This window comes from Euwallacea similis, chromosome 2 (assembly GCF_039881205.1).
Source record: "Euwallacea similis isolate ESF13 chromosome 2, ESF131.1, whole genome shotgun sequence".
Taxonomy (NCBI): Eukaryota; Metazoa; Arthropoda; class Insecta; order Coleoptera; family Curculionidae; genus Euwallacea; species Euwallacea similis.
The window spans coordinates 16619-77566 of record NC_089610.1 but is presented as its reverse complement, the minus strand read 5'-3'; the positions used below and the strand labels follow the sequence as shown (position 1 = coordinate 77566).

The following is a 60948-nucleotide window of genomic DNA, read 5'->3' as shown; positions in this document are numbered from 1 at the left end:
CTTTACATAGACATTATCTCTATTTTTTATTATTTTTTCAAGCTAGAGGCGCAAATGTAATTTTTTTCAGTTTTTAATTTTTTTCGCCAGTATTATTTAACCAATCTCAACAAAATTTTAGGAATATGTAGACAATCATAGAAAGCATTTAAATTGTGAAAAAAAAATAGGGTGTTCCATTAAAAAAAAAAAGTTCGGTATCGTCACACTTTTTGGGACACCCTGTATAATTAGAAATATTTTCCTGGAGTACATCCTAAGACACAGGTAAAGTATACAAAATATCGAAATCCTACTGTCAATGATAACCTATAGGAGCTATAGGAGACGGGAGGTGAAGTGCGCCACCCTGTATATATATATGTCGGAGATTTATTAGTCCTTAAGTTAGAATTGTACCATTAGAACCGATAATAGATGAGGGGCAGACTAACAAAGCCATCTTGAAGATAAAGCATTGTCAAACGAGGTCACTACTACCGACATAATTAAGTGCCCACATGTGGGATTTGTCCACGAGAAACAGGGACTAGCAGGTACTCCCTTTGGGTCTTAAGAACCACCCGATCGGGGAAAGTTAAGAAGAAGAAAGGAACAGTTAGTTAAGAGATAGAAGGGCAGAAGGGCGGTCGAGTAGTAGTGAATTCGTTAGTTTGCCTTTCTACTTTTGCTTTCTAAAATATTATAACGTTAAACATGGAAAACGTTCCTAATATTACCCCGACATGAGAAGTGGGATCGGATGCGCAATTAGTGATTTCACAAGAACAGTGGCGTAGCTTATTAGACATACAAAGAGAAAATATGTTGCAGTTAATTAACGCGATGAAAGCCGCGCAACCCGCGAAAAACAATATGAGTGTGACTCTACCCAAGTTTAACCCGGAAAAATCTGAAGCCGACCCATTATCCTGGTGTGCAGCAGCGGATATGTGTATGGGAGAAAATTCATTGGAAGGAAGCGAACTAATTATCGCACTTAGTAAGGCCTTGGAAGAAGTGCGTCACAATGGCTCCCTGAAATATGTTTTTCGGGTATCACTTGGTCACAATTCAAGGACCTATTCATCGAACGTTTTGAAGGCGTTGAAACACCGGCTGCAACGTTAACGGCTATCCTGAACAGTAAACCGAAAGAAGGAGAATGTTTATCGATATACGGTACACGTTTGATGAATTCGCTAATGGCTAAATGGAAATCTATGAGGGTCGAAGAGATTGCAATCGCCACAGTTTTGGCTCATATTGCAAAGTTCGATGATCGATTGCAACGTACGTTGTTTACCACAAAAATTACAACAAGAACGCAGTTGCAACAAGAATTGAAAGCCTTTTCGTATGGAAAGAGGAAGATACCAGAACTTACGGTAGAATTGGATTAAAAAAAAAGCAAGATTATGGAACGTCAAGTGCCATCGCTGTGGAAAACTTGGCCATAAAATTGCCGATTGTCATTTTAAAAGACAAGAAAGGAGTGGCTCAGCTACGCGAACATCGACAGACTTCAGACATAAAGATTCAGTAACCTGCTTCAAATGTGGCGAGGTTGGACACATTTCAACGAGATGTGCTAACCGTGAAGTGACTGCATCAACGTCTTCTGGAAAGAAGGAGGCCAATGTGAAGCGGATCAATGTTTGCCATGTCTCCGGACCAACTGGAATTTTGACTCATTCGGGTGAGAAGTACCATTTCTATTTTGATTCCGGGGCAGATTGTTCATTGATTGTAGAAAAAGTAGCTAGTAAATTCGCTGGTAAAAGATTCGATAAAGTAGTAACATTGAAAGGCATAGGTAATGCTACTGTGTTTAGTACCATTCAAATCCTATCCGAAGTTGCTATAAACGGAACCTTAATTGAGATTTTGTTTTATGTAATACCAGACGCTTATTTAAACTACAATATAATGATTGGTCGTGAAATTCTTAGCCAAGGTTTTAACGTTAATATAACAAAAGATAAAGTCGATATTTTTAAATCTTTAACTGTTAATGCATGTAGAGCGGAAGAAAATGATGACAAATTCGATTTGAACATGATAGAAACCGATGTGGTTGGCGAAGAAAGATCTCTTTTAACGAGCGTATTATCTGAATTTTCTGATTATTTTATTAGGCAAATTCTACGTACGCGAGTTTCGACTGACGAGTTGAAAATTCGGCTTATTGATGAGAACAAAACGGTTCAAAGAAGGGCGTATCGTCTTAGTCCAGATGAGAAACAAATAGTTAGGGATAAAATTAAGGAACTGTTAGACGCAGGTGTGATTCGGTCTAGTTGTTCCCCATTTTCAAGTCCAATGTTGCTCGACCGTTGGGGTTAGTAGTAGATAGTGTAGACGACGATAATTTAACTTGTAACATTGAGGAACTTAGGAATAGGGCAATAGGAGCTATGCAGGAAGTGGCCGATTATGATAAGTTAAGATTTGACCGAACAAGGGCTAAAGTAATTAAGTACAAGGTTGGGGATTACGTGTTACTCAAGAACGAGGAAAGACATCAGATAAAACTCGATCCAAAATTCAAAGGACCCTTTCTTATAGTTGAAGTATTGGAGGACGATCGGTATATTTTGAAGTCGCTAAATAATAATCGAACATACAAATACGCACATGAAAGTTTGAGAAGGATGCCTGAAAGTAATGTTCATATGGAGCTCGAAAACGTTGAAAGAGACGTTAATGAGTAAAACGTTGAAAGAGACGTTAGCGAATAAAACGTTGCAAGAGACGTTGTGGTTGGAAGACACTAAAGTGAACTTACATATGTCTAACTATAGCTGCAAGTAACAACAATTGAGTGTTGTTTACGGCGTAGTGTGTAGAAGGCAATGTGAAGGAGTTATGTGTCAGAATGAGTAGTCAAGTGGACATTACCAAAGGATCTGCTCTCTCTTTTATGTTGATGTAAAAAAAAAAAAAAAGGGGGGTGTGTTTTGGAAAGGGGTTTGTCTGACAAAAAAAAATCATAATTCGAATTAAACTGATTTTTCGTTATTCGAATTTTTAGAATCACCCGAGGACGAGTGAAATGTCAGGAAGGCCGTGTCGGAGATTTATTAGTCCTTAAGTTAGAATTGTACCATTAGAACCGATAATAAATGAGGGACAGACTGATAAAGCCATCTTGAAGATAAAGCATTGTCAAACGAGGTCACTACTACCGACATAATTAAGTGCCCACATGTGGGATTTGTCCACGAGAAACAGGGACTAGCAGGTACTCCCTTTGGGTCTTAAGAACCACCCGATCGGGGAAAGTTAAGAAGAAGAAAGGAACAGTTAGTTAAGAGATAGAAGGGCAGAAGGGCGGTCGAGTAGTAGTGAATTCGTTAGTTTGCCTTTCTACTTTTGCTTTCTAAAATATTATAACGTTAAACATGGAAAACGTTCCTAATATTACCCCGACATATATATATATATATATATCAATAAAAGCCTAGATATAATAATAAACACTAGAGTCCAATTTGAATGAGAAAAACTGTGATCATTTATTATTAAAGGCCTATAATAATAATACGTTTAATTTACACACATTACAGTACATTTTAAGGGTAACTTGAAGCAGGTACATTTAGAAAGTGAAATCGTATAGTAGCACGTAAAAAGGCTATAGGTCAATGAGTATTTAACAATCTCTCTCTTAACATATTTGGAAAACATATTTATATAAACATTGGGAAAAATAGAAAAATCTCGCATAAATATCTGATAATTTAAGAAAATCAGTTCCACAAATTTGAACAATTTTTAGACAAATTCGGATGTATTCGAAACGAATCCCAGATCGCAGTTTGTTGTAGCGAGTTTTCGTGTAAATTCGTGAGAATTACACGAAAACTCATGGTCATGGTTGGAGAATCATCTTCAACCATGACGTGCTTTAGGGATTGCGTAATTATGCATTCTGTCAACTGGTGTAGATTTTATTCCGTTCCTTTCATTAGTCCATTTTCGTTTTTAAGTACAATGATAATTTTTATTGTATCAAAATATCCGCTTTATCATATAATTTTAGCTCAAGGCTCGAGCTCCATTCTCTTGAAACATCCTTCAGGCATTTGCTGCAATTTGCTCAATATTATCTAAATCAGCTTGTAAATTTCTGGTCTCTCCTTTGTAGCTCTCAATCAATTGATTTTGGTTCTTATGCTGCTTCTGTAGCTCCTCTAACCACTTCTCAAGCCTAGATTCCTTCAGTCTTGCTTGAAGTAGCTTAAACTTATCTAAGAATAATGATATATATTTAACGTACCATCTTCAAGGTTTAAGGGGTGAAAACTACGCCCAAAAATTTCGCCAATTTTTCGTTTCTTGACGATAACTTTTGATCCCGATGAGTTAGAACAACAAAAAATAAAAGAAAAATGTTCCTTATTCAATTTGCCATTGACCTGTTAAAGTCCGGAAAAAATATAACTTTTAGTTTTTTTTGGCCCCGTTTTTACATGCGCCCAGCTGTCTCATTCAATTTTTTACCATTTTATAAAGAAAACCTTTCTCAATACAATGGTGCAAAGCAGAGCTCGATACCATCTTTCTAACAAAAGTTATAATTGTTTAAATAAGAGTGTGCACACAATGTTCGACCGTTTATAACTTTAGAACCGCAGGTCACAGAGAAAAACTTATTATAACAAAAAAGGCTTGATTTAATGAGTATTAAAGAATGGTACCATCAAAAATATATTTTCAATTAAAAACTATATCAATATTCTCCCTGTAGTAAACAAGTATTTAGCATTATGCATAAGCATAGACCATTTTTCCATATATGAATAATATACAAGACAATATTTCATCGATCTATGAAGTCATCTATGGATTATATGTTTTACAGTAATGATATTCGTCGAAAAAATGTTTAAAATATAAATTTTTCTTACACCAAGAATATTTAAATACGGCAACGAGATCACATAAAAAACATTCTGGAGAAATTGTATGAAAGCTGTATTCTACAGGATTTTCAAATTCAGCAGGTCTTTCTTCAATATATCCACTTTTAAACCATGAATATCTAAAAAGATTAGTGAATCTTGGCGAGGATAACTGATTATGAACAAGGGACCGTAATTTTATCAAATTATTTCTGTCGTGTAAATTTATATCGTCGTTATGTAATAATAGAGAATCTGAAAACTTCCTAACAAAATGTTTCCAAACTTGGGTCCCTTCCTTTGTAAGATGCTTTCTACATCACTCAAAAGATCAATAACTCGGGTTTGTCCAGCGTCTGTATCTTTTCCTGCACGACCCACCTGAAATAAATTTTTGAAAATGACAATATATATTTCGTCGGCATTTGTGTAGGTTATAAAATTTTCTTCACATTTCTAAGAAATTAACAAAATATATACATTATAATTAATCACCTACCTTTCCTCTGGCGTCATGTACTAAAGTGTTGTTACTCCGAGCTTTTTCCCATAAATTTTTCAATTCTGCCTGAGTATTTAAGACTCTATCGTACATGAATCCAGTCTCATCCCTCAAAAACGTGTTATTAGTATTTAAATCCTTAGCCTCAGATTTAATTTTTTTAGTTTTCGCCGAAGCATTCTTAGTCAGATCATTAGCATTTTTAGCTTTTTCAAAGACAAGGTTAGCATTTTCTTGAGCGTCCTCCAAAATCTCTTGCGCCTCGTTTGTTTTCAAATTCGTTTCTTACAGGATTATTTCAATATTTTATATAGTTTTCAACGATTCTTCTGCCCTTTGTTTGGACTCCTCAGTTTGAGAATCAAACGCAGTTAAAAGCTGAAAGTTTCCTTGAACTCTTTCATGGATTTCTTTCCATAATTGTATGGCTTTAGTGAATTCAACATTGGAAAAATCCACACCATTTTTCAAATCTTCTACCTCTTCCTGCTGTTCGAAAGCAGTATCCAGAAGTTCCTGACCTGTGGATTGTTTCTCTTCAATCGTATGTTTGAGAACCTCAGCATTACGGAATAACTATTTTGATTTGTTAGCCAATTTACTGGTTTCATCTTTCCAGTCTCCTGAATGTATCTTGAGTTCTAGGATTTTTACTTGGGGTATTATGAGATGGGTCACTTCATTTAGCAAAGTTAAAGCCTTTCCTTTTTACCTTTAAACCAAAAATGTTTATTAATTTTATTGTGGTAATAAGTGTATTAACAAGTTTCCTCTACAGCTTCCTCTTGAACATGTTCGGTTCACTCTCTGGTTCGATTTAATTTAAATTCTGCATTAGCTACCTCGGAATTCAAACTCCTGGCAGCATCGTTAATGTTTTGTTGCAGTACATGAGTGCCTTTTATCTGCTCATAAGCCTCAATTGATTTGTTTTTAGCGTCTTTAGCTTGACCCACCAACACCTCAGACCTCTCATTCAAAAGGTCAGCAAGTTCACAAGCTTTCTGAGCTATTTCAGTCATTTTATCTGATTGCTGGCCTACTGCCTTAGACCTAGAATATTAGCGTTGTTCATAAAGAATATTTATTCAGGGTAAGATATAACCTCTCCAACGCAGTCTCAAAGGCCTTTTTAGCCTGTAGCTCAAAATTGTTCTCTATTTCGATTAGTCTCTCTTCTATCTCAATCAAAAACTTCTCAGCATGGTCCAGGTCATGTTCAGCCTTTTTGGATTTCTCATTAGTAGTGAATACGTTCTCGTATATTTCCTCCAAAGTTCGGCCTACGTCTGTTTCCCTCTCAAGCATGCTCGGCACCTCCTAAACGCTTATTATAGGAAAACCAGCTTTGAAGGATTAACTTCATACTTACTTCAAAAACACTATTCTTTCCAGTAGAAGCCTTGACCTGATCGTGAAATTCATCAATCTCAATCTCCAGTTTCCCTAGTTCATCTGGCAATTCTTCATCATCGATTAGAGTGAGCTGATTTTCTACCTCATTGAGGATTTCGTTCAACCTATCAAGTTTGCTTGTATGGTCCTTGTAGGCATCTTATACAAGGTTATAGTAATCTGGGCAATCTAGATGCAAGAAAATATAAGCCTAGAAGGTTCTAGAAGTATTAGAATCTCACCTATGCATCCTTTTTGCCTGTTATACTTATTTTCCTTGCATTTGCCACATTTGCTACCTTCAATGTTATTTAGACAAGGACACTGTCCAGAAGCATTACATTGCAGGTCTCTAGATCCAATTCTGTCACACTCGCACTCTTTGCAACCATCAATTGAGAATCCATATTTCCTGGTTTTACAATGATCACATCGGAACCTTAAATCTCCCAATTATTTTTTCTCAAATTGTGAGAATGGAGATATACCCGGTCACTCCAAGTCTGCAGTAGCACTGTCCAGTATAGAGGTCACATGATTGATTGACAGAACCAATAGGGTCACAGTTGCAGCTTTGGCGGCCTTCACTGTTGAGGATGTTAAAGTAGCCACTATCGCACTTGTCGCAGTTAGTACCCACGACGTGGTTCTTGCACTGGCAAGCACGGTTGGGTCGCAGATTGGTTCGCCGTCCAGATCGTCGGTTTCAGGGGAGTAGTGCTGGCACTTTTTGCAGTTTCCTTTAGAGAGGACTAAGACGTTTCCGAAGAATCCTAAATGGAAACAAAATATATAAGAAAGAAGCAAGAGACACAAACAATAGATATTAGAACAGAAGCAAGAACTAGGAATTTAAAAAAATATATGCAATACAAACAGAAAAGTAGGCTGAATAACAGTATGTCCATTTAGGACATACTCGATTTTCGTGCGACGTAGGGGAATTTCCGCAGCAGATTTGCAGGCCAATACGAATGTTACGGACATTATGAAGAATCATTTTACCATACCTCTGTGCTGACTGATAAATTCTTAGGGTTACTGGTCTTTAAGGATAGAGAAAACTCTGTAATTTAAGTGCCTACCTTACCAGGTAAACAGGCCTCACATCTCGACCCTCCAGTGTTATAAATACACCTCAAACACTCCCTAGTGGTAGTATTGCAATTCCCAATAGCATTTAAGTCAATGTTTTGATTACATGCACATCGTTGACAAATGGTGGGTACCCCAAACTTCCCAGTTGGATTCCCATAAAACCCAACTGAGCACACATTGCACTTAAACCCAGAGTACCCTAAAGGGCACTGTGTGCATTGTGACGTTGTCCCCTATCTTGATGCAGGCGCCACCGTCTGGACATTCGCAAGGTTAGTAATCAGTGGAAGTTCCTATGGTAATAAAATCACTTACTGATGAATAATGGACAACCTGAATCTACTAACCAGGCAAAGCGTTGCCATAAAACCCACGTGTGCACAATTCGCAATTTGTTCCACTGGTATTGTGCTGGCGAATGCACTTTCCAGTCTCAGAATCGCAAATACTTGCATGATTGTTACAGTCGCATGGAATGCAGTTCATAAAAGGGCCTCCCATGGCTGGAATATGCCTGTATCCAGACTCACATGATTCACAGAACTGCCCAACATATCCTAGAAAAAGGTAACGAGTTTGAAAACTTTTAATAGTTCTTTTGTTACCTGCTGAACATGAACATAGCTCGTTCCACAAATCAGCCTTCCCAGCAACTCCTCTGGAAGCAGTTTTCAGTTTGAAATTATCCAGAAATCCCACTTCCTTCGGGGCATAGGTGTCCTTGACTTTGACCATAGCCAAGTTGGATAAGAGAGAGATAAATGATCTGGAAGTGAGGCGAGGTTGCCATCCACAGTCTATGCTCGTACAGTTTGAACTTATAGTTCTGGGTCTAAAATTGATATTCTTCAACATTTCTTTTCTACGCAGAATGCTACAGGTAGCTACCTCAAAGGTAGGAACCTTGTTGCCCTGAGCAAATATGGTGTTTGTTATTGATAAGTTCCCATTCTCTGATATAATATCCATGGCAGGGGGTACTGCACGACCATCCCCTAGTCTTAAAGAAAAATCTAGTAGTTAATTATAGACTGTACGTTGATTTCCAAGGAATTTAATAAATTGAATATAAGGGAAATCTATGTATTAGTCAATTGAGAATTTACCTATCGGGCGCTATCAAATAAACAGACTCATCCCCATTAGATTGCACGCCAATGCTCTGACTAATAGCTTCGTATTTGATTTGGTGAGGACGATGGTGCTCATCTTCAGACTTCCACTTTTCCGGGCCTCTTGCAAACGTGGATTCAATAAGATATCGAAAATAATCTGAAGAAGAGGTAAAGACGCACTTTAGTGGATTTTAGACCAGGCGGGTAAATCATAGTTACAAGTCACGCATTTTGGCCATCATGAATGTGACGGACAGTGGCAAACTCGTCTAAGCTTTTTCTGTACTTTGTGTGTTAATCGATTTTGTAAAGATAATGGAGTTTTTTTCTTTTCTGATCCTTTTATGTATAGGTACTGCGTAAATTTTCTGGCTAGTTTTGACTAACCTGGTGTCGATTTGCGTTCCAAAGAGTGCCCATAGCAAAAACAAGGTGTGCATCAAAATTCGTTATCGCTGTCTAAATTGAAAAATCCAGGTTTGCATTCCTTACATTGCCTCCCTTCCACGTTTTTCTTACACTGACACACTCCAGTGCTAGGATCGCATCTGGGAATATTGAATGCAGATCCAGCGGTTCAACATCCACAACTTTTACATCCGGGTTTGGAAAAATCATGATGGTCTTCTGCACATCTGAAAAAGGAAACATTGTTCTATTTTCTTAAATTAGTCGATACCTCGTCAATTTAGATTTAATACAATAGAATGTACTCGTATTAGTTTCCTGTAAATCGAAAGACACGTGGTAACGCTGTTTCAAGCTAGTGTTATACTTAGTTCTCATAATTAAGTATATATATACAGGGTGTTAGTGAAATAACTTTCGTAAATTTAACCAGTGATTAAGAACATAATTTTGAACAAAAAAGTTCCTTACAACAGGGGTCGTAAATACAACCATTTCCCTGGAAAATCAAAAAAACATTTTCTGAAAATTGGCAACGTCGCCTAGTATTTATTTCATTTTCACACCTACCTAAGTAGCCGCATGAAGTGGGTTTGCTTTTTACACGTTTTTTTTGGGTCTGATAGATTTTACAGTACATAATTAATAAAATGTCCTAAATTCATGGAATTTAAAAATTGTATGATTCTTATTTTATTATTTTGAAAAGCCATTTACCTTGAAATTATTGTTATCATCTTTAATTAACTTAACATGACACATTACACATTTTACACCACTCACATCACATTCAAAAACACAAATTTATTATTGTTTTTGGTACATTACATGTTCTAAATGTTCACCATCTGAGTCCATGCATGCTCTACTCCGGGTCTCCTTGTTGAACTCTTGAACAAGATTTAAAATTTGTTTTTCGGCTTCAGAACCAACTTTTCTCTGTCGACCTCGTGTTCTTGATATAAAGAAACAATACTCCCTGTATCCAGAAGATTTTGGCAAACTCGCATAATGTTTGTCGAGCTGGAAGTTTTCTTTCTGGATAACGATTACCGTAGTAAATGCGCCGAACTTTTTCAGAATTTTGTAATTCCTCTACATAGATCAAAAGCATGTCATGATACTCGCGTACAGAATACATTGTCACGTAGGTACTATTAATAAGTAGGGATAAAATCACTTAAAGCTCGCCCAAATTAACTTTGCGGATAATTTGTTGCGTGTACCGACAGAAGATGCATTTAGCGAGACCGAAATCACAATAAAATATTAAAAGTATGGAAGGACATACAGTCCATGACAAATTTGAAAAATAAGGGAGGTTTTTGTCTTTTGTCTCTTCTTGATGGTCACTAATGGGTTCCACATGTCCATGGCGCCAGGCATGTTTGCCCAGGATCATATGTCACATAAAATGGGATAAAGTGCAGATGGTTACATAACTCATGTACTATTGAGGTACTAAGTCAATCTGTTTACTGCGCATTCCAATGCCTTATCACTTCACCCGCAACGTGGGTGAGCGACCCTCATAAGGGCCATAAAAAACAACCCTGACGAAAATAAACTTCTCTTCCTCGGTAACGTTCAGTGCGGCGTTGCCACTTACGTTTTTTTTTACCGCTTAAGTTATTAATTCAGTTTTCAATTGCTTTTAGCAATGTTATTGTTGAATTATTTTAAGTTTTTTTGTTACGCGTCAAACAACCAAAATGTGTCAAGTACATTTTTCCACATTTTATTCAAATTTTAAACCTTATTATAGCTTTTCGGTTACCAACTTTGACATTTTTTTTTGAAAAAACTATTAGGTTTTCGACCCCTGTTGTAAGGAACTTTTTTGTTCAAAATGATGTTCTTAATCACTGGTTAAATTTACGAAAGTTATTTCACTAACACCCTGTATACAGTAGAGTCTCGATATAGTGAACTAATTAATGAAGGACCTTGTCATTCCACCGAGGTTGTTCACTATTTAGAGTTCAGATAAAAGTATACAACAGTGATATTCACGAAGTGTTTATTGCGTTAATAATTCACAAGGAAAGGGACTCAAGTGTCCCCCTCCGATTTTAATGAAATTTTGCACAGAAGTAGTTTAAACCTATCTAAGAATAATGATGTACATTTTATGTGCCATCTTCAAAGTTTAAGAGGTGAAAACTACCCCTAAAGTTTCGCCAATTTTTCGTTTTTTGACAATAATTTTTGATTCAGATGAGTTAGAACAACAAATAAAAAAGCAAAATGTTCCTTTTTTAATTCTTCATCGATCCTTCTAGATCCGAAAAAAATATCACTTTTAGTTTTTTTTTTTTTGAAAATTTAATTTGTTTTTCTCCCCGTTTTTGCATGCATCGAGCTGTCTCATACAATTTTTTACCATTTTATAGAGAAAATATTTCTCAATAGAATGGTGTAAAGTAGAACTCGATACCATGTTTCTAACAAAAGTTATAATTGTTTAAGTAAAAGTGTGCACGCCATATTTTACTGCTTATAACTTCAGAACCGCAGGTCGCAGAAGAAAATTTTTCATAAGAAAAAAGGCGTAATTTAATGAGCATTAAAGAATGATACCATAAAAATTATATTTTCAGTTGAAATTAGATTAACATTTCAAGTAATAAAATATGGGGTGTTCTATTTAAATTAAGCAAGGTATTTCCTTTCAAAGAGAATGCAATTTTCATGTTATTTTTTGGACGCGCTGTATGAGATATTTCAATTTTAATAATTCTGGCATAAAATACGTCTCATATCTAAGGTTTGGTATGAATATCGATTTACTCCAGTTTAAACTTGCTTCAAAACAAAGTTTTTAAAATTGCATAATTTTTTTTAAAAAACTTAATTATTTCGAAATCCTTAAGATTTAAGACAAGTAAACCTTAATGAAACTTACATTTATTTTTCTCAAGAAATCTAAAACGATATTAATATATGGGGTGTTCTATTTAAAAAAACATAACTTTGATATTTTTCACTTATTTAGAACACCCTGTATAAAACGAAAACAATTTTAGAATGTACCCATAATCGAGTTCTATACAACGCAAAAAAAAGAAATTCAAAATATTAAATTGTTTAGCCATAATCTTCGGAGACCGCACTAACTGACCACCCTGTATATATACAGTAGAGTTTCGATATAGTGAACACACGATATAATGAACTATCCGCTGCAGTGAACACAAAAAAATAACATTAACCTCTCAATAGTGAACAAACTGTACCTCGCTAGAGTGATTATTGATTGATTAACATTATACAATAAACACTTTTACTTTCATGAAGACTCCGCGGTCGGCTTATGGTTGTGATGTAGTTTTGAGCGTTGGTACATATACGGGGGAAGTCCTTACATATACGTCGGTACTTCCCCCAAGCGTGTTTATTCCACAATTCAGTTTTTGCTACGGTTCTGAACGGAGTCTCTTTGTTAGATAAGATATGTGATGATAGTGTAATGTTGTGCTGCTAAATTAAAAATAAAGGTGTTGTATACAGAATTTTTGAAGCAAGTACTACATATTGTAATTTTTTTTTAGATGTCGCTATCTAAAAGAACACATTTAAAACTGCAATAAAAAGCAGAAATCTTAGAATTACTGCAACGTGGGGTAGCACCTATATAGTTGTCCAGAAAATATGGAGTTGCTAAATCTACAATCATCTCAATTGAAAACAAGAAACGTAAAATTTTGCAAAGTGTTGGTAGTACATTTACTGGGCCTCGGAAAAGAAAAACCTTAAAAATGTCTGTTTATGCAGAAATGGAAAAACATCTGTATAAGTGGTTTTTAAAGCAAAGGGAACAACATTCTCCCATTAATGGAGACATGATCAAAGAGAAGGCAAAGACTCTAAATTCCAAGTTTTACAGAGGATCCTTTCAGGCAAGTAACGGTTGGTTACAGAATTTTAAAAAACGCTACGGCATAAGGTTTTTAAAAATTGCCGGAGAAAAACTGTCATCACAGCCCGAGCTAATAGCTCCATTTAAACAAAAATTATCAAAAAAAATAGCGAAGCTTCAACTAGGCCTTGAACAAATCTACAATGCAGATGAGTCAGGTTTATATTGGAAGCTTCTATCTAATAAAACGTACGTCTCGTCAATGAAAAGACAGCCCCTGGAAGGAAGAGAGAAAAACAAAGAATCACATTTTTAGCGTGTGCGAATGCTTCTGAAAATCATAAAGTCAAGTTGTTAGTGGTAGGAAAAGCTAAAAATCCTCGGACGTTCAAAAAATTTAATTGTCCTGTGAATTATGACCATTCTAAGACAGCATGGATGACAGCGGAAATTTTCAAGAATTGGTTCAAAAAGAATTTTATTCCAGAGGTAAAGTATTTTCTAAAAACTCAGAGTCTACCAATAAGAGCATTATTATTGCTAGATAATGCTTCAAGCCACCCACCAGCAGAAGAACTTAACAAAATGGATAAATGTGTTACCGTCATGTACATGCCGCCAAACGTTACTCCACTCATCCAACCCATGGATCAGAATGCAATACGTCTTACGAAACTGTTTTATGGCAAAAATTTGTTATCTCAAGTAGTTGCAAAAGGTGATGTCGGTGAAACGTTAAAAGCTGTAACTTTAAGAGATGCTGTTCCAAATCTAAATTTGGCCTGAGAGAAATTAAAACCAATAGTAATTAAAAAATGTTGGCATAAAATTTTAAGATAAAACATCCGTTTTGAAGAAGAAGAAGAAGAAAACATTCCTTTAAGTGTTTTGAAATTACGGATACGGGATGAAGATCCAGAATATGCACAATCTGAAATCATGAAAATCCTAAGTGTCTTGGACCCCAACGCATGTGATCAAAATGATGTTGCGGTTTGGAACGAGGACCGGCAACCAGAAAATTATCAAGATGAGCCAGAAAATGAGCAAAGCGACATAATTGAAGTTGACGATGAGGACAGTAATACGGTTCCGGATTTATTTATTTCTGACAAATTGATTTCTACATGCGAGGCATTGAAATGTTTAAACAAGGTTATTCAATGGACTGAAGAAAACTCCGATGAAATAGAATATTCTACTGTAGTTGTTCTTCAAGATCTCAGAGGTAATTTAGTGAAAACAATGTACAATAAGTCAACAAAGCAAAGTAAACTAACAGACTTTTTTCATTCTACAAACTGATTGTTCGGACTTCTTGCATGTCGTAAATCATTGCCCATCTCCTGTTGTAAATCACGGCCAAGGGAAAGAATACCCTTTGTTGGAAAGGAGACACATGGGTCCACTTGTACCGTTTACAAGTGGACAACGGCTAGGAAACATGTGTGCTGCACATGGAGTGCAGATGACCAAGGATCAGGGAGACAGGCAATGGTGATATACAACAAGAGAGCAGAACACCCTTGGCAAGTGATCGAAACGGGCGCACTTGATATCCTTCGGGAATTTTTGTTATCACTGTCTTAGTTGTTATCTTCGTTACTTGTTAAAATAAATACGTTAAAAATTCATCACGACTGAGCAGTTAATTCCTCACGCGTACGTCATGCACGAACCCCTATTTACCACTGAGCATTACGAGATGATATGAGGATAGTCACCACTATATCCTACATATTAATTGGTCCTTCGAGCCGGATATAAAAAACTACCTTGAGGTGAAAATTCATCCGAACATCCTGAAATAGTGGAAGTGGACGTGCGACAGAGATCTTCAGCGGGGAGTTAGCGAGTTTGGAGCGTAACATTCCAGACAGTTCAGTGAGTGCAGCAAGAGAAGATAACCAGTGATAGTGAGGTGGTCAGCAAATTGATCGACAAGCAGCTAACAGAAGGTCAGATCATTCAATTTATAGACATAGTTGTCATTACTCAGTTAAGAATTATCATCAACGTCGATTCTCAATTTCGTACATAGCAGTTGTCTTGATTGTTTGCCACTTTGTTTTAATATTATAAAATGGAAGGTTTAGTTAAACGTAGAACTAATTGTAAGACGGCAATTACACGCGTCGAGACATTTTTTAACAAAAACAAACTTGATAAGGCTGTAAAAATCTCTGAATTCTCCGTAAGAGAAGAAACGTTAAAGAACGCATTTAAAAAATACGAGGAAATTCAGTAGCAAATTGAAGAAATTGACGATTCTGAGACTCAAGCGAATGATAGAAGTGCCACTGAAACTAGGTATCATTCAATCAGGGCAGAGCTTGCCGACATTATCACAAGTCGATCAAAGGGTAATAACTATCTCTAGCCGCTGCTAACACAAATGCACAAGGCCCGGTTAAGGTCCCATAATTGTCAATTCCTACGTTTAGTGGAAAATTTTCGGAATGGAGTACATTTTATGATCTTTTTAAGGCATTAATTGTTGAGAATGATCAGTTGTCAAACGTTCAAAAGTTCATGTATCTTAAATCTTCTTTAAAACTCGAACCGTTCCACTTAGTGCAAAACTTGCCATTAACGAATGATAATTTTATAATAGCGCTAAATACACTTAAGGAGCGATATGACAACAAATTATTCGTCATCAATGATCATGTAAGGGGTCTGGTCGAAATACCTTCTATTAATCATAAGTCTCCAGGTAGTAGCCTTCGCGACTTTATCACCACCATTAAGCAACATACGGAATCACTAAAAACTCTAAATATTCCCGTCGAGACGTGGGATGTGATGTTAATCTATATACTGTCACAAAAATTAGATTTTAGTACTAAGCAGGCGTTTGAATTCAACAGGGGGACTAGTGAGATTCCCAGTTTACAGGAGTTCTTACAGTTCCTGGAGAAAAGGTGTAGTGCCCTTGAAAATTTATCGGGACCTGATCCCAGGGGTAAATCTACACATTGTACAGTAAAAAATAATAAGAAAGGAAGGCCAAATTCAGGGGTATCATGCGCTTATTGTAAGAGGCTTAATCATAATATTGCTAAATGCGTTAAATTTAAGTCATTGCAGGTTTTTCAGAGAAAACAGTTTGTTATTGCAAATAAATTGTGCTTCAAATGTCTATCAAAATATTTAGTCGGTACGTGTTCACAGCCAGGGTGTTCTATCTGTAACGGCGAGCATAACGCACTTTTACATATCAAGTCAAGGGACCAACCGGGTGGTCAAATTTGGGGCAAACAATTTCACGGAAACAATTCTCAATCAAATGGTGTAACTCAAGCTAGCTCAAACATAAACCCTCAATCATCTAGTAGGGAAGTAGAAACCGGTAAACAGACCAGCGGTAGCTCATTACATGAGTCAATTCAGTCGTTAGCGGCATGTGCACCAAATAAGACACATTATGCCTTGTTAGCAACAGCGAGGGTCTGTCTTTTTGATGGCAATGGGTATTCAGTTTCTGCCACAGCCTTACTAGACAACGGGTCTCAGAGCTGCTTCATCCGTAAGGAACTAGTCAACCGTCTGAACTATCAGACATATAATAAGGGAGTTCAAATTTCAGGAATAGCCGGAAAAAATTCGATTTGTAAGGAAATGGTAGATATCTCAATTTTTCCAAACATTCATAATGGGAGAAATAATCGAGAAATAAATATGTCTTGCTTAGTCTTGGACGATATTACTTGTCGGTTACCACATAATACAATAGACATCAGCAACCTTCCAATTCCTAAGGATTTAAAGTTGGCGGATCCAACGTTTTATGAGCCAAAATCAATTGACCTACTCATTGGAGCTGATGTCTATTACGATTTATTGGTGCCAGGGATGATAAGACTAGGGAATGGCTTGCCAATGCTACAAAACTCTTCATTGGGTTGGGTCATTGCAGAGAATGTACCTGACCAGTTTATGGCACATTTAGGCACGGTCAATAACAATAAGGGTTCATTATTCGCAAGCACTTCTGAGATTCATTGCTTAATGGAAAGGTTTTGGCAGTCTGAAGAAGTTGCTGTTAATAAAGATGCCGAATGTTTGCCGGAAGACAATATGGCAGAGAACATATTTAGGGGTACCACGGCGATCTTGAAAGATGGGTCATTTCAAGTTAGCCTGTCATTAAAGACATCGACGGAAAACTATAAATTAGGAGACTCATACACAATGGCCAAGAAAAGGTTTTGTAATCTGGAAAAACGATTTATTAAGGACAACGATTTGTTTTTAGATTATAAACGGTTTATCGACGAGTATGTATCATTGGGGCACGCCAAGTATGTACCGCTCACTTTTAAAAATGATGCTGGACATAATAAATACTTTCTTCCTCATCATTGTGTGATTAAACAAGACAGCACAACAACCAAACTCAGAGTTGTTTTTGATGCCTCAATGAAGTCTTCAACTGGGTATTCATTAAATGATACAATATTAAAAGGTTTTACCGTTCAACCAGAATTAGTGGACATTTTAAGTAGATTTAGGCTATTTAAGTTTGTTCTAATTGCAGACATTGAAAAGATGTACCGGCAGATTAAGGTTGACCCTTCGCAAACGTTCTTGCAGAATATTTTATGGAGAAATGACCCATCCGAATCGTTAAGGTGTTTGGAACTGCAAACCGTAACGTACGGTATTAAGAGCGCACCCTTTTTAGCCACAAGGTGTTTGTTTGAGTTAGCTAGCAAAAATGTCGCAAACTATCCTCTCGCTGCGAACACTATACTGGCTCAATGTTATGTTGATGATATTTTAGGGGGAGCGGAAACCTGCGGGGACCTATTAGAATTAAAAGATCAGTTATGAAACTTACTAAGATTAGCTCAATTTAAATTGCATAAGTGGAACACTAATTGTGGGGAATTCGCATCACAGTGTGGCATCACTGAACCATTTCACGAATACATTATAAATTCGGAAGACAAGTCAAGTAAGGTTTTAGGTATTTCGTGGAATTCAAAGTCCGACGTGTTCTCAGTTACCTTACCCCAACAAATCAACAAATCAGTAACAAAACGGAATGTGCTCTCTGTTATCGCGCAATTGTATGATCCATTGGGCTTGATTGCCCCAATGATAGTTAGGGCAAAAATGCTCATGCAAAGGGTCTGCTTAGCTAAATTAGAGTGGGATGAAGAACTACCGCCAGAATTAAGAGGTGATTGGCATAGTTTTGTGGCAAGCATCTTGGGTTTGTCAGATTTAAAAATACCTAGATGGTTATTTAATGATCAAAAATGTCAGACAATTGAAATTCATGGCTTTGCTGATGCAAGCTTAAGGGCGTTTGGCGCTTGCATTTATCTAAGAATTATGTATCTAGATAACACAGTCTCTTGCAAACTTGTTTGTTCCAAATCCCGAGTTCCCCCACTCAAAACTATAACCATTCCCAGATTAGAGCTCAACGCATGTGTCCTTTTGGCAAAACTAGTTACAAGAGTGCTGGACATGTTTAAGAATAGCTTCTTTGTGAGTAAGGTTAGCTTGTGGACAGACTCTCAAATAGTTCTGTGTTGGCTCAAATCACACTCTTCTCGCTTGAATATATTCGTCTCAAACAGGGTAGCGGAAATACAAGAGCTAACGTCGAATTTTCAATGGCGATATGTACCATCGGCAGATAATCCAGCTGACTTACTTTCACGCGGGCTCGAGTCCAAGGACTTAATTGACAACGAATTATGGTGGATGGGACCCATATTCCTTCAGAATTTTTATTTCGAATTGGATAGTCTTAATTTTAAGGGTACTGTAACTGAGATGCCGGAACAGAGAAAGACGGCTTTAACAGCAAATCATGACAATCATGACCCGTAATCAGATGTTCAATAAGTACTCTTCCTTCAGTAGACTGCAAAGAATCGTGGCTTATTGTTTGAGATTTATTAAGAATTCAAAATCACATGAGTCAGCTAGAACGACAGGTCCTTTGGAGGTAACAGAATTAACTAACGCGCTCAGGGTAATCGTAAGGCATTTGCAAAATAAACACTTTTCAAAGGAAATTTTGCAATTAATAGAATCTAAATTGATTAAGGACAAGGCTATTTTATCATTAAACCCCTTTTTGGATGAAAATGGAATTCTACGGGTAGGAGGCAGACTTGCAAATGCCAATGTTTGTTATGACCAAAGGCATCCTATTTTATTACCCTCGAACAGTCATGTAGTCATGTTAATGCTGAAACTTGAACACGTAAAACTGTATCATGGTGGACCACATACGGTCTTATCGAATTTTAGGTTACGATATTGGCCGTTAAATGGATTAAGGGAAGTTAAACGCATAATAAAAAATTGCGTAACATGCTATCGGTTCTAGTGTCAGTCCGCACAGCAAATTATGGCCGATCTACCAGCGGCTAGGGTACTCTCAACCCGAACCTTTCAAAAGGTAGGGATTGACTTCGGCGGTCCCTTTTTAATAAAAACTTCCAAAACACGACTAGCCTCACTCACAAAATCATATATTGCCATGTTCGTGTGTATGGTTACAAAATGTGTGCACATAGAACTAGTAACAGGATTATCCACGGAAGCATTTTTACTAACTCTCAAGCGATTCATTTCGCGTCGAGGTAATCCTACTATAATTTACAGCGATAATGCAACAAATTTCTTGGGCGCTAGCAATCAATTAAAGGAACTGCACGATTTTTTAAGGGTAAGAAAAACAAGAATGCCATTATTGAATTCTTATCGACCACAAACATTCAGTGGAAATTTATTCCGCCAAGGTCACCTCACTGGGAGGGGGGGGGGGGGGGTTATGGGAAGCTGCCATAAAAAACGCGAAGCACCATATTCTACGGGTAATTGGGGAAACTCGTTTAACATTCGAGGAATTCAGCACAATATTAGCTCAAATCGAGGCAATTCTGAATTCTCGACCCATATGCCCCTTGTCCAACGACCCAGCAGATTTATCTGTCTTAACACCGGGTCACTTTCTAATTGGAGGCAGTCTAGTGGCGTATCCTGAACTGGAGGTTATCAACATCCCTGACAATCGTCTATCTATTTGGCAGAAATGCTCCAAAATGCACCAACACTTTTGGAAGCGGTGGTCAGTGGAGTACCTAAATCAGTTACAAAATCGTCCAAAATGGTTGAAACCCTGTGAAAATCTAAAATTAAACCAAATCGTTCTAATCCGGGATGATAATAGTCCACCTCTTAGGTGGGCAATGGGTAGAGTTACGGAGCTACTTCCTGGAGCTGACGGAAGGGTTAGGTTAGTAAGGTTAAAAACAAAGGGAGGAACGTTAACTAGACCAATCAGAAAAATATCACCCCTTCCCAATGACGGATAATCTGTAACTGACTTGTATTTGTGTAATTGTCGCTAGTATGTATCGTGTTTAGTAGTAAGAATTTAAACCTTTAGAGTTCGGCTAGTTTAATTCAATTTCCTTTTTTTTTTTTTTATTCAATTTGCACACTATTGTTCATACTCCAGGGCACAAGGTCGATGGTGCACTAATGTGTCAGAGGGTTCATTTTCTTTCTTAGTAATGTGGATGTATGTACTAGTTAAGTCTTTGTTAAATTTCTGAGAAGGATATTACTTGAAGCGAAGGGATCACTTCAACGGGGGGAGTATGTTCGGACTTCTTGCATGTCGTAAATCATTACCCATCTCCCGTTGTAAATCACGGCCAAGGGAAAGAATACCCTTTGTTGGAAAGGAGACACATGGGTCCACTTGTACCGTTTACAAGTGGACAACGGCTAGGAAACATGTGTGCTGCACATGGAGTGCAGATGACCAAGGATCAGGGAGACAGGCAATGGTGATATACAACAAGAGGGCAGAACACCCTTGGCAAGTGATCGAAACGGGCGCACTTGATATTCTTCGGGAATTTTTGTTATCACTGTCTTAGTTGTTATCTTCGTTACTTGTTAAAATAAATACGTTAAAAATCCATCACGACTGAGCAGTTAATTCCTCACGCGTACGTCATGCACGAACCCCTATTTACCACTGAGCATTACGAGATGATATGAGGATAGTCACCACTATATCCTACACTGATTTTATTTTTTTAATTAAATATGTAATACCACATGTATCTCTCCTACTATTTGTTATTAGAATATGTATTTCGTTTTGTTTTATAACTAAAATATATGTCGGAGTAACTTGAGAAGTATTCTCCATTTTTTTTTGTATTTTGTATATTGCTTCTTTTTATTAACAGAAAAAGAAAGATAGAAGAGACAGACAAACCAGTTCACTATTCCACGACCGCTCTTCTCCCCATCAATCTATTAACTGCCCGTTCTTTGTCCCTCTTGTCTTAACTTTCCCAGTTCTGGTGGGTCCTTCAGAACCGTGGGAAAAGTACCTGCTAGTCCCTATTACAAAGGAACCAATAGTTTAGTGTCACCCAAATAATTAGCACACATGGCCACTTAAGCGCGCCGTGGCAATAGTGACCTCGTTCGACAGTGCTTTGTCTTCAGATGGCCCTATCAGCCTGTTCTTCATCTTATTGTCTATCCTAATGTTACTTTTACACATCTTAAAAACTAATAAATCTCCGACATATATATAAACTGTCAATTCGTCGATCATCTTTCCTGTCAATTTACCTCTACCTCCAAAACCTGTTTTTTCCATTGCGCATAGTCGAGTCCCCATTCTTTTTTGCACGTGTCCTATGCACTCTTTCTTATTGACAGTTATGTTATCGTAAGGAGTTGCTTTTACGATACCCGAATGAGTTTTGGAATCACCATCTCCAATAAAATTTAATTAATTAGCGCCGTATTTTTCTACCGACCTTTTGAACATTTTCGTAATGACGTCCACCTCCATTTTCCCTGACGACCCTGTGTGATTTGCACAACACTCATTTTTGTGCGTGTCATACCATTCTTCGTATTCTGCGGAGGTTGTCTTAGATTTCCGAAACTCACATAGCTTACAATACAAACTCTTCATATTTATATCAATTATTTTACCAGTAAAATAACCAATTATTGACGAAACTCCAAATAAAGACGTATAACCTCGCTTTTGCCAGGTTCCATCTTCCGATACGGTCAATTCATCGGTTACAAAATTTCAAGCTTTAGATGTTTCTTCAATTTCTTCTTTAGCTGCTTTTTTGAATAAAGATTTTGCGGTAGTTATACAAGAATTCAATACGTCTTTGAGTAATGCTATGTATGTACGTTTATCTAAAAATTGTGGCATGTCCATTAGTCCGCAAAACTTTCGTAATCCTGTATATCCAATTCCTAATACTCTCATTGTAAGTATGTAGTGTCTGTTTATTTCATATGAATGACCAATAAAAGAACATGAAGGAATCAACTCATTAGGACAATTGTCACACGCCACTACAATTTTAAATCCTAAACCACGTGTACTTGCTATTTGAAATTTTACATTTCCATCACACTTTTTACATTTGACAAGATTAGAAATGGCAGTAAATACTAAAATAAAATTCAAAATTCGGAATTCTATTTCACTATCTTCTGATACATCATAGCCTGTTTGTAAAGCATTTTTTTTGCAGATGCACTACTAACTCTGTCATCACGTTCCGCTGTTTTCGGATTGAAAATATTTTTTCGTTTAATGTTCCGCGATTTTCGCGTACAACCAAAAGCACAATCTTTTCTTGATACCTTTCTAGTATCACGTCCCATTATAAATATTTCAAAATTATCTAAAAAAGCACAACTATCGATTACTACCACTGAAATATTAAACGTTGTAGGATTATGGATTATAATAATAATAAAACGTCTTTACGAGGGAACTATTTTTTCGACTGCACTAAAAAGTACTTATCAAAGCGGCGGTCAAGCTATGTGATCATACACCAAAAGGCAACAACGACGTGGTATCTCATATCTGAGATTTATGCCCTTTTTACTAGACCGCGCTGACTCACATAAACAATATTATTTACGTTGGATTTTTGCTTTGACTAATTTAGTATAGTCAGTATTATAAATCTTACAAACGTAAATCTAAATTATCGTTACTTTCTTTAAAAAAAAGGTTACAATTTAAATTCTTAAAATAGAGCTCTAAAAAAGAAATACAATTTTACCGTCAAGTATAGAGGCCAGTGGATGGATTTCATGTAACGCGCTATCTCAAATATGTCGCCACGGTTTTTGTAGGATATCTCTAAAATTGTTTATCGGATCGACTTAAAATTTTCAGGGAATATTCTTTATGTATTTAACTTTTGGAAAATGCAAAAAAAATTATTTTTTTAAAATATTGACTACATCTAACCCCTTAAGACAATAAACCTCGGTATAGGTAACCGTTCGACCCGCGCAACTACCGAAGCTAATTATTGAAAAAAAAAGCCGAGTGTATTGATTTCACTCTCAGTACAACTTATAGGCAATAATTGAATTAAGACATAACTTCGTTCAATGACACAAAATCCAAATATTGTCTTATTTTTTTTGTAACTGATAGAGGGTGTCACATACAGGGTTCCATCACATTTTAATTGGCCCTAACCTTTTTGCGCTACGCTTTATGCCACTTTTGTATTAATAGGCTATATATAATACTTCCATTGAAAAAAGATACTCTTGGAAAATGTCTGTAGAAGTAACCGTTTTGGAGATAGACGAGTTTACAATTAACATGAATTTCTGCCTCAAACTTTCCAAGTGACACTTTTTCACTGACTTGAAGAGTCAAGGACCTTTATCAAAATTCCAAAAAACGCCAAATTCTTTTTACAACAATACCAGTATGAACGCTCTGAATCCAAAATCCAGGAAGTCCGAAATCATTATAAACCATATTTCGTTAATTTTAAGGAACGTTTCTAAGTGACGTTTTAAGGAACGTTTTTAAGTGACGTTCAAAAAAAAGACTTTGAGATTGCCCAATAGGTTACAAAGACGTCTCAATCACATAGTTTATTACGTTACTGATTTTAAGTGAGTAATTGTGGCTTCGAACGTCTGAAATTCTAGGATATTAAGCAAAGATCCATCAGGAAATATCTTATTCCATCATAAGTTGGCCAAATAACTCATTTCACGGAAATGTTCAAAAACTTATTTAAATGTGAGTGTGTGAGTCCTTATTACAAAATATCAGATATCAGATAGTATTTTAAACTCTGAGTATGAACTTAAAAGGTCACATTTACCTATCGCACTTCGCCCCAGTCACCCCAATTTTGTACTGACACTTGCCTTTAGAATTACATTTTTGAAATAAAGATCCAAATTCATCGCATTTACATGCAATGCAATAACCATCATCCCTCATGTAATTGTTTGGTCTACATTTCTCGCAATTCCGGTGATTTCGTAGTGCTTTATGTCGAACATGCACCTCGTAGAATAGCCATTACAGTTGCATTCTGTAACAAAATAAATGCCTTTAGGTCATAATTATCACCTGGGATTTGAGTAATTACAAGCAATTAGGCTTCACGTGTAAACGATTGGTTTAGCAGATAATTTATCGAGTCGCTGACAAATAGTAATTAATCAAAAAAATCATGGTGGTTTAAAGGGAACAACATTTAATAAAAGATGTTTAACGAAGCCATCGTTTCTAGTTCAAATAAACGCAAATATCTTGTTCTCCTATGTACGTATGATGACATAATTTTATTCACCTGTCTTATTCTAATATTGAAATTCCATATGCGATGAAATGATCTCGTTAGAACCTGCTTTAACATGTATTATTCAGATGGAAATATCGAAGTAAATAGGCATCTTCTGTTTATCGAATCCTCGGCAAATTGATTCTTAATTGAGGTGTACGGCACGTCCCGTACCTGGTTAAAGGGACGTTAAATCCAAAGTTCGAACAAAACTTTATATTAAGTCGTGTAGTATGAAATGAGTAGATTCTCGAAATGCCACATTCAACTGCGAATAACTTCACTCTAAATCTATATTTGGACTTGACTTTTTTATGTGGAAAAGGCACATTCTTCCTCTTTCGATCAGAGTTTAAAGTGTTAAAAATTATTGAAAACTTTAATTTTTATAAACATTTTTGTGCAGCCATGCAAAATAGTGAAATTCGTGTGTTAATGAAATATGAGTTCCACCGTGGAACCACAACAGCTCAGACGGCTCGCAATATTAATGATGTGTTTGGTACTGAAGTAACTTCACAGCAAACAGTATCTCGTTGGTTCATGAAATTTCGTTCTGGCAATTTTGACCTAACAAATGAACCACGTGGACGACCTGAAACTCAAGTGGATAACAATTATCTGAAAGTGTGGAAGCGTGGTGGAAGCGAATCCACGTCAAAGTGCAAGCGAATTATCGTTAATATTCAGTGTAACCAAAAAAACAATATTGACTCATTTGGCTTAAATTGGTAAGGTGAAAAAGCTGGACAAGTGGGTACCGCATGAGTTGAGCGACATACAGAAAGAACGACGTCTCGAAGCTTGTGTTTCTTTGTTGTGCCGGTATAGTAACGATCCATTTTTTAATCGGATTGTTACTTGTGATGAGAAATGGATTCTATATAACAATACCAGACGTTCATCGCAGTGGTTGGATCAAGATGAACTACCAAAACATTGTGCGAAAAAAAATCTTCATCAAAAGAAGCTTATGGTGTCCGTTTGGTGGTCCAACGCAGGTGTCATCCATCACAGCTTCATGAAACCTGGTGAATCGATTACGGCTGATGTCTACTGCCGACAACTGACCGAAATGATGAGGCAACTGACGGTTAAGCAGCCAAGATTAGTCAATCGAAGCGCACCGCTATTGTTGCACGACAACGCTCGGCCAAACACCGCACAAGTCACCTTGGCCAAGCTACAGGAGTTGGAATTGGAAACTCTTCGTCATCCACCGTATTCACCCGACTTAGCACCCACTGATTACCACTTCTTTCAAAATTTGGATAACTTCTTGGTAGGGAAAACATTCAACTCCGACGAGGCTGTCAAAGCTGCCTTCCAAAAGTTTATCGACTTCCGGCCTACAGGCTTTTACAGCAGGGGAATCAATGAACTTCCCGTTAAATGGCAGAAGTGTATTGATAATGGTGGTGCATATTTCGATTGACAATAAAAACATTTCATATGAAAAAAAAAATTACTAAAGTTTCAATTCAATTCTATTCATTTCATACTACACGATCTAATACTTATATGAGTTGTGGTTATCTAAAGTACGAAAGTTTATTGATTTTACCTCGGATTTGTTACTGTACAACAAGAATAACTCCAATTGAGCTGATTAAATTATCTTTTCATTAGTGATCGATGGAAACTACAAGTGGTCCATGATTGGATCTATTATGGGTGTTCTGCAGAGTTAAGATTGTGTTTGTATAATTTTTACGTCTATTAACCAGAAACTATTTCTGAATTACAGTTAAGGAATATAATCCCGGGACCCCAATATCCCGAACAGAAATATTTCGTAAAATCACAAGTAAATAAACAACATTTAAGTATGAAAACAATTGATTTTTAGTATTATTTTGCTCTATGATGAAAAGTAATATGTTAGATAAAGCCTGGTTGAAAAGATCTTTAAAATGATGTATTGAACCCCCTTTGCATTTAAACTTTTAAGTGTAACTGTCACCCTAGCTAAGGGTTTGACATTTGCAGCATCAGAATACTATCAAAAAGAGTATAGGGTGAAATAAAAATTGACGTGTTTAAGCGATTTTGCTAAAAATCAAATGCCATATAGATACCGAATTTATTCCAGTTGAAGTTACCACACTGTAAATACCAAGTAGTGTTAAATGCATGCTACTAAAAAGATTCAGATAAGTTTAGAACTGATGGGAAAAATCATGAATTTCCATATTTCACTCTGAGTACAAATATCAATTACTCCCAATGTGATATAACACTCCTATAAATCCACTGAAATATTTGATTGAGACACAGATTGAAAGGAAGATGGACAAAAGACTGTTGTGACAGATATTCTGTGTAGTTATGATGGATAAGGAGGAAAATTCTATTTTCTTGGAACAACATAAAAAAAAGATTTTCTTCCTCTTACTACTTTCTTTCATACTCACCTCTAGATTTGCAACATTAACCCTTAGAACATTAAATGTAAAGTCCCATTTACATAAAACTTAGTGGCATTGGTATTGCAATGCTAACTGTAATATAAAAGTTTGTGCAATAGAAACAATGCACACCATTCACAATGAAATTAGTGAAAAGTGATCGGTAGTGGGAAAAGTTTGCAACTTTAGTGTGTACATCATTTCTATGGTATAAACTTTTACACTACAATTAGCATTGCAATACCAATGCCACTAAGTTTTATGTAAATGAGACTTTACACTTCTTCGTTTGAACTGGTGCTGGTGTCGGAAGACCCACTAGAATCACTGCTTGAGGGAGTTGGAACATCAGCAATTTCCTTGAAGTAAAATTAAATAATTAGTGTGCACATTTTATACAAAAAGTCAGAAGACACTCTTTAGATGTACCATACATAAAATGTGGTTACAATCACGTTGCAACATTTTATTGCTTTAAAAAAATGTTCAATTCATTTAAAACACTGGTGTAAGAAATTTGTGTGGTAAAACTAATTATATAATGATTATTTTCCTCCCCATATCCCAACAGAATGGTTCCTTGGTGTAAATTAGGAGTAAATCCATTCAGTTTATCAAAAAGTAGGGTACATTTCGTTGTTCCCTCGACACTTGTAATTACCAACCGTCGTTCCCCTTGGGTTGTTATAATTGCTAATATGGCTTGGGGAATAGTTAGTCCATAAGAGGTTTTTAATGTGCAGCGGTATGGCATTTTCTTAAGTTTGGCTAATTGTAACTTTTTCCACGTTCCAACGATGTCGTCCACTGAAAATGAAAAAGTTATTGTGTCTTTAAAACGAGTTTGTTATACTAACTTTTTATCATAATGATAAGAACAAATATCACGTTAGATCAGTTAACAAAAAGTTAGGTTTGATTGTCTAATGTGAAATGGAAAAATAAGCGGTGTGTATCGTTGGCCAAACTTCATTATTGATCGATGAAGGAAACTGTAATGTAGAGATGTTATACTTATATAGTATATATTTCTGCCGTAAGATGGCGCAGCCATATCGAAAATATTAAAATGATTATACAGGGTGTCCCGAAATTAATAATAAAAATTAAATGAAATAAATTAAATAGAATACAAATAAAAATAACACCAAAATTTAAATAAACACATGTCGAAAAATGCTTCCTTAACGAGCTATGGTTCTTTAAAGAGGTAACTCTGATTATGGTTATTTTTAAATATTTCCAAAACGGTGCAAGATAACTTAATGAAATTTGATATGATTTTATACCTTTTAAGCCTTAATTGCCAGATGTGGCCCAATGGAAATATTCCGTCAGAGGCGTGCTGCATCGGGGGTGTCGGAATTAAAAATCGAGCACATAAAAAAAATGTAACATTTTTTTAGTTGCTGATGCAAAATTATGAAACAACATACGCTTCCAGAAAAAAAAGTACTCTTGGTTCACATTGATGGAACGTTCCGTTTTCGAATAAAATGAATTTGAATATTACATTCCATGACAAATACAAATGATTCCTAAATCGATAATTTATTAACCACATCAAAATGATTAAACAATAAAAAAAACAAGAAATTGAACAGACGCATTTTTAGAGTAAGTTTTCAAATAAGTTTCCTGAATTATATAACAGCTTCTTTGAACTTTCCTTTTTTTAATTTATTTGCCTTTGCCAATTTACAAAATTTCTACAAGATTACAATAAACTTAACTAAACAAACTCTGAATCCTCACTAACTCACATTTACGAACAGTTAGATATACAAGGTGTCCTAACTATTTAGACGCTAAATATCACCGCCCCTGTACATACCAGAAAGAAAAGTTTGAGACAAAAAGTTCGTAGCTTAGAAAACTGCTTTCAATGAGAATTTACTTATATGTACATACATACATACAGATGCGAGCAAAAAAATAGCGTCACTTACTTTTCGTTCATTTGTTTAATAATTAGGAAAAACCCAAGTAAGGTAAGGAAGTTTTGACGTTTGAATTAGCTCCAGGTAGGTTTCTAAGTATATCCAGAGAAATTTTTATCCTTATAAAAGCTTTGAGTAATTTATAAATTAAATATTTCTGTTGAACTGTTTTTTTGCTGTAAAATACTCTTGAAGTTTGTAAAGTGAATTTTGTCGAAATTTTTGAAATTTTCTTAACATTTTTTTGGTAAGTACTCTACTATTCTTTGAACTAATATACGGTACTTAATGGTGTAATTTTCTCAGTATCTATTATAAAAAATGGGTCGCGGCAAGCATTGTACGCCTCCACAAAGAAGGTTAATTCGAAAGTTGAAAAACTAAGGATATTCGTTAAGAACAATTTCGAAAATTATTGGATGTTCTTTAAAAATGGTTCAAAATGCCATGAAAGATCTTCCGGAACAAGAAAATAGAGGAAGAACGAGGAAAACCACCCCAAATGCAGATCGTATCATAATTAGAACATCGAAGCGGAATCCATTTATGAGTGCTCAAGGGATTCTTACAGAAATAAATTTGAATGTGAGCGCGTGAACAGTTCGCAAAAGGTTACGCGAACAAAATTTAGTTGCTAAAAGTCCGCGTCAAGTGCCTTTGTTAAAAAAAAATCATTTAAAAACAGGATAGAATTTGCTCGAGATCACCTAAAACGGACTGGAGAAGATCGGAAAAAATGGCTCAACATACTGTGGAGCGATAAAAGTAAAATTATGCTTTATTCTTCAGACCATTCTGGACTAGCTAGGAGATTCCCAGGTACTACCTACGACCCTAAGTACACGAAAAAGACAATTAAGCATGAGGGTGGAAATATTAAGATCTGGGGATGTTTTTCGTGGAATGGTGTTGGTCCCCTTATGAAAATCGATGGGATTTTAACAAAAGAGTTATATGTGGGAATTATGGTGGACCACATGCTTCTTATGCTGAGGACAATATGCCTATTCGATGGGGTTATCAACAGGACAACGATCCTAAGCATACAGCGAACATTGTCAAAAACTGGTTCATCGAAAGTTCCACCAATGTTATGAGTTGACCCGCACAATCCCCAGATCTGAATCCAATCGAAAACCTTTGGCAATACCTTAAACGGCAGGTTAAGGCCCTAAAACCGACCAATTTAAAAGATTTGTGGGCCATCACTTAAGAAAAAAGGTATCGAATTCCTGTAGAGTACTGTCAACGACTGATCGCCTCCATGCCTAATCGTTGTCAAGAAGTTTTAAATGCAAAAGGGCATACAATCAAATATTGAATGTACATTTTTATAAATACATAAAAAAAAATATAATTATTTGTTGTAAATTTAATTATTTAAAGTATGAAGTAGAGAACCTTAATTTCCAAATAAAGCTGTTTTTGTGTTTTCTTCTAACTTTCCTTAATATTTTCTTTAATATACGAAAGACCGACGTCAAATTACTTGTAGATAGTTCTTAAAAGCTTTCAAAGAACGTGTTGTATTTATAATTTCAATCATCTCAACTGGAAGAAAAATATTCTACTTGAAGTTGCAAGCGCATAGGTGACGCTATTTTTTTGCTCGCATCTGTATGTTTTGAGATCTCCTTCGGGAGAGGGGTGTACCATTTAGCGATAAGAGGTGTATGTTGCTGACCTCTCAGGAAATCCAAGAAATCATTTTATACAAAGTAGTATACAACATTCCATTGTTCAAAAAAGTATACTATATTACAAACATTCTTTTAATGCATTATAATTAATATATAACATTTGCTCCTTTAAGTTTTTCGATGATAATAATGTCATTATCGTGAGATGTATTTCCCGCCTCTTTTGATGTAAATAATAATCGTAATCTGCTTACTAATAAATTTACGTTATCTCAGTAAACATATTGTATAAGTTTGAAATTATATCTTAAGTCCAAATTGCCACCTCCTTTTTTAAGTTGTGACTGCTTAGGTCTATCTACATACAGGGTGGCGCACTTCACCTCCCGTCTCCTATAGCTCGGTTATCATTGACAGTAGGATTTCGATATTTTGTATACTTTACCTGTGTCTTAGGACGTACTCCAGGAAAATATTTCTAATTATACAGGGTGTCCCAAAAAAGTGTGACGATACCGAACTTTTTTTTTTTAATGGAACACCCTATTTTTTTTCACAATTTAAATGCTTTCTATGATTGTCTACATATTCCTAAAATTTTGTTGAGATCGGTTAAATAATACTGGCGAAAAAAATTAAAAACTGAAAAAAATTACATTTGCGCCTCTAGCTTGAAAAAATAATAAAAAATAGAGATAATGTCTATGTAAAGAAACTACTCATGATGCTTATTAAGCATGGTTTAATAGTTTTATTAAAAAAGTTTCGATGATCGATATTGTACAGGGTTTCCAAAATTTAGCATCACATTTTTCAAACTTCAAAGAGTTTTATTTTTCTTATTTTAAATTGGGACCCCCGTATATTTTAATTTAGTTCGATGCAGAATTCAAAAACAAACATTTTTCGAATTACATGTCTGTCGCAATTTCTAACACTTCGAGAGTTGTTCGCGGAAAACCATTCCAATAGTAATTAAATTGATTAAAAAACTACGGTTGCTATGACAAACGAATTATTTATAGGACTTATTTTATAATTACAATTATCTTACAACCATTACACATCTAAAGTATGTGTCTCGAAAATAACAGGTCGCATTTTGAACATTTGATAAAATAATTTTTTCGTTGTAAAAATCGCAAAATTCAAGTAGCTGCCATTTTGGAATGGCTAAACAAAATGAGCTGAAACTTCGTAGATGAAAAGGTCTTTGCATGCCCTTTAAAATAAGGTATCACTCGAACCCCCATTCCATTGAAGATTTTAGGGGTGAGTCGCCCCCTGCTCAAGGAGATGAAGATAGAGGATTGAACATAAGCTCAAAAAGTTTCCCCCTCAACATCTCAATTGACGTATTTTTTGAAATTTTAAAACAATAGATAATTCAAGAGTTTAGGGTGGTTCGTTTTGAAGTGAAAACACTGTATGTATACGACGGCCGTTTAATAAGTCAGTGACTTTTTGAATAAAAGATATTTTTTTCGACCAAAAAACGTTTTATTTCTCAACATAGTCTTCTTTTAGCTCGATACATTTAGTCAGCGTTTTTCCAATTTTTTTATCTCTTTCAAATAATAGGTTTTATCAAGGTCCTCAAAATAGGCGTTTGTTTCAGCGATGACCTCTTCATTCGACCCAAATCTCTTATCGCCCAGCCATTTCTTTAGGTTTGGAAAAAGGAAATAGTCGCAGAGGGCTAAATTTAGAGAATATGCTTGATGGGGTAGCAGTTCGTAGCCTACTTTATGGATTTTTGCCATGGCTACTACACACGTATGCACTCGTGCATTGTTTTGATGGAACAGCACTTTTTTCGCTAAATGCGGTCGTTTTTGCTTCCATTTAATATCGAATCTCTGAATAATATTCAACAATGATCATTTAACACCTTTCAAGGTAAATAATGTGAATGACACCACGTGCATCCCAAAAAACTGTGGCCATCAACTTGTTGGATGACAGACCCACCTTGGCCTTCTTTGGTGTACGTTCACCTGGAGAAACGCACTGTTTCGATTGTCCCTTGGTATTGGGTGTGTTGTGATCGATCCACATTTTATCAGCGGTTACAAAACAGCGTAAAAACTCGTTCGAATTGCAGCTGAATATCGCTAAACACTCTTGAAATGGTCACACGGGAGCGCTTATGGTCGAGTGTGAGTAATCGCTGCATCCATTGCGCATATAGCTTTTTCATATCCAAATATTCATGTAAAATGTTATGTACCCGCTCAGTTGAGATGAATACAGCCTCAGCCACCTCACGCACTTTCATTTTTCGATCGTCCAATATCGTTCCATGAATTTTATCCACAATTTCTGGCATGAGGACCTGTTTTAGACGACCTAAACGTTTTGCGTCACTTGTGCTGGTACAATCACAACGAAATTCAATAAACCACTTCTTAACCATTGAAATTGATGGTGCAGAGTTCCCACAGTATTTATCAAGCATTTCCTTGATTTCGAGGATGGTTTTTCTACGTAAAAAATAATACTTGATCAGCACACGAAATTCAATTTTTTCCATTTTCGTTGAAATTCACGAGGTCACCTGCTTTCAATGGCTGTTAAACACAAACTAAATGACTTTTTTTTAATTGTCCAAAATTTGACAGTAGTTTACTAACAGATGACAGTTAATGTGAATAATGTTGCATTTAAAGTTATTACGCGAGAAACTCAAAAAGTTACTGACTTATCAAACGATCCTCGTATTTTTATCTAGTATTTCCTTTTACTATTCTGTCAGCGCCCCATACTATTCGATAAACATTACTTTTTTTTTTATTTTTTTGTAATATAAAATTTTAATTCACCGTTTGTAGAAAAACTTCTGGGTTCTTTGTAAAAAATAAACTCATAAAGTCCTTCTGAAGCTGGAAATCGATGTTGATCAAATATTATGTCACCAGTAGTCTTTTCAAAATTGAGTTCACAAACCCCCAAATTCCATTTAGATGAATTTTTATTATATCATGGGACGTATGTTGCATCTTTGTCAGGTTAGGTGAAGATTTCAAATAGTGAGAAATTAGTGTTTTTGCTATTTCTGGGTACTGTTCGAAATACTTGTCAAGAACCTCTCTAGACATAGGAGTATTATCATCAGAGTCATTTTCTTCATGTAATGAGTCATCAGTTTGCTTCTCTGAGGACACTATTTCTCTTACTGGTAAAAATGAGAAACTTTCTGGAGGTCGTTTTAACTTTTCTTGTTTATCTTGCTTGAAATCTTGTGGTTCTCTTTTAATCTGTTCTCGTTATTGTTGTTGTTGTTAACGAACAATCAAGTTAAGTGGTGTTGTAATTGGTTTGAATAGTTTATTTAAAGTATGGTTTTTTTCTGAAAGATCCAGTTTTAACACCAAATATTTTCTTCGCGCACTTTTGGTCAGTTCTGCAATCGCTTTTTTACGGTTAGCATCTACTTAGCAACCTCATTTTAGAACAAGACCTAGAACTACTCTACACCTCAAGAGAATAGTCTTTCCTCTGTAGAGGTTCAGTAAATATCATTTTGTAATTCATTAATGACCATAGGCGAACTTATATTAAAAAATCTTTTAATTATAATAACAGTAAAGTATTAGGAGATTTAAATAAATAAAGAAAATTCCTGCAATTATTTGGTGATTCTTTATTAGAAATAGTTTTCAATGTCACAAAGTCAATGATTTAAAAAATATTTTTTAATCGTGGTCGTTATCGTCGGTCATGTTGTTTGTTTGAATCACATTCCGAATTAGAACTACGAAATGATGTTTTTCTGTATTTCTTCGGAAGTACGATTCCGTTCCCCTCGTTGATTCGATGATGTTGCTAGTCCACTGATATTGGAAACCACTTCCCCTTCTTGGTCATTATTTCGACGCATGTGTAGCAGATCTTCAATGGCAGTGAGGATAGAGTCCACAGTAACTCTGAAATGTTAGAGTAGGAGGGAGCAAATTCTCGCAACCTTCAGTTTAGCGAAACATTGAGACAAGCACAAATAAATTTTAATGAAATTTCATGTTGGACCTTCAGATTAGGTTATCACGGATCACTCCTTGAAATACCAGGCTTGAATATTCAGGCATCAATCGGAGAAGGCATTTAAATTTTTTTAAAAAATGTAATTGCGAGGATTTGTTCAAAACGATGGGTTAAAATCTCGCGTTACGAGTTTTTGCCCCAATACAAGTATGTGAACAGAAAAAAGTCTATTTGATGAAATTTCTTTAAGTGACTTGCAATCTTACCTATAATTATAACACCATATAAATCACAAATACATCACAATACATCACAAAATGAAACACACATCACAAAACACAGAAATTCTTATTTTATTGGTAAATTTTACAAGTCTTCTTTTTTAATCGCTGCTTTTTTCATTGAACGAAATGCAATCTGAACTGTTGTCGTGTACTGAAAATTCTGCATTCGACTCTGAAGAGGCTATGTCTGGTTTTTTTTTCTACCTTTTGTTCCCTCTCTTAAGTTTAATGCAGAAAGTTTTAACTTACGTTTTCTGGTTCATATGGCACGTTGTATTCTTTCTTTGGCAAGTTCTTTTTGTTCCATTGCACGATTTTTTCTTTCTATTGCACGTTTTTCTTTCTCAGCAGTCAGTCTTTGTTCTTCTTCTGCTTCCTTTTTCATCCGTTTTTTGTTACGTGAAGATGTAAGAAGCACAGATTTTAAACATTTACCTGAACGTTTTCTACTTATCTTAATTTTAGGAAGAGGAATGATATCTTCAGGTAATATCATTTAAGTATCATTTGTAGAGGGTAGTGTTAGTCTGACAGTAGATGAACAAGAAATGTAGGATTCTGCATCACGAGTTTCAAAAATAGCTGGTACACCTTCATCGTCTCTAACATTTTCGTCGTGATTAAAGTCAATTGTTCGATTATCTTGATTAATTTTCTGTCCTAGTAGATCCTGGTCTGCTACTTCTGATGGAAGAAAGTCAGCTTCTACGAACACATTGGAATCAAATGGATGAATACTTGTCGTCTTGAAAGCTTGAGCTGCAGTTGCAATGGTTCCTGCTTTTTCAAAAGCAATAACAAAGGCTAGTGAACCTGAAGAATTATCAGAAGAATCTGAAGTTGCAGAAGAGAGCCTAAGACAGTTATGAAACCTCAAATGGCTTCTGAATGTAAAGTTCAAAGGTTTGTACAAAGTTTGTGATTTTTTTAACTGGCTATAATTCTTTGTTTTTTGTTTCTATAAATACATTTCAAATTGCAGTCTTGAGGATACTACTACTGATGATGATGAATTTTCTATAATCACACAATCTGCACTTGAGCCAGTTCGAATTACTTTAGAATCTAAGTAAGTAATGCCTTAACTCTGCATGGGTTGTGTGCGATCTTATAGATGTATGGTATATTCATTTTATAATTACGTGTGTGATTCCTCGAATTTCACAATATACGCTTTGTTATTCTTTCGTCTATATCTCACGTACGTGTCTATGCAGTTTACAGTAAGATGCTGTATGATTGAGACCTGTATTGAACTGATTTCAAATTCATATTAGTTGATTTATATCCATCAGATACCGTGCAACCTTAAATGTTAAAACTTATATCATCTGGAAATATGGAATCAAAGAAATTATTTCATGTTACAAATTCGTCTGATGTAGAATATTTAACACAATTGGCATTTCAAGGCGATGAAGTTCTTAATATTAACAATGAAGCTATAGACGACAGCGATGATGAAGAAAATGATATAATTGAAACTAACATTCTTCACTCAGATACACAAAGTGATAGTGATAGTGAATTGGATGATGTGAATTTTGTAGGATACAATTTTTCAAGGAAAGACGAAACAAAATGGGGGTAATTCGTCCCTCCTACAGCAAGAAAAAATGCCACATAACATTATTAGAAAACTACCAGGGCCCGTTGGATCAGCAAAAGGTATAAATACAGTGCTCGGCTCATGGATGTGTTTTTTCTCTGAAGAAATAATAAATATAATAGTCAGTAGCACAAATTTATACATCCAGAGCATACAGTCGAATTATAGTCGTAAAAGGGATGTAATGTTGATGACTTCAGTCAAAATGAAAGCCTTTTTTGGCCTTCTTTATTTAGCAGGTCTTTTGAAAAGTGGCAGACAATCTTTAAAAGATTTGTGGTCGACTGATGGCATGGGCGTTGAATTATTTAGAAATACTATGTCTCTTAGGAGATTCAAACTTCTATATAGATGTTGTAGATTCGATGATAAATCTACGAGAGCAGAAAGAAGAAAAATCGACAAATTAGCATCTATTCGTGAATTGTTCGACCTATTTGTCAGCAATTGTAAAGCATGCTATTCTGTTAGTCAAAACGTTACAGTAGATAAAAAGCTTGAAAGTTTTAGAGGAAAATGCTCATTTCGGCAGTACATTCCTTCAAAACCGAATAAATACGCGATAAAAATATTTGCGCTAGTAGATTCCAAATTATTTTACACTCTCAATCTAGAGATATATGTTGGAAAGCAGCCGGAGGGGCGTTTTGATCTTAGCAATTCACCTACTGACTTAGTACTACGTCTTACGAAACCTATATATGGCACGGGAAGAAATGTCACCGGAGACAATTGGTTTACCAATCTCGAACTTATAGAAAAACTGAAAAACCAAAAACTGTCAGGAAAAATAAAAGACAGATTCCTCCAATTTTTTTGAATGTCAAAGAACGAGCAGTATCCTCATCAATGTTTGGCTTCAACAAAACCGCCACTTTGGTATCGTATGTGCCAAAAAAGGTAAAAATGTACTCCTGCTGTCGTCAATGCATTTTGACGATAAAATTGATAAAAGAACAAGGAAGCTACATAAATCTGAAATGATCTTATATTATAATGCTACAAAATCAGGAGTTGATACTGTAGATCAGCTATGTGTCATTTATAACTGTGCGCGAAATACAAGGAGATGGCCAATGGTAATTTTCTTTTCTTTGATGAATATTGCAGCCATCAATGGAATGGTAGTTTTTGTTGGTAATAAAAATGCCTCAGCAAATAGAATGGAATACTTGAAAACGTTAGTATACAGTTTGACTACAGAATATCTTCAGAGGAGAGGACAAATAAAAAGCCTTCCAATACATCTGCAGCAGAAGCTCAAAAAATATAATCCTGTTTCAGGAAATGAACGATTTGCACAAGAGTTAGACAGCACTAGGAAAACACGTAGACCTTGCTATTTAGAATGTAAAAGAAGGATACTTATGAAGTATCGTTGCCGCAAATGTAATGATTACTTTTGCTTAGAACATGCTAAAATGATCTGTCAAAACTATTTAGATTAGAACAACAGTGAAAGTTCAAATTTTAACTGAACTAACTGAAATGTGTATTGCATTTTTTTTCATTTTTCAACTTTAATCATGACAAGTTTTGTTAAAAAAAACATGATTTCAAGTTTGTACTGAATTTTTAAGTTTACGTTTAGTTTGTATGAGGATTTGTTGGTTCTTTGAGTTATTTTGTATATTTAGTTTATATAATGATTAAAAATTTATGTTGGCTTATTTAATTCACTAAAATAAAGCATTTTACAATATCTTGTTTTCATTATTTATGCAGTATTTAAATCGAATATCATTTTTATATTCATACATCTGTCAGATGTCGCGCGACCCGTTACGTTTCAAAATACAACGCGACCCACGCAGGGTTAACGACTAACAGTAAAGGACGAACAGAAAGGGGTCGCTAAGCTTTAAAAGGGAAAACAACCCCCAAAAGGCTCTCTTCGGTCCTGAACTCTCGAGGTAAAGTACCACAATATCACCCTTAATATTAATGATATCAAGCTGTATAATTAGTGTAAACCTTACCTCGGTGCAAAATAAAGTGATTCAATAGGAAAAACGCTTATTTAATCTACTGGATCAGTTTCTCTGTCGAGTTGAATACTGATCCTTCCTGCGTGTCCACCGGGAACTATAACGCAGCACGAACCCGTTCACTCCAGGTGCACGCTACACTATTACCGACATCTCAATCGGTAAATGAACGCACACATAACTCCGACACTATTATCCCGCTGGTTATGAAAAGGGGATCACTAGGTGTTTTTGTTAGTTGTTTACGCCAACGTGAATTTCCAAACGGAATTCGTAAAACGGGAACTTTTTGAATGGTTTATTGCAACACTTAGAATAAACTTATATCTATTGTGTATAGAATATTATTGTTAACAGTTGTTAGAGTACATGTTGAGGAGACAGAACCCAAAAGAAGAAAGAGAAAATTGTTGGTGTGATCAACGGTTTTATAGAGTTTTGGTCGAACAATCCAGAATGTATTTCCGGAAACTGTTACGGAAAATGTTTTCCCGCCGTTATTTGAATTCTCTACAGAACCGGGATGTTACTTTAGTTCATAGTGCACTGTGTCCCGCTGGTGAGGTATGGAAGTACTAGGCGTTTTCCATTGGGTGTCAGAAATAGGATTGCTACACCAAACTCGTCAAACAGGAACGTGATGTGTTTTATTAATAAACTTAGAATAAACTTATTTCTACTGTGTACAGAGTGTGATTGTTACCAGTTGGAGTACATGTGGAGGGTGCGAGGCCCGGAAGAGAAAAGAGACCGTTGGTGATGTGATCAACGGTTTTATATGGTTTGGATCGAACTATCCAGAATGTATTTCCGGAAACCGTTACGGAAAATGTTTTCCCGCCGTTGTTTTAGTTCTCTACAGAACCGAGATACTGCTCTGATTCGCAGTTCACTGTCACTGTCATTATTAGACGAGTGACACTGCACGCGCTGCTGGCTCCGCCACAATACTCCCCTCCCAGATACGGAGTACCAAACTTACATAATTCAGTTTACAAAATCGCCAAAACAATAACTAGAATACCTAAAGCTATTACAATTATTTACATTGGGAAGTGCAACAGGCATAAACAGCGGAAGTCTAGCGCAAGTCGAATCGTACCCTCTTCTTGCTTGGGTTGTGGATAGGGTTTGATTTGGCGTAAGAATGATCATGGGAGGTAGGGTCCTGGGCTAAGATGAATGCCGGTTTGAGACGGTCCTTGGAAATGTTGATTTCTCTGTGATTGATCAAGACAGTGAAATATTTATCAGCACGGCTTTTTACCGGAAAGGGGCCTTCGTACGGGGGTTGGAGTGGTTTCTTGACTGCGTCGTTGCGTACAAAGACATGTGTACAGGTATTGATCTCCGGAGCAACGAAAATTTTTCTCCTGCTGTGATCAGTGGACGGTACTGGTTGCAAAAGCTGCATTTTCTGTTTCAATTTGGACACAAGCGAAGTGGGGTCCATATTAGGTTGGACTGCCTCAAAAAATTCACCGGGCAAACGTAGGGGGGTTCCGTAAAGCATTTCAGCTGGTGAGACGCCAATTTCGTCTCTCAGCGTGGCATGTAAACCCAGTAAGATCGTGGGTAACACTTCCGTCCAGCGCTCTGTTGCATAGGCCATTATAGCTGCCTTGAGAGTTCGGTGCCACCTTTCTACCTTACCGTTAGTCATGGGGTGGTATGGGGTAGAACGTGCCCTTGAACAACCTAGCAGTATCGATAGTGATGCAAATAACGAGCTTTCGAATTGCCGCCCCTGGTCAGTAATGATTTTTTGTGGAGTACCGAATCTACAAATCCAATTGTTGTAGAATGTGCTGGCAACCGTGTTGGTCGTCATGTCTTTCATGGGAAATGCCTCGGCCCAGCATGAGAATCGATCGATGCAAGTTAGACAATACACAAATCCATTAACAGCAGACAGTGGACCAATTATGTCAATATTTACGTCCTGGAATCTGGGGTCCGGAACTTGAAATCGTTTAAACGGAGTGAAGGTGTGTCTGTGTATTTTGGCCTTTTGACAATTGATGCAGGCTTTAGTCCAGTTACGGATATCTCTATTCATTGCTGGCCACACGAAACGTGATGCAATGAGTTTAGTGGTACCTCTAATGCCTGGGTGTGAAAGATTGTGAAATCTGTTGAAAATCTCTCTTCTGCAGTTTTGTGTGATGAAGGGTCTGATCTTGGAACCGTCATCATCACAGTAGATCGTGAAATCCGAACCTGGTACGTTGCACTGTTTAAGGTTTAACGACGTTCTCTGCCGATTCTTGAGGATTTCTTGCAGTTCGTCGTCAGTTGATTGGTTTCGACCTAGAGCTTCATAGTCAATTGCCTGAGGAGTGGAGATAGAGTTAATTCTTGAGAGGGTGTCGGCCACAATATTGTTTTTGCCACTGATGTGCCTAATGTCTGTGGAAAATTGAGCAATGAAATCAAGGTGCCGAACTTGCCTTGGGGAAGCTTTATCCGACTTTTGGAAAAAAGCGAAGGTAAGAGGTTTATGATCCGTGAAAATGGTGAAGGGTTTGCCTTCAAGAAGGTATCGGAAATACTTAATTGCAGAATACATAGCAAGTAATTCCCGATCATAAGTACTGTAGTTCTTTTGAGCATCTGAAAATTTTCGAGAGAAGAAACTTAGAGGTTTCCAGGAATTATCTTCAAATTGCTCAATGACTGCTCCCATTGCATAATCTGATGCATCGACTGTGAGAGATATTGGAGCTGTGGCACTAGGGTGTACCAAAGAGGTGGCGTTAACCAAGTCCAGCTTGCACTGATTAAATGCACGCAGTGCTTCCTCAGACCAGACCAATGGGGTTTTGTCATTCTCTTTGCAATTGTTGTGCATCCTATGAAGAATTCCCTGATGATGAGCAGCCTTGGGAATGCATTTCCTGTAGAAGTTTAGCATGCCGAGAAAGCGTCTTAGCTCTGAAACTGTTTGGGGTATGGGGAAATTAGAAATTACCGCCATCTTTTCTGGGAGAGGTGTGGAACCTTGTGCTGAGACTAGGTAACCTAAAAATTTAACTTGCTTCTCACCAAATGCGCATTTATCGAGGTTGATAGATAGCCCAAATTCTTGCAGACGAGCGAAGACAGATTTGAGGTGTTCCTGGTGTTGTGCCTCGTCCGTTGATGCGATAAGAATATCATCGATGTACGGGAAACAGAAGTCTAGGTTTCCAAGTACCTCATGCATGAATCTTTGAAAAGATTGGGCTGCATTCCTCAGGCCAAATTGCATTCTGGTAAATTCGAATAGACCAAATGGGGTTATGATGGCCGTCTTAGGAATTGACTCTTCTGAGACAGGAATTTGGTGATAGGCGCGAACCAAATCTAAGGTAGTAAAAATGGTCTTTCCATCTAGAAAGTGAGAGAAATCGTGGAGATTTGGAATTGGGTACCTGTCTGGCACCGTGGCTGCATTTAGGCGTCGGTAATCGCCCACAGGTCTCCAGTTACCTGGGTCTTTTTTCCTGACCAAGTGCAAAGGGCTGGCCCAGGGGCTTTTGGAAGGACGGCAAATGCCCATATCGCAGAGGTATTGGAACTCCTGTTTGGCTATTTTAAGCTTATCAGGGGCTAAACGTCTTGCCCTAGCTGCGACGGGGGGGCCGTTCGTCTGAATTACGTGCGTCGAGCTATGTTTAATGTTGCTCGGGGTAGGAGAGAATGTAGTGATTTTTGGATATTGTTTAAGGATGTCGTTGTATTTGCAGGATGAAGGGATGTTGCGGATTGAGTGGACGCTACAGGATTTAGTTGTACCGACTCTATTCAGGTTAGTGGTGCCGTCAGTGATTCTGCTGTGACCTACATCGACCAATATGTTGAAACGGTGTAGGAAATCGGCTCCTATAATCGCGTGATCAGTTTTAGCTATAATGAAATCCCATGTAAATTTCCTTCGCAACCCGAGGCTTACCGACAACCGCTTGGTACCAAAAGTAGGTATCTGTGTGTTGTTGGCTGCATATAAAACGCGGGATGTTTCAATATTTTGGTCTCTGATTGTTTTAGGTACTATTGACACATCGGAACCAGAGTCGATAAGAAAATTTATGCCTGTTACGTCATCCCTAATCACTACTCTACGACTAACTAAGCTTACGATATGCGGGGGTGATTGCGCCTGGCTGCTATGGCGATCCGGTGTCCCCACGTCTCTGATCGCCGAGGATGACGTGGAGATTAGTTTTCCTGCTGGTAGCTGCAGGGTTTAGCGCACCGCCTAGCCTTGTCTCTGAACCTCTGGTGGTACCAGCACACTTCGGGATCCGCCGATGGCGATCTGGTTTCAGTCCTCCGCGTCCTGGACTTGCTCCTGCTTCTCCTTATCGGTTTCAGTCGCTCCATTGATTGCTCCAGTCTGCTGATCCTTTCGATCAATTGGGGGGCTTGTGCTTCCTTACCGGAGACTTGGACACTATAGGTTTGAGGCTGCACGATCTCGTGGATTTTGTCTAGAGGCTCGCTGCTTCCAGCTAGGATGGGCTGTATGGACGTGGGTAGGTGTTGCATCCATAGGGTCTTTAGGATCTCTGGGGATACCGCTGCTCCTCCTAGGCTCCTCATCTCATTTAACAAATGAGATGGTTTCTTGTCGCCTAACTCCACTTGCGATAGAAGCTTCCTGAGTCTTTTCTCGTCTGACTCAGCAAATAGGGAGATGAGCCTATGCTTGATACCCTCATATTTGCCGTTGGAAGGTGGGTTGTCCATGAAGTCAGAGACCTGATCTAAGATTTCTGAGTCGATCGTGGCGATCACATGGTGGTACTTCGTCAGATCCACCGTTATGTGCGCCAGAGCAAACTGTGCCTCAAGGGTCCTGAACCAGGTTTTTGGGTTCGTTTTCCAAAACGGGGGGGCCCGTATGGAAAGCCTGCTTACCTGCGACGTTATGCTGCTCTCTTCTTCGGGGTCCGGGACTGTAGCTGGTTGGGACGTCGCCATTGTTTCTGCAGTTCAACTGATTCGAATTCTCCTTCAGGGGGCTCTTTCAGAGGGGTCACCAATTGTCCCGCTGGTGAGGTATGGAAGTACTAGGCGTTTTCCATTGGGTGTCAGAAATAGGATTGCAACACCAAACTCGTCAAACAGGAACGTGATGTGTTTTATTAATAAACTTAGAATAAACTTATTTCTACTGTGTACAGAGTGTGATTGTTACCAGTTGGAGTACATGTGGAGGGTACGAGGCCCGGAAGAGAAAAGAGACCGTTGGTGATGTGATCAACGGTTTTATATGGTTTGGATCGAACTATCCAGAATGTATTTCCGGAAACCGTTACGGAAAATGTTTTCCCGCCGTTGTTTTAGTTCTCTACAGAACCGAGATACTGCTCTGGTTCGCAGTTCACTGTCACTGTCATTATTAGACGAGTGACACTGTACGCGCTGCTGGCTCCGCCACAACTGTTACTAATGTCATTAATAGACAGTTGACAATGCACCACGCTACTAGCTCCGTCACACTATTAACAACGTGAATTTTCGTTGGGTTATAATCAAGATGGGAAACGGTATACGTACCTAAATTGTAAAAAAGTAAAAAAACTGTTTTTTTTTTAAATTTTCAGATAAAATAAATTTATTTCTAAAAGATTGGACTCAGTTCCAAATACGTCGCCTCGACAAAATAAAGCTAAATAGTGTGAGAGTTCAAATAGACAGCAAGGAATACTATGCGAAACTGGAAATCACCAACGAAGTTATTATGATAAAGCCGGATGACTTTAAAATACCAATAACTACTTTTGAAGAAAGGCACCTGGTAGGATTTACCACCGTCCAAAATAGGGGGATAATGCTCAACCAATGTTGTGAACGACCCCCTATAATATTATTCTTTAAAACTCCAGGGGAACGAAATAAGGCAGTGAAGAAAATACAGATATTAATAGGGTACGTAACATTCTAACCCGTTTTTAATTTTTTATATACAGTACAACTCGCTTAATATGAGGATTCAAAGGACCAGCAAATTTTATTGCTTTAACTGATTGCTCATTGTATTAGGTCCATTGTATTTCCAATATACAATCGCCTGCAAAAGTGGCTGACCAGTTTAAAATCAGAATTGATGCGGTACTATGGGTCAAGTAACTTTTTTTGTCACACTTGGCTTGGATTACTTTTCGTTAGGTCTTTTTTTGTGCTTATCCATCAACATGTTATATTTATAATCAAATGTGTATTGCATTTGGCAATAATTGATCGTCGATTTTCGGGAATGTGATTTATGACGAATATCCCAATATGCTGTATGTTGAGATGTAAGTATGGACACCATTTGAAGGACTTTTCATAAAGAGGATCTTCATAATTGGCGACCAGCAACAAAACTTACTCTTCCAGAGCAACATAAACAGGCTCAATTGGGCAAATACTATTTTTGCTGATGAAAAATTTTTTTTGGCAAGTGAAAAACACCAAATAGCGCAAAGAACAATTATTTAGCGTATTCTGTAAAAACATGAAGACCTAACTATGAACATCCTAGTTCCATTTGATAGGTAACTAAAAATTACATATCCTGGTAAGTTAAAAAATATGATGTTGTATTTAAATTAATTAAGCTATAGTTACTTAAAGTTCTTATTTGATTAATTTTAATTTTTGCACACCCTGTATAAGATAGCAAGTTTATCATGGTTGGAACATAAAATATGATCTATTTTTATACTATACTATAAATTACACTTACATAACTTAAATACTTCTTAAGCGTTTAAAATATGAAAATTAAGTGAGATTGTGATAAAATTCAAAATATTTTAAAAATCTTAAGTTTTAGGTATTGTAAACCTTTTTAAAATAGACACTAATTTTGATTGAAGAATCCAAAAATGCAATAATATACAGGGGGTTCATTTTAAAAAGCACAACTTTGATACTTTCAGTTTTTGAGACACCCTGTATAATATGAAAATAGTTTTAAAAAGTAGCCACAATACACACTCGTCTAGTCCAAAAGTAAAACTTTTTGAAAGCCTCATATTTTGGCCACAACATTCCGTGCCATATAGCGTAAATAACCCTATGTATACAGGGTGCCCTGGATAAGGATGTACTTTACAGGGATCTCGTAAATCATAAGAGATAGAGAGAAAGTTAAATTAGAGAAAAGTTGCGCCTTTCTATGTTCTGCAAAATCATATTTTCAAATTTGAAAAATTCCAAATGGATCCGAAGTTATTTGAGAAAAACCGATTTTTCGCGATTTTTTTTTTACTGTTTTTTGATTTTATTTCAAAAGATATGTTAAAATAAATTTGACATTCTTTTAGCTACTTTTTCTCCTCTACAAAATGGCGTTTTTAGATTTTCGATCCGTCGTTTCGTTTCTTAGAAACTATCAACTTCATTTTTATAAATAGTCAACAAATTTTATTTTACGCTAAATAAATTCTATTTTTTTTTCTGAATCCAACGATATGTCATACTTATGTTTTATTAAACGATTTAGTCTAAAAAATCTCATTCTCCCTTTTTTGACATAACGTAACTTTCATTCGACATCATGGGTAGCTTGGACAATTATATTATTAGACAATATTTTAACATACTTTTGAAATAAAATCAGAAAACTGTAAGAAAGAAATCGCGAAAAATCGGTTTTTCTCAAATAACTTCGGATCCATTCGGAATTTTTCAAATTTGAAAATATGATTTTGCAGAACATAGAAAGGCACAACTTTTCTCTAATTTAACTTTCTCTCTATCTCTTATGGTTTACGAGATCCCTGTAGAGTGCATCCTTATCCGGGACACTCTGATATACATATATCTGCAATATTTTGGATTGTCAAGTTGTCAAATTCGGACTGTAAAGATTTTACAGGGGTGGTACGGTTTTAAAAACCCGCACTAACTTCGAAAAATCCTTTTAGAGTTTTGTTGTGTTTGAAATTGAAGGAATCTTTCATTTCCTTTCAATTTGATCTGATTTTAAGCACAGTGTAATGAAGGTAATATCGAAGATCTCAAATTCGGTTAGAGGTTCATCCTTGTCAAAACCTTATGGGTTCAATGAATCGAAGGCGACAAGACGTCATTGATGGGAAGGTAACCTACTACTAGAATTATCCGTAGTGAGAATCCGTAGTGTTTATATTTAATTTTGTCATGTATTTATATACATTTTAATTGTATTTTCTCTCGATTGTGCTGTATTTCCGAAAAAAATGTGAATGAAATTTTTGCTTTTAATGTAAGCATTACGAAAAACACCGTTTATGTCATCTTTTGTCTTTAGAACTTTTGCGACATAAAAATCACTTGATTGTTAGGTGAGAGGTTGGAAACAGTCGGATTAGTTAATTCTTAATTCCTAGCAAAATATTATTGTTAATAAAAGTCTTCAAGTTTATTAAATTGTTCTACAATGTTTTGTGAATTATTGGTTTTTTGTTTATAATTGAATTTAACATGTATTTTTTTAGTTTTTATCTTGACCAATTACATACCCATACCGATTTTTGCAATTTACAAAATTTAATATTAATATAATGATGTTCTCATACAATTAATAGCCGAATTAATTTATTTGAAATTTTTCAACCTGAAAATATTCTTGCAAACTTGGTAGAAGATGTAAAATTCTAAATTTGTTCGCTCAACACAACATTTCTGTTGTGGATTAATTTTTGTGAACTGATAAGGCGCCTTCGCTTGGAATACGCATCAAGCAATTTTGAATCTTAGCGTGGTTGACTACTTTTGCCGGCGATAGTACATGTATGTACATATGCGTATGTTAGAAATAGATTAAGAAGATACAGCACTGAAGTAATATTAAGGAATTACGTATTTAGGATGGAAGGAATTATGTGAAAAGAGCACTATTTGAAAATTTTGCAAGAACAAATGTTGCCTTCCGGTTTACAAATTTTTGGAACTCAGTTCATTTTCCAGCATGATAATGACCCAAAACATTCTGTCAAAATTTGTAATGAGTATCTGAACAAATTGAAACAAAATAATATCATTGATGTCATGGGCTGGCCCCCACAATCGCCTGATCTGAATCCCATAGAACTCTTGTGGGATGAGCTCGATCGGAAGGTGAGGACGCAATGTTCGACGTCACAGAACATATTATGGGACATGCTAAAGTAAGCCTGGTCTGAAATTGGAGAAGAAACGCTTTCAAAACTGATAAATCGAATGCCAATGTTATATGCCGCTGTTATTAAAAGTAGAGAGGGCTACATTAATGAGGCAAAAATTTAAATAAGATCTTTTAGAACTAATAAAATCATTGTTTTGATAGCTAAAATGTATATTTCGATCGTTTCAATTAAAATGAAAAAATTTCACTTATTATAATTCAACTTACATTTGAATATAGGATTTTTTTAAAGGTGGGCAAATACTTTTAACCGGTAGTGTATATTGAATAGAGAGTACATTTTGAACAATATTTTCTTGGTTTATGCAACAAAATAATAGATTGCATTTAACCTTTAATAAAACATTAACGAAAATAATTAGTTAAAAGTTTTTGCTCAAAACACGCGCTAATCAACAGGTCACAATTACAATATTCCTTTGTGTGAATACCTTGAATATCAATTGAAAAATGAAACTGAAAACTAAATGTAATTCTAGGGTTTGCTCAATTCTTAAAAAACAATAATTTAAGTTTAAGGGCGTCGAAATTTCTTTTTCAATTCGCTCGTTTGATATTTGATTACCAAATTTGTTCCTTATATCCGAAAATGTATGTAATTATTTTTTCATGTTAGGACTTACAAATGTACTCCTTTTAAACAGTACCTCATCTCGTTATACATACACAAATACATGTATTTATATAGAACTTTTGAGGGGAATTTATAAATTGGACGTTATAACCGTGACCTCGTATTGAGCGAGTTCTCTGTAATTACTTTTGTAATGGAACTCGGGAACACTTTGATAGATTTTTATTCCACTCGTTATGACACACACAACCCTTAATTTTTTACAAAACTAAAGATCTCGGGATTAAACTGACATTTCAATAGAGAGAGCCATGAGTTAATGAGGGAAGTGACAAAATTCCGGGAGCATCGAGTTATATTATTATAATGGTAATGGTCAAAATAGTTATGGTCCTTTTACAAGCTTCGGGGTATCTTAAGTACCAAATCTGGGGGTCAGTACCCATAGGCGTACTCCGGTATTAGGCAATTAACAAGACAATCCACAGATGGTAACTTTCTAAATCCTTAACCCGTAACGTCAAGATAATGGTAAGAAAAGATGATTTACGGGGGTGTTGTAGCTATAGTGAGATTTTAGCAAAAATGTGGATATTTTAGACTTGTCTTGACGAGGAAAAGGAGTGAAAGTTTTTATGAAGGGTAACCTTTATTGGAAAATAATGGGTTCCCAACATATGGCCATTCTGGACATACCACTAAAGTAGTGGAACTTCATAGCCGTAGCCTAAGGGTACATTACACCTTCCCCCTTAAATTAGACATTGGGGAAAACTGGCGAAGTTTGTCACAATGGATAAGATAGTAGCAGATAGGGTACTTAGTTATACAATAAGAGTTAGAAAAGGAAACATTGCACAATGATTTAGAAAAGGTAGACATGCTACAGTAGCTTAATTACTAAATTATAAAATATACAGAACCTATGTAAGTACCTAATGTGTGTATAATTATATAAAATTCGAATAGGGATTACGAATGGTTACAGAAATTTAAATATTTTCACTATATTGTTCAGTCTTGGAAATTCGTCACTTAAAAAAAATGTGCCTGGGGGGACCTTAATAATTTCAAAGTAGTTAAAGCAAGAGTTACAGGATAAGATTTAGGGTTTTACTCAGGATAATTAGGTAACTGACACAAATGCCTTTTTCAACCGATTTGCGTGAACCTTTACTGGTTTATTTTTTATCAGAATTGTGTAGTTTACAGGTGAGGGTTTCTCTATAATTTTATATGGTCCATTATAATTATATTATAATTATGATTGAGTTTCCGTGATTTTCCTGTTGGCAATTTTTCACTTAGTAAATAAACGTCTTCTCCAATAGTAAATGAGATGTCATTTATCTTGCGATCGTAATATGATTTATTTACTTCTTTACTCTGGTTCAAGTTGTCCTAGCTAGTTCATGAGCGGTTTGCATTTTGAATTTTAACTGGTCTAAATAGGAGTCGTAAGTATACTTGAATTCTGGAGATTTTAAAATTGCAGTCGGTAAATTAGGTTTGATTGCAAAAACTAACTCAAAAGGTGAGAATTTTGTTGAAGAATGAACTGTGGTATTATATGAAAACATAGCGCAATCTACCCACTTGTCCCAATCGGTTTGTTCCTTATTAACATAGTGTTTGAGATAGTCTGTTAGGATGGCATGGCTTCTTTCAAGGGCGCCGTTGCTCTGAGGATGATAAGCAGTGCAATTAATTTGCTTGATTTTGAAAAACTTCGCAATTTTCTTAAGTACTTTTGAAGTAAAATCGCGACCTTGGTCCGTAACTAGTGATTCGGGAATTCCAAATCGACAAATGAATTCGGGAACAAATTTTTGAGCTATCGTAAGAGCTTCGTGGTTGGGTAGACTGTAGGCTTGAGAAAATTTAGTTAGGTCGTCTTGCAATGTTAAGATATATCTGTTACCAGACTCAGACAATGGCAAGGGACCTACTATGTCTAAGAAAACTTTCTCGAAGGGTTTCGAATTAGTGATTGTGATTTCCATTGGTTTTTTGACTTTATTACGAACAAGTTTGTTTCGTTGGCATGATTCGCATGTTTTAATAAAATTCTTAATGTCCTTTTTCATGTTGGTCCATTTGTACGTTTGTTTAATTTTTTTATAAGTTCGATGAAATCCAGTATGTCCTGCTGACGGCAAGGAATGATATTCTTCTAGTATTTGAGGGATCTGTTCGGGTTTGGGAGTCGAAGTTGTGTTATGGCAAATAGTGATCTTTACATTTACATTCTTAAATATTTCTCTTAACATGACTCGAATTTTGTTAAAGCTTAGTTTACTAAAAGGAGATTGAATTCGAGACATTGAAACTGAAGATAAGTCCAATTCTAACAATTTTCCTTTGAGCTTGATTAAAGAATTATGGATATCTTCGTGGGTTATTTGTTCCCAATAATGATTCGACAAGAAGTAATAAAAAAGGGTAATTTCGTCTTTTCTGAGAAATATTATGTCACCCTTTTGAGGATTGAGGGTTTTTAAATGTTGTATATGATTGTGTCGATTACAAATTTTGTTTTGGTATGGTTCCGTCAGATTCAAGTCGCTTGATAAAAAGATGCAGATGTTGTCCTTGGAAGTCGAAATGTTAGTGTTGTCTTCAATTATATTATTGTTAATAATTGGTGCGTTTTGCAGTTTAAGCTTAAAATTTTGATAGGAGTTAGGCTCACTCGTTAAGTAGTTAATAGAAGTTGTTGGAAAATTGGAAAAATCATTTGAAAAAGGGTTAGGCATGGACGGTCTACTCAGACAATGAGCGTTTTGATTGGTTTTGCCTGGTTTATATTCAATGGTAAAATTGTACTCTGATAACGTTAATTTCCATCGAAATAATTTAGAATTTGGATCCTGACAGTTCTTTAGCCAAATTAATGGTTTGTGATCTGTAAAAATCGTAAATTCACGGCCATACACATAGGGTCGATAGTGTTTTATGCTCCAAATTATTGTTAAGAGTTCGCGTTCTGTTGTGCTGTAGTTCGATTCTGCTCTATTTAAGGTTCTACTTGCGTAAGAGATGGGTAAGTCGTTTGGAGGACTCCCCTGAGACAAAATTGTTCCTATGGCGAAATTACTAGCGTTGGTAGTCAGATAAAAACGTTCAGAAAAATCCGGGTATTGCAAAACAGGTTCGGAACATAATGAATTTTTGAGTTGATCATATGAGTTTTGTTGTTGGTCAGTCCAGTTGAAAATCTGATTCTTCCTTAGTATTAGGTCATGTAGTATGAAATGAGTAGATTCTCGAAATGCCACATTCAACTGCGAATAACTTCACTCTAAATCTATATTTGGACTAGACTTTTTTATGTGGAAAAGGCACATTCTTCCTCTTTCGATCAGAGTTTAAAGTGTTAAAAATTATTGAAAACTTTAATTTTTATAAACATTTTTGTGCAGCCATACAAAATAGTGAAATTCGTGTGTTAATGAAATATGAGTTCCACCGTGGAACCACAACAGCTCAGACGGCTCGCAATATTAATGATGTGTTTGGTACTGAAGTCACTTCACAGCAAACAGTATCTCGTTGGTTCATGAAATTTCGTTCTGGCAATTTTGACCTAACAAATGAACCACGTGGACGACCTGAAACTCAAGTGGATAACAATTATCTGAAAGTGTGGAAGCGTGGTGGAAGCGAATCCACGTCAAAGTGCAAGCGAATTATCGTTAATATTCAGTGTAACCAAAAAAACAATATTGACTCATTTGGCTTAAATTGGTAAGGTGAAAAAGCTGGACAAGTGGGTACCGCATGAGTTGAGCGACATACAGAAAGAACGACGTCTCGAAGCTTGTTCTTTGTTGTTCTTTGTTGTGCCGGTATAATAACGATCAATTTTTGAATCGGATTGTTACTTGTGATGAGAAATGGATCCTATATGACAATACCAGACGTTCATCGCAGTGGTTGGATCAAGATGAACCACCAAAACATTGTGCGAAAAAAAATCTTCATCAAAAGAAGCTTATGGTGTCCGTTTGGTGGTCCAACGCAGGTGTCATCCATCACAGCTTCATGAAACCTGGTGAATCGATTACGGCTGATGTCTACTGCCGACAACTGACCGAAATGATGAGGCAACTGACGGTTAAGCAGCCAAGATTAGTCAATCGAAGCGCACCGCTATTGTTGCACGACAACGCTCGGCCACACACCGCACAAGTCACCTTGGCCAAGCTACAGGAGTTGGAATTGGAAATTCTTCGTCATCCACCGTATTCACCCGACTTAGCACCCACTGATTACCACTTCTTTCAAAATTTGGATAACTTCTTGGTAGGGAAAACATTAAACCGACGAGGCTGTCAAAGCTGCCTTCCAAGAGTTTATCGACTCCCGGCCTGCAGGCTTTTACAGCAGGGGAATCAATAAACTTCCCGTTAAATGGCAGAAGTGTATTGATAATGGTGGTGCATATTTCGATTGACAATAAAAACATTTCATATGAAAAAAAAATGACTAAAGTTTCAATTCAATTCTACTCATTTCATACTACACGACCTAATAATTTAGTTAGGGGTTGCGTGATTTTGCTAAAATTTGGAATAAACCGTCGGTAATATCCTGCTAAGCCTAAAAATGACTTGATGTCTTTTGGAGTTTTTGGATTGGGAAATTCTGAAACAGCTTGGACTTTATTTGGGTCAGGTTTAACTCCAGTAGCCGTGATGATGTGTCCTAAGTACATTACTTCCTTGCGTAAGAATTCGCACTTGTCCGGTTGTATTTTTAGATTAAAATGGGATAGTCGTTCGAATACTTCAATTAATCGTTTATTATGATTTTCCAAGGTATCGGCATGGATTACTATATCGTCCAAATATACAAAACATCGAAGATTTTGAATTCCAGATAGGACAGTGTTCATGAGCCTCTGAAATGTAGCAGGAGCGTTTTTCAGACCAAAAGGCATTCTATTAAACTGATAGTGACCCGTTGGAGTAGAAAATGCAGTTTTGGGAGCGTCTTCGTCGGACATTTTGATTTGGTGAAAACCTGATGTTAAATCTATTATGGAAAAGTATTTAGAGTGGCCTAACTGATCTAGAATGTCGACAATGTTTGGAAGGGGAAACGAGTCGCCTATTGAGATATCGTTAAGTTTTCTATAGTCAATTACGACTCTCCATTTTTTCATTCCCGAGGCATCTTGTTTTTTGGTACCACCCATACAGGCGAATTCCACGGTGAATTAAAAAGGTTATGATCTCGTTTTCTAACATTTCATGAACTTGCCTATCAACTTCCTCCTTATGGATTTGAGGGTATCGATAAGGTTTTGTGTTTACAGGTTTTGAAGAGGTAGTGGGAATTTGGTGGCTTACCGCATTCGTGTATGATAAGGAATCACCTTCTAAATAGAATATTTGAGCAAAATCGTTACATATTTGTGTTATGCTGGATCGTTTTTCTTGGTTCATGTGTGAAGTTCTTAAAAGTGATTGAATTTTAGCTGACCTGTTAGGATTTGCTTCGGATTTTTGCCTTGAAATTTGAAAAATTTGAGTGTCTTGATTTGTTGGGAGTTCTTCTAAAAGGACTTGAGCATTTCTGATTTTGATTTCGTTATTCGTAGTATTTAGAATGCTGGTAATTGCATAGTCGTTATTAATTACTTTCACAATACTGGGACAAAGATATACTCCATCTAGTATTGTGAATTCTGAGCAAATTCCTTCCTCAATTTCTGGGTTTAGGACACGAATTTTGACAATAGCTTCACTTATAGGTCCTACGATATATTCTTTAAATTCCTTATTTTGCGGATTAGTGAAGTCGAAATGTGAATTTTCTAGAAGTATTTGAATCGATTCATCTTTTATTTTAAGATATTTTTTATCGAAGTCCAGGAGACATGAAAAATGAGTTAGGAAATCGCTGCCTAATATACCATCGAATTTTATGGGAAAATTATCATTTATTGCGTGAAATTGAAATCGAAATTGTTTATCGTTGATAGTGAAATTAAGAATTGTAGAAAATAGAGTTATATTTGGATTCGAGACATTGGGGTTATGGGGGGACAAGGGTTATGGAGTTGTCCGTGCATTTATGAACATGGGGATTGAGTTTGGAAGTTTTGATTAGGGAAATGTCTGCACCGGAATCGATAAGAAATGTAAAAGGGTTCGAAGTGCTCTCATTTATGTGGAGGATGGCGTAGGCTGTGACTGAGGTGTTAATGGTTGTGACTCGGCCTCGAAGGTGTGTACTCTCGTTTGGGCCGGATTGAGACGAGAGTTTTGGTAGTTTAAAGGGTTCTCAGGATTTTGGGCATGTTGATTTGGAATGTTTGGCTCGTTACCTGGAGGTTGTTGGTTATAACGATTTGCATTATTATATGTTCTTTTTCTACACTCCTCTATCACATGTCCATTTTTCTTGCAATACCTACAGAAGTTTGATGCTGGATAGTGATTAGTAGAATTAGTATTAAGGTTGCGATTTGAAGGATTTTGGTAGGTATTTGGATTTGAATTAGAGACGTTGTGAGCATTATATTGAGAATTTGGCGGTCTGTTAGAGGGAAAGCGTCGGTTATTCCTACAGTTTTGCGTGTAGTGACCATATTTTTGGCAAATTTGGCAGAACTTATTAAGTGACGAATTGCCTACTGATTGATTTTTGAAAACATCGGTTTTTTGCTTTTAATTCCTGCTCTTCACTTATTGCTAGAGCGATAGCTCTTTCTAATGAATCGGGGTTTTGGCATTTTAATAAGAGTTCTAGGTCTCTTGATAATCCTCTTATGAAGACATCACGAGCTTGATTTTTGAAAAGGTCTTCGTACAATTGTTTTGCTTCTTGAGATAAATTTGATTCTAAACTATTGATTAATTTACTGTAGCAAATTTCAACTTTATTGGCAAAATTTGAGACAGATTCTCCAGGAATTTGTCTACAAGAGTTGAGCTCCGTTTGACACTGGCTTGTCGTGTGCCTTTCTGAATAGGTATTTACTAAAACTTGTTTCAATTCCTCCCATTCATTAAAAGTTTTATGATGAGATATCGCTCTTGCATGGCCTGTTAACTTAGTTCTAACGATAGTAAATAAAATAGGCTTACAACTAGGCTTAATGTGTAGGAAGGCGGCATCGCAATTGTCTAAAAATTCGTTAAGTTGAGCTTTATTGCCGTCAAACTTAACCAACATTTTTTCGGCAATCTCTAAGGAAATGTATTGTGTCATTGTGTCGCTAATATTAGACAAATTTGATCCTATTAAATTGGGAGAATTTGATCTTGAAGAATTCGATGAGCTTGGAGTTTGGCTTGTTGATTGGATTTGATCCTTAGTTTCTTTGGGATTAGGCTGAATGGGCATAACTTACGATACTACGTAGTGTCCTAAAGGCTCGTTCGTTTGTCCTTGTAGTTCTGGATTCTTGCGCTGTACCTTCTGGAACAGTTCCTTGAAACCCCACAACTGGATTGCGGCGTACGTCAAGGCACCTACTGTTTCAGGACGTTGTAGCTGCTGCAAGATCCCACTTCTGACACCAATTTTGTAATGGAACTCGGGAACACTTTGTTAAATTTTTATTTCACTCGTTATGACACACACAACCCTTAATCTTTTACAAAACTAAAGATCTCGGGATTAAACTGACATTTCAATAGAGAGAGCCATGAGTTAATGAGGGAAGTGACAAAATTCCGGGAGCGTCGAGTTATATTATTATAATGGTAATGGTCAAAATAGTTATGGTCCTTTTACAAGCTTCGGGGTATCTTAAGTACCAAATCTGGGGGTCAATACCCATAGGCGTACTCCGGTTTTAGGTAATTAACAAGACAATCCACAGATGGTAACTTTCTAAATCCTTAACCCGTAACGTCAAGATAATGGTAAGAAAAGATGATTTATGGAGGTGTTGTAGCTATAGTGAGATTTTAGCAAAATGCGGATATTTTAGACTTTTGTCTTGACGAGGAAAATGAGTGAAAGTTTTTATGAAGGGTAACCCTTATTGGAAAATAATGGGTTCCCAACATATGGCCATCCTGGACATACCACTAAAGTAGTGGAACTTCATAGGCATAGCCTAAGGGTACATTACACTTTTATTTTACAAGCACCTATGCAAATGGTTAAAATGAAAATTTAATTTGTGTCACTGATGTTTAGCTGTAGTTTTGTTTGCTAAATGTAGTGGTTAGATACTCTTAATAATTCTTTTGAATGCAAACCTGTGTTTTACAGTCTATGTTGTGTTAGGTAATGAATAATTTTATTTTTTAAAGTGACGAATCGACGTCCTCGTCGTCAGAATCAAACTCGGAGGGGTCGAGCACGATAGCAACAATCGACCCGGCCAATTAACCCATCTTGTCCTTAGTAACGAAAAATTGAAAAAAACGAATTTTTTATAAATATTTATTTTGTTACATTTAAAAATACATTATATAAGTCAAAAAACTGGAAAAAAATTATGTACAAAAAAATACTGGTGCGTAAACGAACTATTGGGAATAAATATGAAATACTGTTTCGGGACACATAAAGGTACTACTAATAATTTCAACGAAAATATATCCCATAATGTTTCAATCTTACATAAAATAACTAAAATTGAATTATTTTGTACATAAATCTTTATTTCATATAAAAAAACAGCATAATATTTCATGGTGCATTAATGCACCACTGGTAACAGACGATTTCATTTTTGATGATACTGTGTAAAGCATGAAGTATGTAAATGTGTTACGCTAACGTTCACATTTTACTAGACGCTGAATGGGATATTCGGCGTATCGATTTTATGCTTTATGTTGTTTTTTCCGATTACGAATCGGATCTCTAAAAGGGATAGAACTGATTCGGTATTCTTTGCGACCAGACACCTTGTATCATTAATTTTGTCATTAAAATCTCGTTACCAAACCGTTTGTTTCAATGCTAAAAACTACCGAAAATTAAACCTACACTCAACATAACTAATGTAATTACATTACACTTATTACAAACATAAATTGTGTGACTATGACAAATTTTACATCTCCTTCGTACTTTATTAGTGTGGGAAATCATGAGATGACCTTTATTATCGTAACGCAGTTCGTCTATGGGAAGAGCAAGATTTTTTTGAATTATTGTTTTATTTGTTTTTAAAAGCCGCAGGGCCACATAAGATTTAAAATCTACCTGAGAAATTTTTCATTCACAACATTATAAAGTTTCCATGCGTTGATGACTAAACTATCAAATGAGTTACAAAATAAAGGCCACCACCATTTTTTCCAAATACTTGGCATCTATAATTAGCAAGTCCGTTGTCATGTAAATCTACCCCACCCATATATTTATTGTATGGGATAATTACATAAGGTTGAGGTATATACAGGGTGTTTCATAAATATACCGACAAACTTTCAGGGGTTGTAGAGCTCATAAAAACAAATATTTAGAACAAATAAAGTTAGATCCGAAATCGCTTCGTTTTCAAGATACAGGATGTTTAATTCCCTTTTTTTTTAATATTTCAAAAACGGTTTGAGATGAGGACATTAAATTTGGAACATGCTATGGCGGGATAAATGTACATGTTCTGGAGTATGCAGACCATTTCCACCTACACCAGTGGCGTCCGCGCGGCCATTCAATGGGATGTTTTTAATTAAAAAAATGACACGCCACTGACCTTTTTTAATATGAATATTTTTTCGAGATATTCCATAAATTTTTAACAAAAAAGGCCTCTTGGTATTTTATTGCTCAAGTGGCCGTTTTCGAGAAAAAAATAATTTCTCATTCATGTGCCTACCAAAAACCGGTGTAGGTTTCCAAGTGTGATTTTTTTTAAGGAGAAATTAATGTAATTTTCTATTAATAGAGGTAGTAGACATGAAGACAAACGGTGTATTATGAAAGAATACACAAACGCTGATATTCTCAATTTTTATTCAAAGTTTCACTTTAATTTTGCTACTAACAGCCACTGAAAAACAAAAATGTACAACGCAAGTAATATCTGTCATTATTTCTTTTCCATGGCCAATTACGCGAAGAATAAAAATTTATCAGAATGAATATGTACTAGTAGTTTCACATAAACTTAATTATCTCGAAAATGGTTTGGAATAGGTATAGGTAACCCTAATACAGTTCGATGGAGAATTACATTTTCTACTTGATACTGCTTAAAGTTATAGGGTGTCCCATTTTAAAAAAACGACTTTTGCAACTTCAAAAATGTTAATGTCAGAAGCTGAATTTTGGACACCCTGTATAATACTAAGCCATGTAAATAGTGAAAGAGTGAACCTAAGACTATGTATTGACATTCTGAAAAATATGGATATTATGTCTTTAATAGCTACAGAGATGTGCAATTTTAAAATTCATTATTACAGAGGCATGTTTTTAATTCAAGGTCAAATATCTCAAAAACGGTAAGAACTAAGTATAGGACATTATACAGAAAATGTACCTAAAATATTATGTAGAATCTAAAAATAAAATAATATACTGGGGGTTCCATTTGAAATAAGCAAGTTACAGCTATTTCCGGTTAAACTGGAAGTGACAGCAAGTTAAAAATATTTTTTAAAAATAGTATATGTCGAACTTAACTTAACTCCAAATTTTCGAATTCGTATCACTTTTAGATCCTAGTAAACTTCTAATGAACGTGTTGGGTGAATAACCCTGTATAGTTACTGAAATTCTAATAGGCACTTAGGTTATAGAGAGATGTGATTTTTGTTCGCTTAGAGAGACTCAAACCAACTAATTACTTTTTTCTTCATCGTGAGATCGTAGCCACAAAGTAGAGTATTGAGTCAATAAAAATCTAAATGATTTTCTCATGAGGGTTGGTTTTCAAACCTATAAATTGATTGAAAACTTATGCCTATATCAACAGTATCGGTAATTAATTACCTTATTTAGTCTAAGCAATAATTTGGGTAGATTTTGTGAGTAATGACATTATTTAGTCTGAGCAATAAATTGGGCAGATAAATGGGTTTATTTATCCCAGAATAGTGTTGGGTATTTTTCCAATACAAGAAACACACGAATACTAAATAATACACTAATCGGCGGCTATTCACTCTGAATGCACACACTTTTCAAAAATTGCGATAACTTGATTTTATTTCATAGATAAAACCAGTGGTGCGTTTACGCACCCATATTATTTACACAAAATAAGTGATAATTTATATAACAATTCAAATGCACTTTTTCTACTATCTAATCTACATATTATAGACTTATCAGAAATGATTATACTTTGCAAAAATAAATTACCTCACTATATTTGAATCACTTGAACATTTGACACAAAATTATGCAGCGTTTCCCATAACTATAAAATGTCATAAATTTTTTGTTTTAAAACAAAAATCAACAGTATGTACGATACTTCTCTAATACTAATAGTAATAAAATTTCTAAATAGATATGAAAAAATATATATTGGATTTAGCAAAAAAAATCATAAAATGTGTGGTACGATTATGCACCACTGGGACAAAATGGGTTAACCCCATTAGTTATACATACATGTAAGAAAAATATTTCCTTTTTAGGAAAATAAAAAAAAAATACAAACTTACGCAAGACTTCTTTATTCGACAAAGATTGGGAATAGAATGCCCTCCCATACAAGGTGTCGGAGTCATCTCCGCGTATCTGTTTTTCTTCAAAAGATAATCTCTAAACCTTCCACATTCTTCCCACGCTTACATCCCTTAGTCATTCTCTTCACACCCCCATATGATAAACAGACCCTCGTTATCTTTTAAGGCAACGATCTACTTTAACTAGTACAAGTTTAGTCAATCTCCAATGGGGCACTCATACGTGTCTGTGACATACCACATATGTCCAAGGATAAGATATAGCAGTTGTAATAAGGCAATGAATACGTAAAATCGTATATTAACTAAAAAAACAAAATTTACCACAACTGTCTGCATTAGGACGGACCAGTTGGTTCTGGCACATCAAAATCAAGCTCCGAGCTCGCAGGCTCACCATAAAACAAAACAAATAAACAAAGGTCCAGACACTTGGGGAACGATGCCCATTACGTCTAGACAAAATTATGTTGTCCACAGTTTATCACACATCACACCTCCCTTTCCACAAGATGCACCCCTTTTGCGGAGAAATGGTTCTTGTTATTCCAAAGTTCACTAGAGCGACCAGGTCTTGCTACGAGTTGCAATTTCGATGGTACCAACCATCGGATCTTCATTGCACTGATGAACTACTTTTGTCTCGGGTCCCAGGTACTTGGACGTTGTGATAGCAGTCCACGACCATTGTCATCAGAACTAGTATAATGTGAGCCGTGTAACACATACCATACAAACTGCTTACTTTTAATGGATGCTATGTTCTATGAATCGGACTTACTGAAGAATGGTTTTATTTCATCAAAATGAAATTTCGAGATTTTTGAGTTTCGCTGTAGAGAGA

General features: G+C 36.1%; 3 protein-coding genes and 2 pseudogenes across 5 annotated transcripts; 2 read left to right on the top strand and 3 right to left on the bottom strand.

Moving 5' to 3' along the window:
• Window positions 1-4025: 4025 nt before the first annotated feature.
• Window positions 4026-24989, bottom strand: LOC136417730 (laminin subunit gamma-1-like; annotated as a pseudogene).
• LOC136419489 (uncharacterized) lies at window positions 21698-22558 on the bottom strand (annotated as a pseudogene).
• Window positions 24990-32964: 7975 nt separating the features above from the next.
• LOC136417696 (protein GVQW3-like) lies at window positions 32965-33435 on the bottom strand. Its single transcript, XM_066403517.1, has one exon. The coding sequence runs from the start codon at window positions 33433-33435 to the stop codon at window positions 32965-32967; it is 471 nt and encodes a 156-aa protein (XP_066259614.1).
• An 8583-nt stretch (window positions 33436-42018) lies between these two features.
• LOC136419430 (uncharacterized) lies at window positions 42019-43073 on the top strand. Its single transcript, XM_066405721.1, has 4 exons — window positions 42019-42435; window positions 42493-42554; window positions 42647-42720; window positions 42794-43073. Exons 1-4 carry the CDS (start codon window positions 42424-42426, stop codon window positions 42994-42996), a joined length of 351 nt encoding a protein of 116 aa, XP_066261818.1. The 5' UTR covers window positions 42019-42423; the 3' UTR covers window positions 42997-43073.
• A 1194-nt stretch (window positions 43074-44267) lies between these two features.
• Window positions 44268-56868, top strand: LOC136419428 (uncharacterized). 3 transcript variants are annotated; one of them, XR_010753110.1, is made up of 4 exons: window positions 44268-44298; window positions 44356-44654; window positions 44722-45051; window positions 45134-47235. XR_010753110.1 is itself a non-coding variant. In XM_066405719.1 (3 exons), exons 1-3 carry the CDS (start codon window positions 44289-44291, stop codon window positions 56836-56838), a joined length of 414 nt encoding a protein of 137 aa, XP_066261816.1. In that variant the 5' UTR covers window positions 44268-44288; the 3' UTR covers window positions 56839-56868. The 3 variants fall into 3 exon arrangements, 2 of the variants coding, with proteins under 2 accessions (XP_066261816.1, XP_066261817.1); XM_066405719.1 differs by lacking the exons at window positions 44722-45051; window positions 45134-47235 and adding an exon at window positions 56760-56868 and having other exon boundaries at window positions 44356-44680; XM_066405720.1 differs by having other exon boundaries at window positions 44722-47235.
• The last annotated feature ends 4080 nt before the right edge of the window (window positions 56869-60948 follow it).

Bases quoted from the DNA above. Each gene is read 5' to 3' on its own strand.
- LOC136419430 (XM_066405721.1), top strand. The intron at 42,555-42,646 runs GTTAGTGGTGCC...TCGCGTGATCAG, and splicing joins GTTGTACCGACTCTATTCAG to TTTTAGCTATAATGAAATCC. The intron at 42,721-42,793 runs GTAGGTATCTGT...TGATTGTTTTAG, and splicing joins ACAACCGCTTGGTACCAAAA to GTACTATTGACACATCGGAA.
- LOC136417696 (XM_066403517.1), bottom strand. From the start codon at position 33,435: ATGGAAAAAATTGAATTTCGTGTGCTGATCAAGTATTATTTTTTACGT.
- LOC136419428 (XM_066405719.1), top strand. The intron at 44,681-56,759 runs GTACGTAACATT...TATTTTTTAAAG, and splicing joins AAAATACAGATATTAATAGG to TGACGAATCGACGTCCTCGT.